Source organism: Mauremys mutica, chromosome 11 (genome assembly GCF_020497125.1).
Source record: "Mauremys mutica isolate MM-2020 ecotype Southern chromosome 11, ASM2049712v1, whole genome shotgun sequence".
Taxonomy (NCBI): Eukaryota; Metazoa; Chordata; order Testudines; family Geoemydidae; genus Mauremys; species Mauremys mutica.
Genome location: NC_059082.1, coordinates 43,512,130 through 43,584,218, shown reverse-complemented (window position 1 = coordinate 43,584,218; position 72,089 = coordinate 43,512,130). Strand labels below are relative to the sequence as shown.

General features: G+C 47.5%; 1 long non-coding RNA gene across 1 annotated transcript; it reads left to right on the top strand.

Annotated features, from left to right (window-relative positions):
- The first annotated feature begins 39,186 nt into the window (after window positions 1–39,186).
- LOC123344596 lies at window positions 39,187–65,582 on the top strand. Its single transcript, XR_006572599.1, has 3 exons — window positions 39,187–39,334; window positions 64,026–64,132; window positions 65,426–65,582. It is a non-coding gene; the product is annotated as an uncharacterized LOC123344596 (long non-coding RNA).
- Window positions 65,583–72,089: the final 6,507 nt, after the last annotated feature.

Below are 72,089 nucleotides of genomic sequence, written 5' to 3'. Positions count from 1 at the left end.
TAATCACATATAATTTGGGCACTGAATTATTTTTTCTTTATAACAGCTGGAGTTGTCCATCCCTTTTCTCCATCTAATTTGACAAGAACAGCCTCATCAGGTTCTAGTCCTGGCAGTTCTTTTATTGAGTGACATCTGTTGTAAAAGTGTTCATAAGCTCTTTTAGCCCTTTTATCCAATTTGGCTACTCTCTTCATGCCTGACCACTTTGGGGATAACTACTGTTCCACCTTTGGAAAAGAATTCGAGTCATCTTCGAGTTGGACTGTATCCAGTAGCTGCTATTGGTGTTGATCTGTAATTTAGAAGAGCAAGGAATGTGGATCTTCCTGCTATAGGATTTTCTTGACTGTCTGTACAGCTCTCTCAGCCTCTCTATTTGCTTGTGGGTAATGTGGGCAGCTAGTAACATGATCAAAGTCATATTTCATCTGGAGTTGTGGTCTGTTGTCTTTCACTAGTTGTTGTGGAATACCAAAAGTGAGCAAAAGTGCACTTCAGTTTCTCAATAACAATCCAAAGTGTTATACCTTTCAAGTACATTATTTCTATATACCTGGAAAAAATAGTCCACTACAACCAGGTGATGATGTCCTTTGAATTTGCATAAATCTGCAGCTAGTCTCTTCCAAAGTCTGTCTGGTAAAGGTGGTGTTATTAAAGATTCTTTCTGTTGTGTTGGTCTGTTAGTGCTGCAATGTTCACATGCAGATAAAAAAAATAAAGTATGTCCTTGCTGATGCCTGGCCATTACATTGACTGGTTGGCCCATTCGTGGCATTTAGTTAATCCTTGATGTCCTTTATGGATGAGGTTTAGGATTTCTCCTCTCATTTTGTTTGGAATTACAATGTAATAGCTTTTAACCATGAGTCTATTTGACCTAATTGTCCACATGCCGCAAAGTAGCTTTTTGTCACTTCCTTAGTCTTCTTTAGATACTTGGGCCTAATGTAACTTAGAACATCCTGAAGTTGTGTGTCTGTTAAGGATGCTTTTTGTAGCTGGAGTGGTTTCTTTTTGACACTGGTCTATATGCGTCCATGGCATCCATGTACGCTTTTACATCATATTCACATTCATGGGTAGTTGAGTGTGAGTCTGGGCTCCGTGACACAGTGCCCGCCACTACCAGATTTTTCCTGGGAGCATATTTAGCAATTGGGGTAAATTGCATTAACTTTAGCAATAAACTTTGATGATGGTTACAAGTGATTTATGGTCTGTTACCAGTGTAAACAAATCCTATCCACACAGATAACTAGTTGTGCCAGTTCCGGCCTGATACTGGTTAGATGGTTGCTGGTTCAGCAAAAGGGAAAAAGCCAGAGAAAACACCAGCAACAGCCTCACAGTTTTGGTCCTGTAACTAAACACAACAAATTTGTTTCCTTTCGAATCACACTTTAGGTTAATTTGCAGGCAAGGTGAACAATGTGTTTCCACATTATGTATGAATAGTCCATTTGCCGGGGAGTGGAGAGGCGTAAGGGAGTGAGAGTATGTGGTTGGTGGAGGTGGACAGGGGGAGGGGAATCAAACTTTGCTGTTACTTTTGAAAGAGAAGATTGAGGACTCCAGGAAACATTTTGGATCTGGAGTCTTGACAGTGTTAGCAGGGAGCTGCCGACAAGCCATGTTCAGACCTGGATAGAGAAGAGTAAACAAGGGAGAGATTATATATAATTATAGACAATCATGTTGCTGGGCATAAACAGGAATCAAAAGCACAGAGGCACTGAAGTTTGGCACATCCCCAAGCCCAGAACAGAAGCCAGCCAGCAAGAGGCAGCACGACTGGAAAGCTCTTCCCTTTGGGCCTGCTTTCAGTTAGCTCAGGGACTGTTTTTTCTTTTTTTTTTTGGCTTGAGGCATTCCCCCATAAAGAAAGAGTCTGTCTGAGGGAACATGGGAGCCAAACTGAAGTCAGCAGAATCCTTGTCTGTGACATTAATGGATCGCTCTGTGAGAAATGTCAGAAGCATTTGGAAAAGTTACAGCGTGCTTAGGTCAGCAAAAACACGTAGGAATTTCTGAACAAAAATCTCTTTACAAATGCTCCAAGTGTCTCTCTCGCATACCCTGGGAGCAGACAGTTCCTGCCAGAAGAAGGGGCACTGCAGCCTGGAAGCCAAGGGCATCCACATCTAATAGTGGCCTGTTAGCCCCATTCACAACACTGGACACCCAGGCGTTCAGGGTTAACCTCAAAGGGCCCTTTCTGGCCAGCAGTGTGTCTGTGATGAGACCCACAGCCCACCCACCTGCCCCAGTGTCTGAGCAGCAGGGAAAATAGGCCCTGGCAGTTGGCACAACTCTCTCTGCCTAGCTGTGAATCAGAGGCAAAGGAATGAGCAGGAGGCCTGTAAGATGAAACCCCCCACCCCAACCTGCACTCCTGCCTGGCCCTGCAATAGAGGGAATAAGCAGGAGTGCATGCAAGATGGGACCCTCCCTTCCCCATGTGCCTGCCTTTTTGTGACAGCAGCAGAAGGAATGAGCAGGAGGCTCTACATGGGTGGTAGTGGGGGGTGCTCCCCCTCCACCACCTGCCTGCCCTGCATTAGAGCAGCAGTGGGAATGAGCGGTAGGCCCAGTTGATTTTTTTTGTTGGCACAGTTGGACTCTCCCATTACAAAGGCAACTGTTTTGTTTTTCAGACCCCGGAAAAGGAGAAGAGAACACCCAGGAAGAACACAGACACCTGAGTTCCCACTTCAAAGGTCTGGTCCTTCAAGGAGTTCTCCAGCCAAATCAGGGGAGGCCAAGCTCTCTATTCCTGATAATTCAAAGGTGAAAAGAAGGGGAATTTATATAAGAAATAACAAAACCTACTTTTCAGAACTTCTTTAACAGCATAAAAAAAGTGAAGCAGCATACAAATCCATCCCACCCCACATAAACACGTGGCCTTTCAAAATCTTTTCCCTAAGGAAAAATAATTGACTGTATTAAAGGGGAAATGACACTTGACTAACTGAATAGTGTCATAGTTTGGCGCGTGGCATTATCTGGATTCTAATTTACCCAGATGATACTTTTTTGATGAATTCTCAATAAATAATTCTGTTGTCAAGTCATTGTCTTGTAAGACGTCTCAATTTTATGGGTCCTACCAAAATACAAATGGTGCTCATGCACACCTGCTCCCCTGCTGGCTGTTTAGTAGCTGTACTGGCATCACACTGATGCAAAAATAAGAAAGTAAACCAAAAGGGCTGTGTCAATTTCAGCATTGTTGGAAATAAATCAATAGGTGAGACAAAGGGGAATTGATGTTTGCTAAGTGGAAAGGGGGAAAAACAGGTTAGAAAAGACATGTTGGGGCCCACTCTCATCTGTTGTAAATTCACATGAAGTCAACAGAGCCATGAGATTTATATCAGCTGAGGATCCAGCCCTGTGTTTTCAGAGATCCATGGGGCTACTGCAGGTAACTGGAAATAGAAGGTAACAAAAAAGACCCCAACCAAACAAACTATCAAAGAGTATATCGACAGTGTCCTCTCAACACAGGCCCATCCATGACTTGGGATGGGAATGGTGTCACAATTTTAGTACTCTGGTGAGGGGAATATTGGAGAGCAGACTGACAGCTCTTGGATTGATTCCATCTGCTTTCCTTCCTCTTTCACATGGATGTGACCAAGAAGGGAGTGGGATGTAAAGCCCTTATCCTGATGGCTAGTCAGAAATGAAATGAGGTTAGTGGTCTCATACCTGGTGGACACCAATCACAAATCCCTCATACAGGCAGACTCCAAAAGCACAGCTCATCAGTGTTATTTTAAAAAAAGTGTATTAAAGGTTTAACAAGCTGGAAAAAACAGAAGCTTTGGGGAGGATGGATCTGATGGGCAGTCAGAAAATCCTACTCCACGCACCAAAGAGCCATCTAACAAGTAACATACAGAAAGTATATTTCCAGCAGATGTCTTGGAAGAGGCTGTTGGTGGAACAAAGTATTTTTTCCTGTCCTACCTGCAGCAAAAATTATGTGCAGTTTTCATTAGCTGAAGGATTATTTTTTGCTTTGCAAACCTCATTCGCATGTGCCTGAGGAGAAGTTTTTCATTGTGGAGATTTTGGGATGAGCCAATGAGATATGTTAGCAGGGGGTCTCTGTTCAGGAGAGGCCCAGAGCTGGAATATCTGTGACTGTAGCAAGTCAGCATTGAGGTGCATCCGCAGAGCTCTGTGGGAACCCAAGGCTAAAATAGCAGATACTGAAAGTTAGCATTGGGGAAAACAGCATAAGGGGCTTTCTGCCAATTTCCCATGTGTAAGGGGTATTCTTGGATGGCATGGTGGGGGTCTGAAAACCTGGCTGGAGCATCTCTGTCTTCTGACTATTCCCAGCTGCCTAGACAACCTCTTGGAGCCATAGGAGGCAGGATCAGTTTCCAGCTAGTCACAGAATTCAGGGAGAAATGGTGATTCACCTTTACTCCCGCCACCTTCCTGAGCTTTGCTGAAGACAACAGCTTAGAATGTGGGCCCAAGAGTCCAGCACCACTTCCTCAAAATCTCAGTGGGCTTAACTGATTGCAATAAGGGAGGCTTTGGGTTGGAGCCAGCAGGGAAAGGAAACTTAATCCTCCAGCCTAGAGCTAAGGTTACTGGTGGGACAGTGTATGGTGGGAAGGATCTGCACACATTAAATAAACTCCAGTATTAATTGCAATCTTAATATCTGGGTTGGTGCCTAAAAGCTAGAAGATAGATGCCTAGAAATGCCAAGAAGAAAACATGAGAGAGAGAAGGTGAGTGAAATCATATCTTTTACTGGACCATATCTTTCTTCTGTTGGGGGAAGAAGAGACAAGTTTTCAAGCTTCACAGAGCTCTTCTTCAGGTCTGGGACCAACATAGCTACAACAACACTGCAAATGACAGAAAACCTGACTTCCTGCTTTTCCTCATTTCTGTAATGTTGCTGTCATTCTTTACACATATTTTTAAAATAAATATTTCAACTTTATAAAAAAAATCAGTGCCATCGAGCTAAAATGAGGTGAGTAATCCTGTAATACCAAACCAACATGCATAGTTCAACTTTCATAAGCAACCCACAGTGAATACAAGAAAAAAAGATGCAGTTTTGTTAAGGAAACATTTCTGTTTCAAGTTTCTGAAGGATTATTATGAAATGTTGCAAATTAAAACCTGAGATGCCAGGCTCAGGTGTATGCATGTGTGTATATAAAGAACTGGTTGGAATTTATTTCCCATGTGGAATATTTCAATGAACATGAAAAAAGATTGTTGTAATCTTATGTGGAAATTGAACTTTTTGTCAAAAAACAAAAGCCAAAAAGTTCAGCCACAATATTTTTAGTTTGGGGGTGAGAGGAGTCTAGATGAAAAGTGAAAATTTTCTTCAGTAAGCAAACTCTTTCCATAAAGCCAACAAAGAAACAAAACCCATTTAGTTGAAAAACCAAATTCAGTTGAAAGCCAGCTTCAACAGAAAATTTTCAACCAGCCCATATTTATTTTTTCAAACTATTATTTTAATTTTTAAACTCCCCCCCCATATTAGCCCTAACTGCTCTCATTAGTTAATAGTGCGGGGGGGGGGGGGGAGGAGAGGAGGGGGAAGCAGCATCTACAATAAAAGCAACAAAAACCAGCAAAGAAAAGCATTCTGATCTCAGTATATCACATCGGCAGATAAACAAGGGAAATCACAAAACATGACACTTCAAGAGCTGCGAGGACAGTTGCTACATCTGCTGAAGAAGAATCACTCACAGGTTTATTAGCTTGGTTACCACAGATAAGATCTAACACTTAAGCTGATTCAAAGAAACATGCAGGTATTTTCATAACCTATCTAACAAGGGTTGGGTAGTTAAAAACCTACATTTAATTAAACAAAATCAGGTTTGAAAATATTCTAAACTGCATATATTGCAGTTTCTGCCTTTTTGGTTTATTTATTTATTTTTTAATTCCCCAGAGCAGGAAAAAAACAAGCCAACAGAATTTGCGAATTTGGATGCACACGCAACAGAAGAAAAGCAAAAAGAGAAGGGAGCAAGATCAATTAACCATCCGATTCCTGTGAGGAGAGTCAAAATGTGGCCCCTCAAGCTACCACTGCTGGTGTCAGTAAAGAGCTAATCAATAGAGGCTGGTGATGGCGCGGTGCGGAATGCAGCACTGTATGGAAGCAGCCCAGAGCAGGGTTACAGCGGACGGGGCTAAAGTCCCCAGATTATAATAAAGTAGCTTCAAGGTGACAGATTTAATTGTTGAAGGTGATAAAATTCCATATGGCATGTTGCAAAACAAGGGTCGGAATTCAGAGCTGCATGAGACAATGCAAGGGATGGTTTACCCTCCTCTCCTTTTCATATGGCCAGCACAGAAAACACTGACATTCTCGAGGTTTCTGACAGGCTGCTAAGGTCCCTTTCATCAGACCAGGGCTGGATGGCCTGGAACATGGCAGGCCAAAGTGCAACTTGTGGGTTGAACATTGGGCCTGATGCTTCCTTGCTTTGCATCTTGTATTGCCAGTTACAGCCAGCAGCAGGAGTAAAATGCTACCAGATCAGAATAGCAGGTTTTACCCCTGCATTGCACAGGTGTGAATGATGACACAAGGGGCAAAGCCATGGAAAATCAGAGCCATTTCCCCTAGAAACAGGTTGTGAGGATCTAATCTGGAGATATGCAAGCACCACTCAGGGACATGACAGGGTCTCAGGTGCAGTACCCTATCTCCATCCAAGTGGCCAGGTCTCCAGCCCAGGGGCCGAGCATTAAAGACGACAGGGTGTGCCACTCTGTTCCATTTTGTGCTATGTCGAATATGTCTACATTGCAAAGCAAAGGGATGATTGTAGCAAGGATAGCTTTAGTCTAGCTACCATGGATAACAATTGTAGTTTAGACATTAAGGTGCTGAAGCCCGTACAGCAGCCTCCTGAATACAAGCCCAATGGGGGCTCTGGGTACTTACTCTGGTTGCTAGCCTGCAATTCACCAACATGGCCCCTCATTTGGGCAGAGCTGGCCTAACTCCTGCCCTAGAACAAGCGACTGGACTGGTCCTGAAAATTTTTGCACTTTGACAAACCCTGATGCCCTTATGCAGGTGAAACTCCCCATGTCCCAGAGCCTGAGGTCCTCACTCTGTTTCGCTCAGGCACTTGAAAAGGGCTGAATAAGGGTGATTATTGTTATTATTTGGGGCTGATAAAAGATCCGATGGGCTGTGCCTGCTGCCTACCATGAGGCTGTTTGAAATGCAGGAACGAAGCAGTTAGCAGAAACAAGAAGGCAATGGGGGAAAAAATTAATAAGTCAAAGCCTGAGACTGAACTAGCAATTAGATCAGCCACGGAATATATTTAAGTCAAATATATTTGTCAAATCAATCCAGAAGGGAATTTCAGTCATAGCTCGTGCTCTCTCTCCTTCCCTTGCCCACAGCCCAGGGCATTACAGTCCCCTTAGTCAGCCTAGGTGAGAAATATAGCAACAGTGAGTCTCCTAAGATGCTTTATCACAGTTTTGCAAAGTCCTAGTTCATCTTTCCTCTCACAGATTTATTTACATATTGATTTATTTATTCGACTCTGTTCGTCAAGCAAGCCCCTTGAGATTAAACCATTTTATTTACAAAGACATTGGGGTCACAGATACAAACAATTAAGTCAGCCGAGGTACATCTTTGCATGCACTCTCACACTGATGTGCTGAGCAGACGAATCAGTCTTGTCAGTGATTCAGGGTTAAGGTGGGGGTCTGCTCAAGCCCCAGATAACTGAGTTGGTCAATAGCTGCTGCAAGTGGAAAGAAAGAACTGAGGGCTTGGTGTGCAGAGGGAGGAGAGAGAGAGAAACCAGTTTGGGGAGTGATGGAAAAACCATCAGGACAAACCTTTGTGGTGTAACTTAGCAGAAGGAGCAGGGCATGGTGGTGGAGTCTGTATCTCACTGGCCCTCCACTTCACCTGCCAAAGTCACACCTAACAAAAAGCAGCACATTTGCTCCTAGCAGGGAGATGGGCTCAAGAGAAGAGGGGAGGAGGGAACAACCATGGGAAGAGAATCTGGAAGAGACCGATCTACGTGATAGAGATTTCAACTCTGCTAGCTTCATGTTACAAGACAAGGCACTAGAGCTCTTTTTATAGATGACTTTTCCACTAGGCAGAACTTCAGTGGAAAACTCCCCTTGCTCCAATTAGCATCCTTACCACCCTGCATTGGTTGTTTCTCTCCCCGCACCCATTCCCTCCTCTCTCACTCATTCTTTTTAAAGGGAGAATTAACTGAGACACTGATGGCATTTGTGCATTGATCTCAATGAGCTTTACAGCTCCGTGGTGCTGCGTGAGTTCAGGGAAATGCTGTCCCTGGAAAAGTTCTGCTGCTTCCAATGGGCCTCCTCTGTGTGCACTGAACTCAGACATCTCACATGCACAGGTGTCCTTGGATATATATACATACTGATGTGTTTGCAGTGGATGGGAGTGCTCAAGTGAGGGGTGGGCGAGAGCTAGGCACAGCCTGGGCAGTTCTGTCACTGAGTTACAATCCCAACCTGCAGTGCTCCTGTCTATTCCAGTCCTAGATCTTTTACTTCAGTTTGGCCAGTGCACCTTAATCCTGACCTTCAGCACCTTTGTTAGTCCAATACCAGCACAACGGGATGAAAGGACCTCTCCTTTATGTCCCAGGTGAGAAACTGCACTTCCACCTGCACAGGCCCACTAGCACCATGCAAATACCCTGCAGAGGGAAGAGAATTAATGACCTACTAAACTACCAATAGTAATACCTAGTTCTTTTACATAGTGTTTTTCAGCAGTAGGCTGAAAGCACTTTTCAATCTTTAATGTTTCTCCTCACAGCACCCCTGTAAAGTAGGGCAGTGCTATGGTCCCCATTTTTACAGGGCAGAGAGAGGCTAAGTGACTTGCTCCAGGTCATACAGGAAGTCTGTGGCAGAACAGGGAATTGAACCCAAGTCTCCAACTAGTGACCTCAGCACCGAATCATCCCTTCCTCTTTCTACACTATTTCCTGCACCATCTGGGTGTTTATTGGAGGATTGGTACTGATCAAGCAGGACTGTGCTTAGCTCATGAGAGATTTGCTTGGCTCACAGCCCAGAATGAGCGTGTCTATTACCCGCGACAGAGTCCTTTTCACTTTATGGAATTGCTTCAAATAAATTCTTAAAGAAACCAAACAAAGAGCAGTGTGTTTCCTAAGCATACTTGCATAGCTGTTGGTGTAAGATTTAAGTATGGTATTAGGTACGTGTAAGAACATTGTTATTCACAAACCTTAGTGCAGTATCTCCATGCACCAAAAACATAAGTGTATTGTGTACAATGAGATCAGAATCTGGCCTACCAGAAATAGTTACACTGAAATCAACAAAGTTATTCTGAGGTTGCATTAATGTAGTTGCTCCAGATTTACATCGGGGTCAGACTGGGCTGTGGCTCAATATCTCCTATTCCTGATAAGAGTTTTATGTGGAATTCCATCCCATCCCATTCTTTCAGCATCTTAGTCCTTTCAAAAATATAGAAAGATTTCATTTGTGTTTTATTTGACAATCATGCACCAAACACCTTAATACTTACCTATATATAAAAATCCTACACCAACTCTTTGTGGGCCTATGGGTGCATAAGAATACCACACCAGTTACCTCTAATTAAACATGGAACATAGATGCCAAGGAGATCTAGACAGCTGTCTAACCATGTTAAAAAGTTGGCATATCACACTATTGATCCTCAACCTGATCTGAACAACTATATTGCCAAGCTAATCAATCACTAATGCTGGCTATAACATTAATTGCAACAATGTATCAGTTTCGCCCACATCCAGTCATTTCTAGTCTATAGGAACACAGCAACTCACATTACTTCTACAGTTGTTATAAACACCATGCAGTACCATACACAGCACTTTGCAGACATTGCAAAAAGACACGGTCCCTGGCCTGAAGCATTTACAATCTGGCACACGTTCAGAGGAGAGATGAACACATTTCACTGACAGTCTGAAAAGGAGTTTCCTGGATCAGTTTTATTCAGGAGACTGCATAAAGATGGGTTAGACACATGCTTTTAGGAGTTACATGTATAGAGCTGTGCTTACGACATACTGATCAACATGCACTGACATGTCTTGCCCATACCTCCATGACTCTCCATGCCCATTCTGCATAGAGTCACAAAGCAAAGCAAAAAAAATCCCCCCCAACAACCAACCAACCAACCAATGGATACGTAATGGTCAGCAACCACTCAGAGCCAAAGAGTCTGACAGAGGTCTGCTTAACACAAGACTCTGCACAACATAACCATCTGGTTCTTGCCAGAGCCTCTTAAAGGTACAGTTCCCCACAGAAATCCTGGCTCTGGAGAGGAGCAATGAAATACCGGTATAGAACTCTTTACCTCTAAGGGTATGTATACATTGCATTTGACTGCAACTAAGGTTGCATTAATCTAGCTAGAGCAGCTAAATATAGCCATGAAGATGCAGTGGTGCTGGCTTCACGATGGGCTGTAGAAACTCGGCTGGAGCCCTGGGTATGTACTTATACTTCTTGCTCACACTACCAGGGCTCATGCTGCCACAACTTCACTATATTTAGCCCAGTCACATCTACACATGCTACAATCTCACCTCCAGTTGTGGTGTAGGCATAACCTGAGTCTCTGGTCTGGACTCAGCCAGGGAGAGAGGGACTGAAAGTCATTACCATCTATGTTAAGGCTAATTCCGCACTCTGGGTCTTTGGGCGCAGAAGGTGGGGGCCTGCAAGGATTCTAAAAATTAATACTGGTCACTCCAGGCTTGTATTAAACTCCCAAGGTTACAGCTTTCTCTGATGGATTTTTGACCTTGGATTAGTAGATGCTGCCACCACCCAAGTGCAGAACCCCTTTGAGAGCCCAGGGAGGTGCACTTGGGAATTCCTTCCTGTGGGGTACCCTCAAACCCTTTCACCCCCACCTCCAGGGAAGAGCTAAGAAAAAAAAAAGGAAATCAGCTGTTGCCACCAGCTAATTAAACAACACGTGCACAAACATCTTAAGACACCAAAATCCAGTTCTGTTCTTTAAAAAGGTAAATGTTATTAATAAAAAAAAGAAAAAAAATACATTTGGGAACTCAGGCTATTGCAGCACCTGGGGTTAGCACAGAGGAATCCACAAGCCATAAAGAAATAAAAGGGATAAACCCAATCACGTCTTCCTAGACATTTCCTGATCTACTTACATATCTGGGGTTTTAAATTAGTAGTTTCTAAGTATGATACTGATGATTTTTCATACCTGGCCCAAGCTTCTCACAGCATAACTCTGCCCTGTTCGCCTCTCCCCAGGAGAACAACAGACAGACAGACAAAGAGAGAGTCTTTTCTCCATTTAAAAAAATTCTAGTCTTCCCATTGGCTCTTTTGGCCAAGTGTCCACTCACTTCCTTTTACCTCTGCATAGCAGTGAGACTTTTTAACCCTTTACAGGTAGAGCAATTAAAGAACAGCTACTAAGAGGGATTTTGTAGCTACTGGCTGGCTGGGTGTCCATAAAAGGGAGCTCCCCCACCCCTTCATTTATCACAATCTCACAGCTGTTGATGGCCTGAGTGAAGTGAGCTGGAGTTCACAGTCCAGTCCATAGTGCCTACTGGAGATGCTCACATGGCCCTGGGAACTATTAAGTAGGTACCTCGGTTGGTTGTCTTGGTAAGAGACTGATGGCTGACTGGGCATGAAAACTAAACTTCTCCTGAAGCTAGAGGCCCCACCCTGAAGGGTAATTCTAAGGCAGAGGACAGCATGGGGATGCTTGCTCTGCCACTATCCAAGCAGTACCTGTATTGCAATGAAGTAGAAGATGTCAGTCTCCGGAGCTATCAGTCCAGCATCTTTCACCAGCACGTGCAAGAAGCAATCTAGGGACAGAACAGTGTGCCGTGTAACCTGCAGAAATTAGATTATAAACATATAAAATTACTAACCCACTGTACATGTTCTTCCCATACTTATCCACCTGCATATACAATGCACTTGTATTATGTGAGTATTATAGGTTTAGACAAATGGTTATTGTACAGTTGGTTTTAATTTTCAACACCGGGCAGGAAGAAGGTAAACTGGAGTCTTTTGAGGGGTGTGTGTGCTGGGGGCAGATATAGGCCAGTCTATATCAAGGCTTTCTGAGAAAACAAAAGCAAGAATTAAAGGGCTATAAAAACACTGTCATCCAAACTACAGTAAATATTTCCTTTCTGCTTCTAGCACAGAAGCTGGGGAGATAAAGAAGTAGCTGAAGGAGAGATCAAGGTGAGTGTCAGTTATTTACTGCTGTTGATGAGTAAGAGGACCCCCCCCATTTTGTTTTCCTACAATACAGTACAAGCTCCAGCCTGTTTAACAGCCTGGTTAGCTGTTATTTTTCCCTGCCAGGGTGCATTTTACATGCGGCTCCAGTAAAATGTGGTACAATTATTAATTGTTCACCAACACATAAAACACACAGTATTCTTCTTCGCCACCATCACAGCACAGACCTGATCAAACAGGAGAGCAGAAAAGGTCACCCACCAAGACAGTGATTCAGAGAACAATTCTGAGAATGTAAATAAACTTCTGGAGGGTTTTTTTTTATTTCCCTCTCACTGTTTAAAAGAATTGGCTTGTTTGAACTTCCTAGGGAAGTCAGGAGAGTATAAGAAATTGTCAGGTTTGTATCTGGCTGCATTTCCTTTCTTATGACAAAAGACCCTCTCGTCTCCGTGTCTAAGGGGACAAATTCTTTATCTCGCATTGTGTTTGTGCAGGAGCATTAAATATATCCCTAACCTTGATCTACATCCACATTTCACATTGTAAGAGCAACAAGAGCAGTGAGATGCAGAATTAGACTAGGAAATCCACAAAGAGAGAGAGAGCGAGAGAGAGAGAGTGTGTGTGTGTGTGTGCGCACGCACACACACATTCCAAGAACTAGACTTTTTCTGTCTTTAACACATATGGTATTTAAAACTAACTCATATGTGCACAACTCCTCAGAGATGCTCAGGGGCCCTGGTTTGTGAGCTTCTGTCTCCGTGGGAAGCTCCCCCCTGCCTTTCTGCAAACTGTCCCCCTGCTGTATTCGATGTGACAGATAATCTGAAGGCCCATGAGAAGGGAATTAAATGCCCGTTATCATGCTGCCATGTTCCATCACTGTTTTAAATGGCCATGAACGCGAAGGGAGAAAACACAAGCGGAAAGTTAATTAAGCCACTGAAATGTCTGTGAAGGAACATTAAACGTGGATTGTGCCATCACTGCTCATGCTGGCGAGCACTTGCTCACATGCATCAGTGAGTAAGAGTGGCACAGCGCACCCCTTCACTGTGTATTTTATTTTTTCTTGTGGATTTAGGGCTGGTGAAGTGTGACTGATGCCCAGCCCTGGAGCCAGACGTAGAGTTCCATCTGGTGGGGAGTTTGGTAAACATGTGACCCTGAGAAGTGCTGCTAAGAAACTGCTCTATATTTCTGGGCCACAGAACCTGACATGGGTCAAGGTTACAAAGGTGAATGCCCCTGCTGCATGGCAGGGCTCTTCTAGCTACTTCTTCAGGGGAACCAACTGAAAGCAGAGGGTGAGCTCCCACCCTTCTCCCTGGCTTAGGGGAGCTCAGTTCCTCCAGTGCGTTCTCTCCTCATGGGCTGGTGAAGTGAGGGCCCTCCCCAGGCAGGGTACTCCAACATGGGAGCAGTGTGAGGAGCTGGGGCTGGGTGAGGGGTTCCTGGCTTCTCAGCCTCCCTGGAGCAGTAGCATCCAATGAGAGGAGAGGAAGTGGCACCCATCTGCCTCTTCCACAGAAAACTCTGTTGCCTACCAGCTCCCCTTCCAGCTAGGAGGTAAGGGGAGAAGAGAGACTGCTCTGTCTGCTCCAAGGGAGGTCAGAGGAATCAGCACCCACTATGCCCCCTCCACTCCAAAGGACAAAATTCCCTAAGGCAACAAAATGGCCCTGTCAGCTGCCTGCCCCCTGCTTGCAGGGCGTAAGTGTGGGGGGCGACTTTAGGAGATGTAAAGGGCACTATATGGTGCTAGATGGGAAGAACAGGAGGGGATGAAGGTGGGAAATTGAGAGAATGGCAGAGGAGCAGGACAGGGACTTTGGCCTGGTCTACACTACGAGTTTATGTCAAATTTAGCAGCCTTAAATCGAATTAACCCTGCACCTGTCCACACAACGAAGCCCTTTACTTCAACATAAAGGGCTCTTAAAATCAATTTCTGTACTTCTCCCCGACAAGGGGAGTAGTGCCGAAATTGACATTGACATTTTGAATTAGGGTTAGTGTGGCCGCAATTCAACGGTATTGGCCTCCGGGAGCTATCCCACAGTGCACCATTGTGACCACTCTGGACAGCAATCTGAACTCGGATGCACTGGTCAGGTAGACAGGAAAAGCCCCGCGAACTTTTGAATTTCATTTCCTGTTTGCCCAGCGTGGAGAGCTGATCAGCACAGGTGACCATGCAGAGCTCATCAGCACAGGTAACCATGCAGTCCGAAAATCAAAAAAGAGCTCCAGCATGGACCGTACAGGAGGTACTGGATCTGATTGCTATATGGGGAGTTCTGTGCTAGCAGAACTACGTTCCAAAAGATGAAATGCCAAAACATTTGAAAAAATGTCCAAGGGCATGATGGAGAGAGGGCACAATAGGGACTCACTACAGTGCCGTGTGAAAGTTAAGGAGTTCAGACAAGCCTACCAGAAAAGCAAAGAAGCAAATGGAAGGTCCGGGTCAGAGCTGCAGACATGCCGCTTCTACGCTGAGCTGCATGCAATTCTAGGGGGTGGGGCGCCACCACTACCCCATCCCTGACCGTGGATTCCGAGGAGGGGGTAATCTCAGCCATGCTTGAGGATTCTGCGGACGGGGAAGATGAGGAGGAGGAGGAGGAGAACGAGCTTGCGGAGAGCACACAGCACTCCATTCTCCCCAACAGCCAGGATCTTTTTCTCAGCCTGAATGAAGTATCCTTCCAACCCTCCCAAGGCAGTATCCCAGACCATGAAGCCATGGAAGGGACCTCTGCTGAGTGTACCTCTCTAAATATAAAACATGGTTTAAAAGCAAGAGTTTTTTAAATGATTAATTTGCCCTGAGGACTTGGGATGCATTCACGGCCAGTACAACTACTGGAAAAGTCTGTTAAAGTGTCTGGGGATGGAGCGGAAATCCTCCAGGGACATCTCCATGAAGCTCTCCTGGAGGTACTCTAAAAGCCTTTGCAGAAGGTTTCTGGGCAGTGCAGCCTTATTCCGTCCTCCATGGTAGGACACTTGACCACACCATGCTAGTAGCAAGTAATCTGCTATCATTGCATGACAAAGCCTGGCAGCGTATGGTCCTGGTGTTTGTTGGCATTAAAGCAACATCCGTTCTTTATTTCGCTGTGTTATCCCTTAAGGGGACAGAGGTGGCCGTTCCTACGGGGCTGTTTGCCTGTGGCTGAAAAGAAATCCTTCCCTGCAGTTAGCCAAGCCGGGGGGGGGGGGAGGGGAGGAGGGCATTCGGCGCTGAGCTTTTTGCGTTTGGCTAGCAGGGATCTTCCCTGATACCAGACACGTGGTGGGGGGAGGGGTAAAGTGATCATCCCAGAGAATTGGTAGGGAGGGGGTTAGTTTGGTTTCTGCTGCTGCATATTAACAGGAAAACCGCAGCACTCAACGGGCTTTGCTTGGTATGTGGGAAAGGAGGGCACTGCTTTTATGAAGGCTGCAGCAGCCGAAAGACAATGGCTTACCATGGCCTCATGTAAGCCAAATTCTGTTGCCCGGACCTGCATCTGTGATCTCTAACACCAAAGCCGCAGGCACTCAATATTAAGATGCAAAATGCGACCTCATGTGCTATGTAATGTGAATAGTGTTGTTCACCGTGAAAGAGTATAAACATTGTTCTGTAAAATGTATCTTTTAAAATAGTTCTCTCCCTTTTTCCCCTCTCTCCCACAGCTGCAAATTTTTCAAGCCTCCCTCCTCTGTCCCGAAGGCTATCTCAGATAAGGTGGCGGAAAAAAGGACACGAGACGAAATGTTCTCTGAAGTCATGGAATTGACCCGCAATGAAAGAGCTCATCTGAATGAGTGGAAGGACACAGTATCACAGTACAGGAAAGATGCCAGTGAACATGAGGACAGGAGGGACCAACGTGAGGAGAGGAGAGATGCTCGAGTTGAGAGGTGGCGATAGGAAGATCAGAGGAGGCAGGATGCAACGCTGGGGCTGCTGAGTGAGCAAACGGACATGCTCCGGCATCTGGTGGAGCTTCAGGAATGGCAGCAGGATCACAGAGTGCCGCTGCAGCTCCTGTATAACCACCCTCCCCACTCACCATGTTCCATAGCCTCCTCACCCAGACATGTAAGAATGTGGGGGAGGAAGGGGGGAAGGCTCCATGCACCCTCCCACTCCACCCCATTGGACAGCCCAAGGAAAAGGCTGTCATTATTTTGAACTTTTTTAGGGGCCTTTTCCTTCCTTCCTATCCTCCTCCCAAACCCCACCTGGGCTTCCTTGTCATTTCTCTCCCTCTTTTTATAATCAATTAATTATAAATGGTTTTTAAACTATAGTGACTTTATTTCCTTTGAAAGCAAGCTGTGATCAAAGGGGGAGGGTGGGTTGCTTACTGAGAATGAGTCAATCAAGGGGGCGGGTTTTCATCAAGGAGAAACAAACAGAACTCTCACACCATAGCCTGGCCAGTCATGAAACTGGTTTTCAAAGCTTCTCTGATGCGCAGCGCTTCCTGGTGTGCTCTTCTAATTGCCCTGGTGGCTGGCTGCGCGTAATCAGTGGCCAGACGATTTGCCTCAGCCTCCCACCCCTCCATACATGTCTCCCCCATACATGTCACAGAGATTGTGGAGCACACAGCAAGCAGCAATAACAATGGGTATATTGGTTTCGCTGAGGTCTGAGCAAGTCAGTGACGTGCCCAGCGTCCCTTTAAACGTCCAAATGCACATTCTACCACCATTCTGCACTTGCTCAGCCTGTAGTTGGACAGCTCCTGACTACTGTCCAGGCTGCCTGTGTATGGCTTCATAAGCCATGGCATTAAGGGGTAGGCTGGGTCCTCAAGGATAACTATAGGCATTTGGTATCAGAGGGGTAGCTGTGTTAGTCTGGATCTGTAAAAGCAGCAAAGAGTCCTGTGGCACCTTATAGACTAACAGACGTTTTGGAGCATGAGCTTTCGTGGATGCATGAGCTTTCGTGGATGCATGAGCACTTCGTCGGATGCATGTGAACATCCCCAATGGTTATTTTCTGGTCTGGGAAGTAAATCCCTTGCTGCAACCATTTAAACAGATTAGTGTTCCTGAAGACACAAGCATCATGAAACCTTCCCAGCCATCCCACGTTGATGTTGGTGAAACATTCCTTGTGATCCACCAGTGCTTGCAGCACCATTGAAAAGTACCCCTTTCGGTTTATGTACTGGCTGCCCTGGTGCTTCGGTGCCAAGATAGGGATATGGGTTCCATCTATCGCCCCACCACAGTTAGGGAATACCATTGCAGCAAAGCCATCCACTATGACCTGCACATTTCCCAGAGTCACTACCCTTGATAGCAGCAGCTCAGTGATTGCTTTGGCTACTTGCATTACAGCAGCCCCCTCAGTAGATTTGCCCACTCCAAATTTATTCCCGACTGACTGGTAGCTGTTTGGCGTTGCAAGCTTCCAGAGGGCTATCGCCACTCGCTTCTCAGCTATGAGGGCTGCTCTCATCTTGGTATTCTGGCGCTTCAGGGCAGGGGAAAGCAAATCACAAAGTTCCATGAAAGTGCCCTTATGCATGCGAAAGTTTTGCAGCCACTGGGAATCATCCCAGACCTGCAACACTCTGCAATCCCACCAGTCTGTGCTTGTTTCCTGAGCCCAGAATCGGCTTTCCATGGCTATAACCTGCCCCATTAACAGCATGATCTCCAAAGCACCGGGGCTCGCAGTTTGAGAGAATTCTGTGTCCATGTCCTCATCACTCGCGTTGCCGCCCTGCCGTAGCCACCTCCTCCTCACCTGGTTTTTCAGGTCCTGGTTCAGCATAGGCTGCACAATAATGCGCGAAGTGTTTACAAAGTTCATGACTGCTGTCTTGAGCTCAGCAGGGTCCATGCTTGCCGTGGAATGGCGTCTGCACAGTTCACCCAGGAAAAAAGGCGCAAAAGGGTTGTCTGCCGTTGCTTTCACGGAGGGAGGGGGAGGATGTACGTAGAACCACCAGCGACAATGTTTTTTGCCACATCAGGCACTGGGATCTCAACCCAGAATTCCAATGGGCGGGGGAGACTGCGGGAACTATGGGATAGCTACCCACAGTGCAACGCTCCAGAAGTCGACGCGAGCCTCAGTACATGGACGCACACCACTGAATTAATGTGCTTAGTGTGGCCGCGTGCACTCGACTTTATACAGTCTGTTTCCAAAAATCAATTTCTGTAAAATCAGAGTAATCCCGTAGTGTAGCCATACCCTTAGATGGAGAGGGGAAGTTAACACAAGAAGCCACTGCTGGGGCCCCAGCCAGGTGCAAAAGACAAAAGGGTTTTATGGGGCTGTTGGCCCATCCCAGCAGAGTCCCACTCACAACAGTATCACTCAGCAGCAGCAATAGGCAAGTTGCATATAGCAAATCCAAACACTTGACCTACGTTCGGCATCCCTTCGCCTTAGTGGCGGCAGCAGGCCGTTCCTGGCCCCAGCCAGGCCTCTCTCTCAGAGCTGGAGCTCTATATTCCCTCCCAGCCTGGGCTCTCCCCTTTTAGCTCCTCCTGCCCAGTCTGACACCTCTTGCAGGTGTAGCAGGCCAAGGCTCATGGAGCCCCAGCAGCTCAATAACCCTTTCCTGGCCAGCGTGGGGTTTGGATAACCCCTCACAGCCTCCTTAGCACAAGACCCACCAAGAAACACACCCTCTGATTTTGAGCCATCCTCTTATTTTGTTCTACTTTAACCAAAACTTCCATGTCACTGAGGGCTTGTCCACTCAGTGAAGTTACACTGCTAAAAGTTCAGGTGTGAATTAAAACTCCTGTAATTACACTGGTATAATGCCTCCTGGGGACACACTTACTCCAGGAGCAAAGGGCCCTTGTCGGTTCAGCTTTTGTCACTTAGAAGGGATTCAAGCTAACCTGAAAAAAGCCACTTTTATTCCAGAATAAAAGTTTCCGCAGGGGGAGCGATACCGGTACAGCTCTAGTGGTTTAACTATACTGGTATAACTGGTAATGATTTCCTTGTGAACAAGCTCAGCGGTTCATTTCATCCTTTTCCTTTTTGGGGGAGGAAATAGAAAAAGCCTCCAATAGCCCCCACTGCTCCTTGCAGTGGAAAAAAACTCCCACTGCACACATCTCTTTCCAATAGGTTTGCCAGGGACACCCCATCTGCTTGATACTATTGCCAACAAATGCGAGAACCTAATCATGTTCCCGATCTGCCCAAGAACTCCAGGTGACCCCAGTGCTATACAATGCATGTGGTCCACAGGCAGGGAAGGTTCTTTGCAGTGGGGCACAGAGGGCGATGGTAGCAATACTTCATCTACTTCAGATTGAAAAGGTGAGCAAAGAGGGCATCTGGCAACAGCAATGGAGTCAGCAAGAGACCCTCCCTTGGTGCCTTATGTGCTGCTGTGTCTACCTACGTCAGCACTTTCTGGGCAGCGTGTATTACCAGATATCGATCAGGCTCCTGAGGGGGAGATGAATAAAGTCCATAAAGTTCTTATTGGGAGTAATAAAAAACATTAAATGAAAAAGGGAGAGAGAGAGAGAGAGAGAGAGGCCTGGTCTACACTACGTGTTTAAACCGGTTTAAGGAGCGTAAAACCGATTTAACGCCACACCCATCCACACTAAGAGGCCCTTTATATCGATATAAAGGGCTCTTTAAACCGGTTTCTGTACTCCTCCCTAACGAGAGGAGTAGCGCTAGTATCGGTATTACCATATCGGATTAGGGTTAGTGTGGCCACAGATCGACGGTATTGGCCTCCGGGTGGTATCCCACAGTGCACTACTGACCGCTCTGGACAGCAATCTGAACTCGGATGCAGTGGCCAGGTAGACAGGAAAAGCCCCGCGAACTTTTGAATATTTCCTGTTTGCCCAGCGTGGAGCTCCGATCAGCACGTGTGGCGAGGCAGTTAAAAATCAAAATAAAGAAAGAGCTCCCGCATGGACCATGCGGATGTGATTGCTGTAAGGGCAGGCAAATCTGTTCTATCAGCGCTCCGTTACAGAAGACGAAATTCAAAATCATTTAAAAAAAATCTCCAGACAGACACCATAGCAGGGACTCAGCGCACTGCTGCGTGACAAGCGTAATGGAAAGCCAAAGAATCAAATGGACGCTCATGGACTGGAGGACTCAAGCTATCCCACAGTTCTTGCAGTCTCCGAAAAGCATTTGCATTCTTGGCTGAGCTCCAAATGCTTCTAGGGTCAAACACTATGTCCGCGGTGGGTCAGGGCATAGCTCGGCAATTTACGCACCCCCCACCCACCCCCAGAAGTGAAAGGGAAAACAATCCTCTCTTGACTCTTTTACATGTCACCCTATCTTTACTGAATGCTGCAGATAGACACGATGCTGCAGCACTCAACACCAACATCCTTGCTCTCTCCTCTGCCATGGGTGGCTGATGGTGCAATAAGACTGATATCCATTGTCATCATCAGTCTATTGGCACATGGGGCAGTGCAAAAGGACTGGTAACCATGCTGACTAGCATCTGTGAGGTCGATCAAGGGCGCCTGGCCCTAATTCTTCCTGGTAGATGGTGCAGTATGGCTGGTAACCGTCCTCATCATAGCAACAGGGGGCTGAGCTCCATCAGCCCCCACCTTTCCTGTGTAAAGAAAAGATTCAATTGCCCCTGGACTAGCAGCGGGATGCTGGGCTCCTCTCCTCCACACTGCTTAATGTCCTGTCTGGACTATCATAGCAGCTGGAGGCTGCCTTCCACTCATTTCTCACTAACAAGTCACTGTGTCTTATTCCTGCATTCTTTATTACTTCATCACACAAGTGGGGGGACAATGCTAAGGTAGCCCAGGAAGACTGGGGGAAGAACGGAATCAACAGGTGGGGTTGTTGCAGGAGCACCCCCTGTGAATAGCATACAGCTCATAATTTCTGCAGGATCTGACACAGAGCAGCTGTGCTCTCTGGTTCTATGATACAGTGGTTCTCTAGTACACTTGCCCATATTCTAGGCAGGACTGATTCTATTTTTAGATACCAAAAAGGAGGGATTGACTCAGGGAGTCATTCCCAATTTTGGCTTTTGCGCCCCTGGCTGATCTCAGCCAGGGGCACTTATAACAGCAACAAATGGTGCAGTGCAAAAGGACTGGTAACCATGATCATCTTATTACCAATTTATGGTATGGTAGATGGTACAGTATGGCTGGTAACCATCTCTGCTGTCATGCAAAAGCAAAAGCATGCTGCTGTGTAGCGCTGCTGAATTGCCTCTGTGAGCAGCATCTAGTACACATACGGTGACAGTCACAAAAGGCAAAACAGGCTCCATGATTGCCATGCTATGGCATCTGCCAGGGCAATCCAGGGAAAAAAGGCGCGAAATGCTTGTCTGCCGTTGCTTTCCCAGAGGAAGGAGTGACTGATGACATTTACCTAGAACCACCCGCGACAATGATTTTTGCCCCATCAGGCACTGGGATCTCAACCCAGAATTCCAAGGGGCTGGGGAGGCTGCGGGAACTATGGGATAGCTACAGAATAGCTACCCACAGTGCAACGCTCCAGAAATCGACGCTAGCCTCGGACCGTGGACGCACACCACCGATTTAATGTGTTTAGTGTGGCCGCGCGCACTCGATTTTATACAATCTGTTTTGCTAAAATGGTTTATGTAAATTCGGAATAATCCCGTAGTGTAGACGTACCCAGAGAGAGAGATTGGGTTAGGCAAAGCATTCGCTGGTTGCATTCAGTTGCCCGTCATTGAATAGCTTTGCTCTCAATTCTTCATTGATGCTTTATCCCAGAGGTAGGCAACCTATGGCACTTGTGCCGAAGGCGGCATGCAAGCTGATTTTCAATGGCACTCACACTGTCCGGGTCCTGGCCACCGGTCTGGGGGGCTCTGCATTTTAATTTAATTTTAAATGAAGCTTCTTAAACATTTTAAAAACCTTATTTGCTTTATATACAACAATAGTTTAGTTATATATTATAGACTTATAGACAGAGACCTTCTAAAAACGTTAAAATGTATGACTGGCACACGAAACCTTAAATCAGAGTGAATAAATGAAGACTCGGCACACCGCTTCTGAAAGGTTGCCGACCTCTGCTTTATCCTGTCCCATGATATGAGAATGAGGGGTGCACTAGAAGCAATGCCCAGGATGTTTAGACAGACATACTTCTCATGGAGCTAGTATTTAACCTGGGAGACCCCCCTGCATCTTAGTAAATGGTCTTTATTTTATGTATTTTTCATGAACACACTTCCACATCGAGTGCCAGGGCCTCCCCAGCCACAACCCCACCTCTAGAATTGTCTCATAAATTCAGTGTCCAAGGCCGAGGCAGAGAAAGGCCAGAAGAACTCAAATGCAGCCACAGAGGCTGAGAGGTCTCCTTTTAACAACCACCCTCGCCTGACTGGTAATAAGCCTTGTGCCCCATCTGACTGGAGATAACTTCCCTCAGAGCTCATCAGTCTGCTTCTTGGGCTGCAGGTAGGAGTTACTGCTAATGTGTCAAAGGCTGACCTGCTACCTCCTACCTGTCCTCAGGGAGGGTGGAGGATTGGTGCCTCAATTACACTGCCGGCTTTGATGGTGAACTTCATTTTCCTGCTCACTGCACCAGGCCAGCCTGGCAATATTTGTAAAATGGTCTTGGCCAGGGCCCCCTTAGCAGCTTTGAGGCATTATCTCTTTACAGGGAACATGGAACAAAGCCCTGTAAAGATTGTTCCCCCACCCCCTCAACCCTCCTATGACACCCACACTTGGCTCTTCAGGCTGCTCTGTAAAATGCAGTCATTCCTAGTCGCTCAGCAGCCCCCAAAGCCAGTGACTGTTTGAAGTCTAATTTTAGAGGCCCAGGTGAGCCATTTAATAGTCAATCTCTGCTTTCATGACCCCAGTATGTAGGTATTTGGGTGAGTCTGTGCCAGCACAGACTGCACAGGACTGGAGGAGGGAGGGAGGGTAAAAGTGGCTGTATGCCATCTTTGCACAACTCCTGAGTCTCCACTGCTCTGGAAACTGAAACATTGCCTGGCCTCACTTAGATAGCCCCGGGGCAGCACAACTGCTGAGACTGTTGTAGCACCTGACCCCTCATGCTCTTGGATTCCCCTTACAGCAGGGCTTGTGGGAGAGAGCGGTTGATAGTTGCAGAGCAGCTGATAGCTGTCTTGTGCATTGCCTGCACCAGAGGAATTCCTATCCAGCCATGTCAGGGAAATGTAAGGACCACAGCAATGGACAGGGTCTGTAATAGGGGTTCAAATCGCATTCTTTGTGTTGACATTTTTACTGTCTTTATTATCTTAAGGGAGCCATTTATAGGGTTGAAATAAGACATCTGCTCTGCTCATAGTACTTCTATTCAGGACCTAAGAATGAGAGCTGGTCTCCTCACTGTATTTTAGCTCTATAAAGGGCCCCCAAATTATGCAAAAAGCAAGGAAAAGTGTAAACAATTGCAAACCATCAATACAAATTTTAAAACCCACACACACCACTCTCTAACAGGTCTAGCTTACCACACAAAAAACTTGTGTCATTTAGCAAGTTTCCCATTCGGGGAGTGGGGAGCAGGGAATATGTGTGTGTATGTGTTAACTGGCACCAACTGCCTCCCTACAGCAATAGAAATGTTTGAAACATATAGCAACATCCTGTGACAGAATTCAGGAGTGCTACCAGGTCACCAGCAAACCAGGGGTAACTGCTTATTGGCTTCCACAGATACTGGGGGAAGATATTGAAGGAGGGATGGACAATGCAGGACAATCAGCTTCCACAGGGTAACATGGTTCTGTCCTGTTACAGTCTTATCTCTTCTGGTTAAATGGCTGTATGGGCAGTTAGATCTTGGAGAAACACTTGCTCACAACAGTAAGTTGTGATGCAGTCCTTTCTAGAAGTTGAGTGTATTACATGTTCATTCCTTCATCTCTCTGACTGAATCATTTTACAGATGTAGAGCTGCCACTTATGTGTATAGCCATTCAAAGCGTGTGCACACACACACACACACCATAGTGCCACAACATTACATTGCAAGGGAAACAGGAAACTCTAGGGTCAGGATTAGACTAGGGAATTTTTAAAAACTTTTCCCTGGTGCTACCACTATTTTAACTGCACTGCTGGTAGCAGCAGTCAGAGTCCTAGAGCACACAAAGCTGGGGACACTTCTGAAATTTTTAATACTCTGTAATTTAGACTTTAATACAAGGGGGAATTTGTGCCTAAAATCTCCCCATGTAGACAAAGCCCTGGGAGACAGCAGGAGAGGATGCCTATGTTGGTAAACTACAAGCGTCTACTTCTGCTGTCTCACAGGGCTTTGTCTACACTGAGAGATTTTATGCAAAAATCCAGGTCACTACAGGGTGTAAGTAATGGTCTGGAGTGGAGCTCGTCTTTGTTTTTGTGTTGGGTAAAACCAGCTAGATGTGTCTGATTTAGCCATCACTCTCTGAATGCCTGGAGGAATTTCAACAGCAGTATAGAGGACACAAGCAGATGGAGAGACCTTTTCTTTGGTGCCAGATCTGGAGTGGGAGGGTAAGCATTCATTCATTGTATGATGCTGCCACCACTTAAGCCTCGTTATGGTAAGTTCTGTGGCTTTCTCTCCTCAAATGAAATATGGAAAGATTCCCTCCTGCAGGGCGGATAATCCCGATATCAGCTCCTCCTGTCCCCTTGCAAATCCGCACCAGTCCAGCTCGAGAGAGAGCCCATGACAGAACAATTTCTGCTCCAGTTACAGCCATGCAGCCCCACTGGAGCCAATGGAGTATAACAGCACAGAAAGTGGCCCAGCATGTTCACTTTCTCCAAGTAAAGACCTTCTGTTTGGATAGATTAGCTCGTTGCCTGTGTTTTCCCCGGTACCACAATGCCAGCTCTGCCCCAGGGAACAGCAGGAGATCCCTCTTCATCCAACCCCACCCCCAGAATCCTAACAGTGGCAGCTTGTGTTCTCCACACTCCCTTCTGATCTCTCATACCCTGTCTTCCAGCTTTCTGGGTTCCTCCTTCAGGGCTGCCTCCTGAAATAACTTTATAAAAGAGAATAGTACTTTCCTATTTCAAATCCAGGCTTGGCATTCAAGCCAAAATAAGCAGAGATCAGTCACAGTGTGGGAGGCAGACAGAGCCCCGCTGTAGCTTTGTGACATGTCTTACAGCCTGTGTTTCCATTTCTCTTTCTGGCTTGTAGGCTGAACTGCCAGCAAGGAAAATTCATCCTCTCACCCTCTGACTATACCGGAGTGGGCAGCGTGACACAGAAATAAAGTCAGTAAGTGGTGATGACCTTGTGAAAAAGTGTGTGTGTTGCAAAGAAGAGATAATTACACAATAAAATGAATCTCACCCACCATGCCCCTGCACAGCCAGGGCTGGAATGCAACATCACAGTGACCAGATGATTTGCACCTCTTACCCCTCCTGCTCTCTTCTAGTGCAACCTCCTCTGAGTCTCATACCTCTGGCAGTCACCTGGCTCCAGGTAGAATTTCAGAGATCTCCCACTCTCAGACTGGGCCCCAGGCTGCAGTCCCCTGGTGCTAATTGTGATTACCCCAGTAGGTCTGAGTCTGCAGAACTGAGCCTGACTCCAGGCAATGACAAGGGGATTCGGTGACCAATCAGCCTCCTTTAAAGCAAAGTATCATTTATTTAGAACAAAGGCATTTAAGAGAAAACAGCTCTTCAAAACCACAAACCTGCCTACATGCATATCTAGTTCATCAGGAGTTTAACCATTTTTCACACAGGGATCTGGCAGGACTAGCTCCCTAGAGACAATTCCACAGAGATTCTCTCTCTGTGAACTTGTCTCCCTGTCAGAGCTCATAGAAAAGCCTCTGGACAGCCCCGCGCAGCTCACCCCTTTGCAGGGATCAAGCCCCTGTTAACTGTTTATAGCCCTTTGAACTGGTAACTCCCAACATTGGCTAAACAAGGTTTGCAATTGGTTGGAGGCAGGACACAGGCTCCTTGAAGCTAACAGTCTGCCCCATTGTCTTTCAAGTGTATGCTTGGGTGTTCTTATCTGGGAAGCCTTCATACACACAGCCCATTGAATTCAAGCAGTATAGGCGTATAATAAACATTCCACTACCCTCACTAAAAGTTAGATCAATACATAACTTCTCTGACCCAGTCAGCTGCTGTATCCACAAAATCATTATATCTCAGCATACATAACACTCTTACATACCAGTTCCCTGTCACACCTTGGTCCTTCAGCTCTAAAAGCACAGGCTTCTATCACCGGATCTAAAGGAGATCTCCCTTAACTGGTTGTAGTAATAGGCCCCTTATACTCTGTGTAGGCCAGTCTCCAGCAGGCAGTGTCAGTACATTAAAACTTTTCAAAACTCATAAGTGATGGAACAAAGCAGAGACTTGGGTGGGTTATGATAAGCATGGATACAAATCTTACCCAGAAGCCTATACTGTGCCTAGGAGCCCTCAAGTTTATGAGGCCTTACAGAGGTAAAGTTAGACTCCATGAGAAAGGGTAGAGCCCCCCAATTTAGGGAAGCAGGGGGTAGAGACAGAGCCAACATTGTTCAAGTTCAGGAGGGGAAGGAGAGGGTGGATAGGAGTTACAAAGGATATTTTGGGTGAATGACTTTCTGTATGTCTACACTGCAATTAGACACTCATGGCAGACCCGTGCTAGCTGATTTGGGCTCACAGGGCTATTTAATTGAGGTGTAGACAGCACTTGGTTAGGCAATGGCTCTGGCAAGTCCTCAGCACTGCAGGGATCCTCTTCAGGCTCCAGCCCCAGCAAAAGGCTGTCTGTCTCCTCCAGCGGCTCCAGCCTAACTGAGCTGCTGGGCCCATGTTTTCTACTTCCTGTTCCACCCCTCGGCTTCTGGTGAGGTCGGTGTGAGTGTTCCTGGTGTCAGTCTTGGAGGGAGGCTATGCCCCCTCACTACAGACAGAGGAGACAATTCAGAGTTGAGTCCTAGAGTTCTCTGTGATAGGTTTGGTCACAGAGACCCCCTTGGGCGGTCACCTGACATGCTGGAATTACTTCTGAGCCTGTTTTCTCTGATGGCTTGGGACTCCAGAACCCTGCCTTGTTGAGCCAGACACTCCATCCTGATGCAACACAGACCCAGGTCTGAACCATGCCCCCAAAGCTGCAGGCTTTAACTGAAAACTGTTCAGCAAGTTACCTATCTCTAGCACCCAGACACCCAGCTCCCAATGGGATCGAAACCCCAAATAAATCCGTTGTATAAAGCTTATACAGGGTAAACTCTTAAATTGTCCACCCTCTATAACACTGATAGAGAGATATACACAGCTGTTTGCTCCCTCAAGTATTAATCACATACTTTGGGTTTACAAAAAAACAAAAGTGATTTTATTAAGTATAAAAAGTAGGATTTAAGGGGTTTCAAGTAATAACAGACAGAACAAAGTAAGTTACCAAGCAAAATAAAACAAAACACACAAGTCTAAGCCCAATACATTTAAGACACTGAATACAGGTAAATCTCACCCTCAGAGATGTTCCAATAAGCTTCTTTCACAGACTAGACTCCTTCTTAGTCTGGGCTCAATCCTTTCTCCTGGTACAATTCTTGTTAGTTCCAGATCAGGTGGTAACTAGGGGATTTCTCATGACTGCAGCCCCCTTTGTTCTGTTCCACCCCCTTCTGTAGCTTTGGTCCAAGGCGGGAATCCTTTGTCTCTCTAGTTTCCCACCCCTCCTTCTAAATGGAAAAGCACCTGGTTTAAGATGGATTCCAGTACCAGGTGACATGGTCACTGTAAGACCTCATTCTTCATTACCCACAGATTGGCCCCCACATCCACAAGGAGGCTTGCAGGTAAATAAACCACCTACAGCCAATTGTCCTAGTCAATGAGTGCCATCAAGATTCTAAACCACTTTTTTGTTCCCCAGGTAGGTACTTAAAAGCTGTAATCAAGTCAGCTTGTAACAGTCTCTTTGTGAAACTGAATAGAGTGAGCTCTTTGAGTCTATCACTTTACAGCATACCAATGGTAAGTGAATCGCTAAGAAGAAACGGTCTCTCACTCTTCTTAGTGCTAAGATAAATAAGGAATAGTAATTGTTTTTTCCCAGTTAAGAGTTATTGTAGCATTTACTTTCTGATACAATTTTTACTTCGTGTGTTTTGTGTACGTGTGACATTATTGACATGAACTGTGACCGTATAGATCATTGTTGCAACCACTGTTATACATGTGCAGCAGATATTGTACAAAGGTTGTCAAGTGAGGTATCTATGACAAGGTTATGATTTGCTGGTTATGATAATGCTGTCTGTATGTGTGTGTCATTTTTGTATTTGACGTTATAAATATTGGCTATGCATTTGTATCTCAGTGTGTTTGATTCTAAGTAGCCTCAGTGAAGCATTTGGTCAGCTTCTTACGAAAGGACTATTCTCAGTAAGTGCCCAATCAAGAAACACTTAACTGACAATGGACTTTGGGAGACGCCAATCCACATATGAGTTTTCCTGGGAACATTCAAACTAACATGTAAACAATGGTGTTGGTCTGCAAAAACTGAGTTATGCGTGGACATGTGACTTGCCCATGTGACTACAAACTCCATGTTGTTGCTGTGACTTTACAAAAGAACAAAGGGGTTTCTGCCCACAAGAGAGAATATAAAATGCCCTGGAAATCCCTGTTTTGTCTTCAATCCTGCTTCATACCTCTGGAGGAACTTTGCTACAAACTGAAGCACTGAACAAAGGACTGAATGACCCATCCAAGCTGTGGATGTACTCCAGAGACTTGATTTGAACCTGCAGTTTATTCCATCACTGCTACAAGCCTGAACCAAGAACTTTGGTTGAATGGAATCAATTACATACAGTAATGGCAATTTTAGCTCTCATCTATATTTCTTTCTTTTATGAATAAACCTGTAGATTTTAGATTCTAAAGGGTTGGCAACAGCGTGATTTGTGGGTAAGATCTGACTTGTATATTGACCTGGGTCTGGGGTTTGGTCCTTTGTGATCAGGAGAACCTTTTTTCTTTTACCGGGGTATTGGTTTTCATAACCATTCGTCCCCATAACAAGTGGCACTGATGGTGATACTGGCAGGGCTGGCTCCAGGCACCAGCCCAGCAAGCAGTTGCTTGGGGCGGTCAATGGTGAGGGGGGCACGTCCGGGTCTTTGGTGGCAATTCGGCGGCGGGTCCCTCACTCCCTCTTGGAGCAAAGGACCAGCCACCGAATTGCCGCCAAAGACTGAAGCGGCAGCGGTAGAGCTGCAGATCGCGATCGCGGCTTTATTTTTTTTTTTTGCTGCTTGGGACGACAAAAACCCTGGAGCCGACCCTGGATACTGGGAACCTGGAGTGTTTAAGGGAATTGCTTGTATGACTTATGGCTAGCCAGTGAGGTAAGATTGAAGTTCTCTCTGTTTCACTGGTTTGGTGTTCCTTAGAGGTGGAAAACTACCAGCCTGGGGCTGTGACCGCCCTGCTCTAAGCAATTTGTCCTGAATTGATACTCTCAGTTGTGTGACACCAAAGGCAACATCGTTACAACATGGTCTGCCCCAATTGATAGTTTGTGTGTAATCTGTAAACTACTTAGCACATGCAAAAAATCATCTGCAATTCCCCTCCCACCGCCTCACCCTGTGTCTGCTACTTAATGAACATCTATTACAGATTAAAGATGTCTCAATTTGACTGCCTTAAAAACAGGCTACTGTAACATCTTATGGGGATCAGACAGACAAACATAAACCCTGAGATAATAACCAAGCAAATAAAGGATAACATTGTAACTGCACATCTATTTTACCACTGTAGTGGTAGTGATGGGCTGAGATTACTGAAATAAAGGATTGTCCTGTGGCTGTTTGACCACCTGTGTTCCAGGATTAGTATATATGTATACATAAAACAAAGTACACATGGAATAAGCCCAGACTCCACATCACTGATTTCTCTTCCACTGGGAAACAGACTTGTGACATCTGCAACCACTGGTAGAGGGGCAACAATATTAATTTAAAACAAAGACTGAACCAGCTGTATAAACCAAATATAGAATGGGTGGAGTCATGACATTTCTACCTATGAGGCATGATTTATTGGCAGGTATTGACTCGAAATCATAGAATATCAGGATTGGAAGGGACCTCAGGAGGTCATCTAGTCCAACCCGCTGCTCAAAGCAGGACCAATCTCCAACTAAATCAACCCAGCCAGGGCTTTGTCAAGCCTGACCTTAAAACCCTCTAAGGATGGAGATTCCACCACCTCCCTAGGTAACCCATTCCAGTGCTTCACCACCCTCCTAGTGAAAAAGTTTTTCCTAATATCCAACCTAAACCTCCCTCACTGCAACTTGAGGCCATTACTCCTTGTTCTGTCATCTGGTACCACTGAGAACAGTCTAGATCCATCCTCTTTGGAACCCCCTTTCAGGTAGTTGAAAGCAGCTATCAAATCCCCCCTCATTCTTCTCTTCTGCAGACTAAACAATCCCAGTTCCCTCAGCCTCTCCTCGTAAGTCATGTGCTCCAGCCCCTAATCATTTTTGTTTCCCAAGGAGAGGCTGAAGCTAAGTGAGTAGGACATATGTGAAGATTTTTCCAGAAAGAGAGCAAAGCTACTGGCCTATAACTACTGGGCTCAGCGTGTGGGCCTTTCCCCTTATAGGGCGGGATAATGATCCCTTCCTTCCACTCTGCTGGTACCTTTCCAGGAGTCCATGCCCCAAACAAAAAGTTGAGTCTCATCCACTCCCAAACCCCCTGAACTCAAGTGTAGGGGCGCTTTTAACTCGAGTTAGCTAGTCCAACGCAGGGTGCAGGCTAAAGCTTAAGTTAACACATATTAGCTGCTAACATGACCTCTCTGTGGTGTGGAACAGGCCAGCTCCATGCAAGTGCCACAAGTCCTACAATCCTTTCCCACAATTCCCTCCATGTGCCCCCCATGTGTTAAGTTCTCTCACAATCCCATGGGAAAGAATTCACAGAATGGCTCAGCTTTCTAAGTGCAAAGAACCATGGGATGTGTCCCCAAAAGTCTTAGTGCCACTCACAAATGAGTGCAGTGCCAGAGTGGACACAGCCACCCAAGTGTTATTTTGCATTGTGGCCACTCTCATGTGAGCTGGGCTAACTCAAGAGGAGCAATTTGAGGGCAGATTCACTTGAATTCACTCTGTAGTGAAGACATTCCCTCAGCAGCTAACTCCAGGAACCTTTGGGATAGAAGAAGCACCAGTAGGAGTCTCGTCTCTATCACTGTGGGAAATGGGTGGTGGGAAAGGTGTTCTAGGGATAGATTCTCTGCCAGCTTAGCTCCCCTCTAAAGGGACAGTGGGAGAGGAATCAAAAGGTAAGAATTCTTCAAGGGTTTATTCTTCACCCTGACCTACACCGAGAGGGAGTCAAAGCACTTGGGTGTTGCTGGCTTGGTAGCTGTTGGAGCAAGGGATGACATTAGATCTGCTCTCCAATCACCTGGCCTTTCCTAGTGAGAGAGCAGGCAAAGCCCACAAAGAGCAAAGCAATTCTCCCATCAAGCACTGGCTTTATACTGACACAGTAGCAGCAACTGCTCTCATGACCCATGTAAAGACCAACATGGCAAATGCCTGGTGGCCCACTCCTGGCCTCCTTGCAAGATCCAGGCCTGCTGTGTGAGTAGCCAAGCTTGCCACTCTTCTCTTATTATCAAGTAAATCACTTACAGCAAGTCTCAATGGTTCATCCCTGGCATAATTCCATCAAAATCAGCATGGGCCATTCAATACCATGTTGCACTTTTGAGTCTGTTTACATTTTTTGTCAAGTTTATCCTGTCAAACTGCTACATCCTCCCCACTCCCCCTAGCTTTCTACTAGCTGCAAATTTAAATGATCTTGTGTTGTATTTATTAAAGATGTAGACAAAATTACATTAAAAAGTCCCAGAGAGCCTTCAGTCAATTCCTCAAGACACTCACCTTTAACTCCAAGCCACTACTCTTTGCCTTCTTGCCAGTTCCTTTTCCATCTTAGTACTTGTTTACTTTAACCTAAATGTAGAGAGTTCATACAATAATCCATCATGCAAAACTGTGTTAAAACCTGGAAATCCAGATAGATTTACGCGACCTAGACCAATAGTTATTTCATTAGCAAAAGTAATCAAATTAGTCTGACATGATTTACCTGCTATCCTTGCTGATTCACATCTATTACAGTAAATGTTCGGTCCAAAATCCATCTGCAAACTAACAGTAAAAGAAGGTCATCCCCAAAGATTTCCTAACAAAGATGTTAGACTTGCATATTTCAGCCTTTGTTACTGCTATTTGGATAGCCCTATGAAGGAGCATACACAGCCTTGCATGGCATCAGAAAGGGTACAGGTTAGGATACAGCCACAGAGGCACAAGAATTACCACTGCAGGGGCAAAATACTTCTCTCTCAAGAGAGAGTTGTTCCAGGCAAGGAAAAGGCACTGGCACTGAGAGCCGGAGCAGCAGAAATCAACCTGACATGTGCTACTCAAAACGGGGATTTGAGCTGATCTGATTTTCCTTCAGACCCTGCTATAGCAGCCTGCAGAAGGCAGAGGAGATTCTGTGCTGCCAGGCTCACTAGGAGGTTACCACCTAGCAACACTAAAATCAGCAATTTCTATGCCTGATAACTGAATTGCAACAAGCGAGGGTCCTAACACAGGCAATAGTACAGGGTCAACCCACTGAGTGCCTGGCAGGCCCCTACTGAAATCTCTGGGAGAGATGATAGCTTGTCCTAAGTGTGTAACATTTTGCCTGTTACTACACTGGTGGGTGTCTAGCCATGGTTGCAACTCAACTAAATACACTCCTCAGCCATAGCAGAAACAAACAGCAAGGTCAACAGACCTTGCATGGGTAACTTCCCTTTCTCATCTTTAATGACTGATCTAACCACCAAGGGATCCAGTGTGGTCTGATGTGTAGGATGATGGACTGGGAGTCAGGACATCTTGGTTTTAATCCTGGCTTTGCCACTGACCTGTTGGGTGAGTCGCTTCACCTCTCTATCCCTCAGATTCCTCCCCAACATTTGTTTTTCTCGTACATTTGGACTGAGCACTCTTCAGAGAAGGGTCTGACGCTTGCTATGAGTTTGTATAATGCTTCACACTACAGTGTTTGTTCTTGATTTGACCTTGTAGTGTCATACACACGTACCAAGCACCCTCTCAAGGCCAGAGGCCTCACTCCTGCACCAGCCTCTGCTTCCTCCTCTTCAGGGCCCTTTAAGAATTCACAGTTCAAAAGTGGTTCAAACAATCCCCACAAGGGGTCCCATTTATCTAGTCCTCTGGTACATACTAGCACTCTTGGCCTCACGGTCATTTCAGTGTCTCTCTCCTAATTTATCCAAAACACTGACAAATTCGCAGTCTTCCTCCAAGCAGGCCTTTACAGCCTCTCCCCGGCTTGGACACCACTCTCTCCTGCTTTCCCAGGCTGGCTCAGGTCCCTGCAGGGGTCTTTTTGTTCCCTGCTGTGTCTACAGACAGAGCTGCAGTCTCCTGGGCTTCCCGCTGTGTACTGCAACTTCCTGTTCTTTTCTCCTGAGAACACCTGATTCAACCCAGGTAGGACTCATTCTTGTAATAAGGGCTGGCTTAAACCCCAGGCTCTCCATAGAATCATAGAAGATTAGGGTTGGAAGAGACCTCAGGAGGTCATCTAGTCCAACCCCCTGCTCAAAGCAGGACCAATCCCCAACTAAATCATCCCAGCCCCAGCTTTGTCAAGCCAGGCCTCAGAAACCTCTAAGGATGGAGATTCCACCACCTCCCTAGGTAACCCATTCCAGTGCTTCACCACCCTCCTAGTGAAATAGTGTTTCCTAATATCCAACCTAGACCTCCCTCACTGCAAATTGAGACCATTGCTCCTTGTCGGTCATCTGCACCACTGAGAACAGCCGAGCTCCATCCTCTTTGGAACCCCCCTTCAGGTAGTTGAAGGCTGCTATCAAATCCCCCCTCACTCTTCTCTTCTACAGACTAAACAATCCCAGTAGCCGCTCCTCATAAGTCATGTGCTCCAGCCCCCTAATCATTTTAGTTGCCCTCCGCTGGACTCTTTCCAATTTGTCCACATCCTTTCTGTAGTGGGGGCCTCAAAACTGAACACAATACTCCAGATGTGGCCTCACCAGTACCAAATAAATGGGAATAATCACTTCCTTCGATCTGCTGGAACTCTCCTACTAATGCAGCCCAATATGTGTTAGCTTTCTTGGCAACAAGGGTACACTGCTGACTCATATCCAGCTTCTCACCCTCTGTAATCCCTAGGTCCTCTTCTGCAGAACTGCCTCCTAGCCATTTTGTCCCTAGTCTGTAACAGTGAATGGGATTCTTCCGTCTTAAGTGTAGGACTCTGCACTTGTCCTTGTTGAACCTCATCAGGTTTCTTTTGGCCCAATCCTCCAATTTGTCTAGGTCCCTCTGTATCCTATCCCTACCCTCCAGTCATCTTATCTCCAGGCAAGTGGGTCCTGAAGGAGTCCAGCCAGGGCAGGGGCAGACCCTGACCTGGCTAATCGCACCACTCCTGAGAAGCCAGAGTGATTCCCTGCCCTGGCACTGAACCGGCCCCAGCCGTGCTGCCAGATCAGCCTGGCAGACAGTGTCACCTTCCAGCAGGGCCAGTGAGTGTGGCCAGGGAGTGAGGGAGTGGGTCTCTGGAGGTGTGCGTGTGTGTGTGTGGGGGGGGGGGAAGCTGGCCAGTGGGGGGTCTCTTGGGGGCAGTAGGGGAGGTCTGTGTGTTGGGATGCTGAGCAGTGGGGGATCTGAGTGGGGTGCTGTGTAGTTGTGGTGGTGGGCTGTGGGGAAGTGCATTGGGCAGTAGTGGTGCATCTGTGTGTGGGGGGGTGCTGGGCAGGGGTGGTGGTGTGCAGGCCTCTGTGCATTTGTGGTGGAGGGTTTGTGGGGGGGGTGCTGGGCATAGGGAGTCGGGGCTGTGTGGCACGGCATGGGCCCACCCCCGAAGGGGAAGGGGCACACTGGCAGCACAGGGCTGGGCGTGCCAGTGTGCGTCTGACAACTGTCGGTTTATATATAGTGTCCTTGCACTGGGTTGGGTGGAGCGGGGCCGGGCCCACCATGCTATGCCCCATTGCCCCTGGCTAGCCCCTCACTCTGTGGAATGACCTCCCCACACCATGCTCCTTTGCCCCCAAGGGGGCCCACAAATATGTTTGCTGCGGGCTCACAAAAGGTTAATCCTGCCCTGGCGCATCCACTGGGCCTCCACCCAGACGATGGTGAATGGCGAGATGTCGTCTGGGTGGTGGTCGCGCCAGACGGTCTACCAGGGACTGATGGTTGACAATTTCTCGAAGGACGTCCACGGCAGCTGGGCACTGCTTGGTTCCTGAGCAGTCCTGCTCATCAAGGGTGGTGTTAAAGTCCCTGCCCAGGACCAGGCACTCCAGAGGATCCAAGGAGCCGAAGAAGGCAGACACCTGTTGAAAAAAGTGCAGCTGCTCCGGGCCCGATGTTGGGGCATAGACGTTGATGAGGTTGACCACTAGCCTCTCCATGCAGACCCAGAGGTGCAGCAGGTGGCCCGGCACAACCTCAGCAACCTCCAGCACCTCAGGCCATAGGTTGGGGGAAAACTGGGTAGCCACTCCAGCCATACTAGCTGTAAGATGGCTAAAATATACCCTGTCCCCCCACTCCAGCTGCCAGCTAGCTTTGGTGGCTGGATCCATATGGGTCTCCTATAGGAAGGAAACACAGTATCCCCCTCCTGAAGGGGGGCGAGCACATGGCACCTGCAGAGTGGGTGTTTAATGTGGCAAATCTCTGGGTGTTTAATGTGGCAAAGGTGATTGGTGCCATAGTGAGGGCTGCGGGGGACCCTTGCTGGCAGGGACACTTGTGGCCCCCATTGGGCCTCACAGCAATCTGTTGTACTGGCACCGCACAGCCCGTCTCAGACCCCATCTCTGAAGGGGGTGGCAGAGGGAAAATAGCAGCCCCTAAGAGGTCAGGACAGAGGAACACAAAGGCCGCCCCCTGAGGGTTGTCCAACGGGAAGGGGAACAAGATGACTCCAGGGGCAGTGTCAGCATGGGAGGTGTGTGTGGGGCAGGGGCAGCTCTAGCCATTTTGCCGCCCCAAGCACGATGGCATGCTGCAGGGGGCGCTCTGCCGGGCGCATGCCTGCGGGAGGTCCACCGGAGCTGCGGGACCAGCGGACCCTCCGCAGACATGCCGCCGAAGGCTCCCTGCCTGCCGCCCTCCCGGCGACTGGCAGAGCACCCCCCGCGGCATGCTGCCCCAAGCATGCACTTGGTGTGCTGGGGCCTGGAGCCGCCCCTGGTATGGGGGTAAGACGGGAATGGCATCGGGAACAGGGATGGGACGGGGTGGGAACAGGGATGGGACGGGGTAGGATCAGGGAGGGGAGCAGACCCGGGATCAGGGGCCCCCGCAGCCGAGCTACTGGGGTGCGGCACCTCTCGGCCAGGCTCAGGGGTGAGGGGAAAAGGAGCAGGAGGGGAGCCCTCAGTGATGCCAGACTCAGGCACCATAGTGGGCGGTGCACCTGCAGCCACGGCATCAGGGCATGGAAGTTCAACAGCAGGGCCCCTACCTGGAAAGGAAATTGGAAGCACCCCCTGTTGGAGTGGGGCAACCATACGGCTCAGGGCCCGTCTGCATGGCACTGGGTTTGGTGGCCAGTAGTGGGGTGCTGGCCTCAGCTGGATGAGTCTGCGAGCTCCTCAAGAGTGAGAGTGGGAGCAGTGGCTGGGGGAAGGGAAGGGAGGATGGCATGAAGCTGTCCAGATCAAGGCCCACTGATGGAGGGTCAACTGGAGCCAGACCCAGGGCCTCAATCTCCTCAAAAATGGAGAAATCTCCACCCACTACCCCAGGGACCTCCCCACCGGCATCTGAGGCAACACTTGCCTCAGTGCTGACAGGGTGTACAGATGGCAAGGGGGTGGGGAGGAGGGTCCATAAGAGGCCCCCCATGAGGAGGGATCCCAGAAGAGGGGCACTACTGCCCCTCATTGCTGCCACAACTTCCCCAGTGGTTGGAGCTTATCTGGGGGCAAGGCAGAAGGCTCAGCCCCAGTGGCCCCTTTCCTGGTCTTACAGGAGTCCTCTGTCCCCTCTGCATCAGTGGGGAGGAGCTTGCCCCGCTTCCCCTAGACAAGGACCCAGACCTCTAAGGTGTTATCAGAAGGCTGGCTAGCAGGGGCAGGGCCAGGGGTGATGGTATGGAGTGTCAGGAGGGAGTGGGGGGGCAGCCTGGGGAAGAGAAAGCTCCCCCTGGGACGGGCCCTCTCCTATGCCTGGTGCTGACGCCACTGCCCTCTGCTCCATGGACCCCGCCAGACTGCATGCAGTGGAGGTGTGGCCCGCCCACTCGTCTGGGCATTTGTGGGGGGGCATCTCCAGGGTCTGAGCGGGAGCAGTGGTAGGCTGGGAAGAAGGAGGGGCAACTATGGATGTCAGTGCCCCAATGAGGGTGATGACAGGTAGTTTGGCAGTGGCGGTCAAGGTGGTAGCCACAGAGGGGGACGGGGGAAACAGGTGGAGGAGGGGCAGTGGGTTCCACCCAAAGGGACCCACCCATCTTTTAGCCTGCCATAGTCAGGGGAAGGCCAACCACTCCTCCCCACTAGGCTGCAGGCAGAGGAGGAGGACACCAAGGGTGGGGGGTGTAACAGGGGCACCTACCAAGGCAGGAAAGGAGTAGTGCAGGCACTGACACAAGATGGGATTTCTGGCTCCTCTGGCTGCACTAGGGGAGCGGGGAAGGACTGTAATATCGGTGGGGGGTTGCAGTGAATAGCAGGGCTCAACATAATAGGAGAAAGGGTACAAGCGCATGTGGAGAGGATGTGGGCACACAGGAGGAGGGGTGGCAAGACAGGGGCACTGTAAAGGGAGAGGGGAGAGACATATGGGCTGGAAGCAGAGTGGGGGCAGGGCAAGCAAACAAAAAAAGGACTAGCTTCAGGGGTCGGGGTGGGGCAGGCAAACAAACAGAACTCCCAAGCGTGAAAGGCAGGGCAAGCAACAAACTGAAGCTACTAAGGTCCAGGGAAAAAGGAGGTGGGCGGGGGAAGGTAGCAAGGGGCAGGCGGCAGCAGAAAGGCTGGTGGGCAAGGCAGAGGGTGAGAAAGTCCACCAGCCAAAGGCTGCAGGAAGCAGTCAGGAGGTGGCACGTGCACTTGTAACTCAGTTTGAACATGGTGCTGCTTCAGGCCCAGGTGGTGGAAAAGGGACAAGGCAGGCAGCCGAGTCCCTGAGTAAGCAGCAGAGGTAGGTGGTAAGTGGGGGTGGTGGAGGGAGCAACAGAGATGGGGGTAGGGTGGACAGATGAGGCAGGCACCACACCCTACCCTATCTTCCCACAGCAACAGTTGATACCCCCATCACAAGAACAAAGTTGAAAAGTTACTCAGTCCTTCAGGAGGCCCCCTCCACAGTGTCCTGCTGGGTTCCTGCATGCTCCCCCAGCAACAGAAGTTTTCTTCCTCCTCAAGGCAGGAGGGACCCCTCAGGTGGTGGCAGCAGGGGCAGGGTTCCTCCCTCCGGGTGCCCACCAGCCAGTGTGGGAGGGGGGTGTCTAGCCCAGATGAGAAGCTGAGGCAGCAAGAGCTCTAGGCCCAGCAGCAGCTCCATACCCACAAGAGAGTGTTGGGGAAGATAGATATTAGCCCTAGAATGTTAAAGGCCCTTTTTCCTACAAACTGAGAAGGGGTTAGCTCAGGTTAATTAGAGACACCTGAATCCAATTAAGGGCTGCCTGAGACCTTTTAAAACCCTTCCTCTAGTGAGACAATGGGTGGAGAGGAAGACACATACACTAGTTGTTACCAGGCTAGTGGCAGCAAGGAATTAGCTTCTCCAGGAGGAGAGGCTGTGCCCCTTCTCATAGGGGAAGCAGACAAGCCCAAGCCCGAGCCCTGGCTAGGGGAAGGACTGACACCCTGACCCAGTGAGGAGGTAGGGAATAGTATCACCCTTTGTTTGTGTCTATGGGACCATTTCCCTTTTTTGAATGGGGAAGGACCACCCTTTAGGCTTACCCTCAGGCCTACCCTGAAGACACAGTCAAGGGAGCTCTGAAGAGGGGAAGGCAAACTCTGCCTGAGTGGGACTGATTACCCCAGGCCCACCATTGGCAGAGGGGAGAAATGCTAAGGCTGGCAAGAGAGAAGAGGTGCCTTGCCACATGCTCTATACTTCAACTTCCTGCTCTTTTTACACTGGGCTCACCTGATTCACCCAGGCATGGCTCATTGTGTAATCAGGGCTGGCTTAGGCCAGGTCTACAGTACAGACCTATACTGGTATAACTACATGGCTCAGGGGTGTAAAAAATCCACACCCCTGAGCAATGCAGTTACTGACCTATTCCCCTGTGTAGACAGTGCTATGACAATGGGAGAGTTTCTCCTGGCAATGTAGCTACTGCCTCTCAGGGAGGAGGTTTAACTATGCCCAGGGCTGGATTAACTTTTTGTGGGTCCTAGCCAGTGGTGGATTAGCCACTGGGCCAATGGGGCCTGTGTCTGGGGGGCCCATGTAAAAATGAGCACCCCCATGCCCTGATCCACTCCACCCACCTCACACTCCTGCTGGGTGTGGGGGGACTGCAAGTGGAAGGGGTGGGGAAGGGCCCCCACTTGCTCTGGCCCAGGGCCCCACAGCCCTCTAATCTGCCTAATGGGCCCACCCTAAGGCCCTGCCCTGCACTCCACCATGCTTGGTCTCTTCCCCCCAAGGCCTCGCCAGCTGCTCATGTAGGTGGAGGGGCAGAAAGGAGCAAGCTGCAGGTGGTGGGTGTGGGGAGTGTGTGGAGGGGGGGGCAGAGAGGAGCAAGTGAGTGGCAGGTCAGGTGAGGGGATGGAGAGGAATGAGCAGGGCCTTTGGGAGGGGGAAAGAGGCCGAGTGGGGGTGATGCCTCAGGATGGGGCACAGGGCCACGGTCTGGGTGCTGGGGCCCCTTCTGAATGTTGGCACAGTGCCATTGGCACCATTATAAATCCGGTACTGACTATGCTGACAGGAGAAGCTCTCCTGTCACTGTAGAATATCAGGGTTGGAAGGGACCTCAGGAGGTCATCTAGTCCAACCCCCTGCTCAAAGCAGGACCAATTCCCAACTAAATCCCTAAATGTCCCCCTCAAGGATTGAATTTACAATCCTGGGTTTAGCAGGCCAATGCTCAAACCACTGAGCGATCCCTTCCCCTCCAGTAGTAAGACAAGCCCTTAGCCCCAGGCTCTCCAGCCCATGGAGCAAGCCACCCTGATATAGACCTTAATCCATCATACTAAAGGGTACATTTTTATGTACTAGTATAGCTACTCCTCTCTGAGCAATGTAGGATGCAACAAATACTTGTCATACTCGGTCTTTTTTCAATGAACTATATTCAGAGATATGCAGAGGTGTTTCCTGAATTAGGGCAATATCCATCTTTGGAAGAGTTTTACTGGTGGCTAATGACCTTAATATTTCACATACAGAATTTTAAAGAATGCAAAAGAGATAAAGTGGGAGGTTGCCGGTTGCTTAATGTCTGTATCCAAGGAACTGTTGTCCAAATAGGCTCTTCTGTGTATAATGATGCTTCCTAGGGCACACTCCATAGGTGTACCACTGGAAAGCTATCTGCTGCCAAATGAATACTTAAATGACATTTCTAATTTTAACAATGTTCTTAAATGCACTTAAACTCCATAAAACACCCTGCAAAGTAAGCAGACTGGTTATTCAACAGTCACAGCTGGAAGACAGAACAAAGGTCCAGTCATTAAAGCTATCACAGAACCAGTATTATTACAACTGTACAGAAATACTCCTGTAATGATTCCTCACTGATTGGCATCAATAACATAATGTAGCAACAGATAATGCTCTCTATCTTCTCTGTTTATCCTCTTTATTGTATTTCTTGGAGAAGGAGCTTTTCAAGCACTATGAAATTTGCTTGTTGTGTTTAACATTAAATAAAATTAACTGGCAAAATCAGAGTGGTGTCATTGAAATATTGTAAATGGGGTTTGTTAGTCATTAATCATGTCTTTGAGTCCTTCACTGAAAGTAGGATCTTAAGCTTATTCCTAACTAGCAGTCTATGGTCCTGTAAAAGGAAACTTGAAATATATGTTTAAATCCGATTGACTTCAAAGGGGTTTAAGCACATACTTAAGTGCTTTAATGAATTGGGGTTTAGTTAGGTCTAAGAACCATAGAAAGTAAAAGGATATTGAGGATGTTCGGCATTTATCTGCATGCAAAGAATATTCATGATGTTTCACAGCAGACCGTTTAATTAGTACCTAATCTGTAGACTATAAGGAAAGCGTAGCCTGCTCTCAATCAGCGCCATCAAAGTAATAAAAGTATCACAGAAGCTGTTCCCTATTAGTTACATGTGATCACCACTGAAGCTAACCTCATATCATATAATTAATATAACAAATAGTATTCCCCTTCTGATTGCATACCTGTATTTGTTTAGTATAAAAAGGGCCTTAAGACTCTTTCTGAAATTAGGTTTTTCTGCACTTGAGTTTTTGAACAAGCCTTCATGTTTAAAAACCCTGAGGAAGCTCTGAAATTTGCAGTCCCTAGGGATAAAGTAACATATCAGATAAACTGCTCAGAGATCAGGGTTCTTGCTAGATTAAATACAATTTTCTACAGCTATGAATGGAAAGAAAAATCCTGGGAAAATGACATTTTCCACATTTGAGTAAGATCTTACTTTCCCAAGGCAGCCTGCACGTCTTTACACTTATGTCAGCACATAGTGATGTGGCTGTCCCTTGCAGACATGCTTGGTGCCTGATAAACTCTATCTATTTGCAACTTTGTCCCTTTAACTCTAATTCCAGTAGTTTTGGGATTCAATCAGGGAGGGGGTGGGGAAAACCCTCATTAGATCAGGATTTTCCAGGTGCCAGGCATCCAGTTTTTGACCGGAACACCCAGTTGAAAAGGGACCCTGGTTGGCACTCCTGAGCAGGCCGTTAAAAGTCCAGTAGGTGGCACAGTGGGGGGTCTGGGGCTAAGGCAGGCTCCCTACCTGCCCTAGATCTGCGCATCTCCCAGAAGTGGGCACTGGGTCCCTGCAGCCCCTAAACGCATGGGCGGCCTGGGAGGCTCTTTGTGCTGCCCCTGCCCTGAGGGCTGGCTCCATGGCTCCCATTGGCCAGGAAGCTGCTGGGGAGGCACCTGCAGGTGCAAGGACAGCATGCACCGCGTGGAGCCTCCCTGGCCGCCCATGCTTCCAGCGGCTGCAGGGACCTGGCAGCCGCTTCCTGGGAGCTGTAGTAAGTGCCGCTGGGACCCCACACCCCAAATACTCTCTCCCACACTCCAACCCCCTGTCCCAGCCCAGAGTCTCTTCCCGCACCCAAATTCCCTCCAAGAGTCTGCACCCCTCAAACCTCTACCCCAGCCCCCTCCTGCACCCCAAACTCCTCATCCCTGGCCCCACCCAAGAGCCCACTCCCCTAGTCGGAGCCCTCATCCACCCCAACCCCCTTTCACAGCCTGGAGCCCCCTCTGGCACTATGAACTCCTCATTTCTGGCCCCAGACTGGAGCCCTCTCTTGCACCCCAAACCTCTCATCCCTAGCCCCACTCCAGAGCCTGCACCCCTAGCTGGAGCCCTCACCCACCTCCCTCACCCCAACCCCTGCCCCAGCCTGGTGAAAGTGAGGGTAGGAGACAGCGAGTAATGGACGGAGCGGGGATGGAGCAAGTAGGGGCGGGGCAGAGGCGGGGCCTCGGGGCATGGCAGGGGGCTTCGGTTTTGTGCCATTAGAAAGCTGGCAGAACCAGGGGTCATACACTGAGTTGGTGGCTTCCTCTGTTCTCAGGATTGTTAATTTTATCCTCTGCATTAGGGCTCCTAGGTGCTACAGTAATACAAACAAATAATAAAATATTATTAATAAAAAACAAGTGACTATTTCCCAAGGAACTAAACAGTTACATTAGTTAGGATTGAAAAAACCACCACCACAACCAAACATTTGGAAGAGATACAGTGCCGAGAAACATGAGGCTTAAGGCAACCTCAGAACAAAGGGGCTAGGAAGAAACTTCCCCCGTGGGTAGGTGATACCATAATTGTTGACTTAGAGTATCTTGCACCTTCATCTGAAGCATCTGGTATGGGACATGTTGGAGACAGGAGGATGGGAAGTGGGACCACTGTTTATATCTGCAATGGCAAGTCAAGAATGTTGTTGGAGGTGATTCAGAGGAGGTCGTCATCCTTTGTTCCAAGGCTGAAATCTCCCCCTTTTCATTCCTTGGCAGCACTGAGACACATTTTGATTTCTGAAAACTTACCAGATGCAACTGTAGTCAGGTGTAGGGTAATTGTTGGTGTGATGCTGGCAGCCAGGTGCCTGGGCTTCGTTCTATTAACTTGACTGTCCTTTCCGCTCTGCTCCTACTCTATTGGCCCGCTGAGCTTCGCTTTTCCTCTCTAATGCTTCCACTGAAGCTGAGGAAGCTGTTTCTGTGATTTAAGCAGCTGAGAGGCCAAAAGCAAGGATTTTAAAAGGCCTGATCGAGACACTGCTGAGCTGAGCTGCTGTGTGGCAGCACATGATTTGGCCTGCCAGGGATTTAAAGAAACAGTAAACACATTTTCATAGCAGCTAAGCAATGAGTGTGTCACTACCAGCTCTCCACCATGTAGTAGTTCTTTGCTCTTCTCCCCTACTGTCTCCCTCTCCTGTTCTGAAGGATACACTTCATTTACTAACTGACTGTTATCAATTAGCATTAGCTATAACAATAATGAGACATGCAGTGTTGTTGTAGCCATGTTGTTGCCAGGATATGAGAGAGACAAAGTGGGTGAAGTAATACCTTTTATTGGACCAACCTCTGTTGGTGAGAGACAAGTTTTCAAGCTTAAACTTCTTCAAGACTGGGAAATGTACTCAGCGTGTTACAGCTAAATACCAGGTAGAACAGATTGTTTAGCATAACTAATTATCACATATTTCAAGGGACCATTCAAGGTCATTGTACGTAAAAGAGCAGCATGATTGCTCAGCTCCAGTTTGAAACTGGAGAAAAGCCTGTTGAGAGTCTTTGAGTTAAGTTTAGAGGCAAGAGCAACAAGGGTGATGTTGTGTTGGGCATGTGCTATAGACCACCGGATCAGAAGGTTAAGGTAGATGAGGCTTTCTTTGGACAACTAACTGAAATTTCCAGATCACAGGCCCTGGTACTGGAGGTCCTGGTCCTGGAGGACTTCAGTCACCCTGACATCTGCTGGGAGAGCAATACAGCAGGGCACAGACAATCCAGGAAGTTTTTGGAAAGTGTTGGGGACAACTTCCTGGTACAAGTGCTGGAGGAACCAACTGGGGGCCGTGCTCCTCTTGATCTGCTTCTTATAAACAGGGAAGAATTGGTAGGGGAAGTAGAAGTGGGTGGCAACCTAGGCAGCAGTGACCATGAGATGGTTGAGTTCAGGATCCTCACAAAAGGAAGAAAGGAGAGTAGCAAAATAAGGACCCTGGACTTCAGAAAAGCAGACTTTGACTCCCTTAAGGAACTGATGGGAAGGATCCCCTGAGAAGCTAATATGAGGGGGCAAGGACTGCAGGAGAGCTGTCTGTATTTTAAAGAAGGAACAAACCATATGGAAGTGCAGAAAGAATAGCAAATATGTCAGGCAACCAGCTTGGCTTAACAGTAAATCTTCGGTGAGCTTAAACTCAAAAAGGAAGCTTACAAGAAGTGGAAATGTGGACAGATGACTAGGGAGGAATATAAAAATATTGCTAGAGCATGCAGGGGTGTAATCAGGAAGGCCAAGGCACAATTAGAGTTGCAGCTAGCAAGGGATGTGAAGGGTAACAAGAAGGTTTTCTACAGGTATGTTAGCAACAAGAAGGTCAGAGAAAGTGTATGACCCTTACTGAATGGGGGAGGCAACATAGTGAGAGATGATGTGGAAAAAGCTGAAGTACTCAATGCTTTTTTTGCCTTGGTCTTCACAGACAAGGTCAGCTCCCAGACTGCTGTACTGGGCAACACAGTATGGTGAGGAGGTAAGCAGCCCTCAATGGTGAAAGAGCAGGTTAAGGACTATTTAGAAAAGCTGGACGAGCACAAGTCCATGGGGCCGGATGCACTGCATCTGAGGGTGCTATAGGAGTTGGCAGATGTGATTGCAGAGCCATTGGCTGTTATCTTTGAAAACTCATGGTGATCAGGGGAGGTCTCAGATGACTGGAAAAAGGCAAATATAGTGCCCATATTTTAAAAAGGGAAGAAAGAGAACCCGGGGAACTACAGACCAGTCAGCCTCCCTTCAGTCCCCGACAAAATCATGGAGCAGGTCCTCAAGGTATCCATTTTGAAGCACTTGGAGGAGAGGAAGGTGATCAGGAACAGTCAACATGGATTCACCAAGGGCAAATCATGCCTGACCAACCTGATTGCCTACTATGATGAGATAACTGGCTCTGTGGATTTGGGGAAAGCGGTGGATATGATATATCTTGACTTTAGCAAAGCTTTTGATATGGTCTCCCACAGTATTCTTGTCAGCAAGTTAAAAAAGTATGGATTGGATGAATGGACTATAAGGTGGAAAGAAAGCTGGCTAGATTGTCAGGCTCAATGGGTAGTGATCAATGGCTTGATGTCTAGTTGGCAGCTGGTATCAAGTGGAGTGCTCCAGGGGTTGATCCTGGGGCCGGTTTTGTTCAACATCTTTATTAATGATCTGGATGATGGGATTAATTGCGCCCTCTGCAAGTTCACAGATGACACTAATCTGGGGGGAGAGGTAGATATGCTGGAGGGTAGGGATAAGTCCAGAGTGACCTAGACAAATTGGAGAATTGGGCCAAAAGAAATCTGATGAGGTTCAACAAGGACAATGCAGAGTCCTGCACTTAGGAAGGAAGAATCCCATGCACTGCTACAGGCAGCAGTTCTGCAGAAAAGGACTGGGGATTACAGTGGGCAAGGAGCTGGATATGAGTCAGCAGTGTGCCCTCATTGCCAAGAAAGCCAAAGGCATATTGGGCTGTATTAGTAGGAGCATTGCCAGCAGATAGAGGGAAGTGATTATTCCCCTCTATTTGACACTGGTGAGGCCACACCTGGAGTATTGCGTCCAGTTTTGGTCCCCCAACTATAGAAGGGATGTGGACAAATTGGAGAGAATCCAGCGGAGGGCAACGGAAATGATTAGGGGTCTGTGGCACATGACTTATGAGGAGAGCCTGAGGGAACTGGGCTTATTTAGTCTAGAGAAGAGAAGAGTGAAGGGGGATTTGATAGCAGCCTTCAACTACCTGAAGGGGAGTTCCAAAGAGGATGGAGCTTGGCTGTTCTCAGTGGTGGCAGATGATAGAAGAATATTCTCAGAAGCAGTGGTCTCAATTTGCAGTGGGGGAGGTCTAGATTGGATATTAGGAAACACTATTTCACTAGGAGGGTGGTGAAGCACTGGAATGGGTTACCTAGGGAGGTGGTGGAATCTCCATCCTTAGAGGTTTTTAAGGCCCGTCTTGACAAAGCCTTGGCTAGGATTATTTCATTGGTGTTGGTCCTGCTTTGAGCCGGGAATTGGACTAGCTGACCTCCCGAGGTCTCTTCCAACCCTAATCTTCTATGATTCTAAAGTGAAGAGGCCCATTAACACTCCGTGGGGGGGAAGGGGGGAAAGGAGGAATGGAGGAGGGAAAACAGATACAGAAACTGCAGACATATCTCCACTGTTATGAGTAATACCGGCTGCCACAACACACCTTTCAAGATCCATGGGTCCACCGCAAAGTATGTACCTCATCCAGTGCATTAAATAACCCAATGACAATGACATGGGTGAAACTAGACAATCACTACACTCTCAAATGAACTCTGACAGAAAAATGGTAAGAAACAAAAACACCGTATCACTTGTGGGTGAACACTTTTCACAAAATGATCACTCCACATCTGACCTCTCTGTCCTCTTCCTCAAAGGACACTTGCACTCCATCTTCAAAAGATGAGCCTCGGAGCTTAAATTCATAATTTTGTGAGACACTCAAAATCATGGACTGAACAGAGACACTAGATTTATGGCTTATTACAGCTATCTATAACCTTCTAACAAGCCCTGCCCCCACCGCTGCCTTTCCCCCCCGCCTTCCTTTCTCTCTGTGATTGGAGGGGTATTAATAGGCCACTTCGCCTTGAATGGTCCCTTGAAATATGTGTTAACTTATTAGCTGTGCCCCATTAGCTTTGCCACTCTGAGTATGTTTCCTAACTGCAAACATATCAAAGTTGTATACCAGTCTGTAGCAGGGTGGTCATCCCACTCCTGCCCTGAAGGGCTTAAAACAGCCCTGGGAGAGGGCTGTGGCAGGGGAAAAGCTGGGAAAGCAGCCACAGCTGCAGCCAGTGCAATCAGGGCCCACATGGCCCTTATAAGAGGGCGGTAGGCCAGAAGGAATTTAAAAACACTCTCTCTAGCTTCCTAGAAAGAGAAGGACCTGGCTGCCTGGGAAGCTGAGAACGGTATCTAGGGTGGAGCAGTGTTGGGGAAGGGCTGAGGGAGCTGGGGAGCTCCAGCCTAGCAAAGCCCCAGGCTGCAGGCCGAAGTAAGGGCTCACAAAATGGTACTAGGGCTGCAGGGGGTAGCCCAGATATAGGCAGAGGCAGCTGGCCCAACTCCCCTGGCTGATGATGAGTGGCCATTACAGACTGCAGTCTGCCCCAGGGAGTGGGGGCTAGATGATGACTGGCAGTAATCACTGAGGTAAGGTGGGGATAGGGGGTTGGGGTTTCCCTGAGGCAGGACCCTGGCACAGAAGGGCACCGGGGTCCGGTAGGGACACGGGGGCCAGCGGCAGGCGAGACACCGGCCTGCAGAGGGCACTCCGGGCTGGAAGAGCTAATTCCCTGGACGACCTGCAGGAGGCACTGTGCCAGTGAGTTGTTGCCCCGCCACACAGTTAAAGGCAGGTGAAAGTTTTTAATCAGTTTTTAAACTCTAACTTTTTTTTGGTGCTTTCTTTGCCTTTACTACCCTGTTGGAAGTTTCAAGATACTTGTTCCCTTCCATGGTTTATCCTTTTAGCAGACATGGAGGTCTGAAATATGTGAATGAAGGAAATGAATGGAGCTGAAATTAACATGCCTGCTTTTGTTTAACAGCAGCTTCAACTTACGTGGCATCTAAAGCTTGTGCGAACTTCTTCATCTGTAAAGCAGGAGCATCTATTCATAGTAGTATAACTCTTTCAGCAATAGTGTTGGGTAAGTGTTGCCCCAGCACGAGGAGTACACTTTTTTGAGAGCCCTAAAGACAAAAATAAGTGAGAACTGTTGCCTTGGCAACAGAATGGCCATTAAAGGAAACAGCTATTTAAAATCCACAAGATAATTTTTAAGGACCATATATGAATTGTGGGGTCAAAACTTGTTATACTTTGCCTGTCTACAATACCTTTTGTTTGAGGATCTCAAAGCATTTTACAAACATGAATTATCATCATTATTTCTTTGTATTGTGGTAGCATCTAAGAGCCTTGCTAATGGCCAGGACCACATCGTGCTAGGTGCTATACAAACACAGAACAAAAAGATGGTCTCTGCCTCAAAGCATTTACAGTCTAACTAAAGTAAGTAGCTCTCACAAGACCTCAATGACATAGGCAAATATTATATCCATTTTACAGACTGGTGAGGTGTGGAGTGGTCAGGCCAATGTTAAGAGTTGGAAAAAGAACTAGGGAGTCCTGGCTCTCAATCCTCTGCTCTAAACTGTCGTTTGCACTCCCTTTAACCATTTTTTAATGAAATTATAAGGGTCAGTTGAGTGGTAGAATAAAATCAGGACTGTCCCATCTAAATCAGAGTGTCTGGTCAGTTTATGAAGTCATTAAAGGGCAGCTTAAGAGAAATGTGCCTTTTTAAAACTGTCAACTGCTTTGTTCTCTGGACTAGCCTTTGTGCTCATGTGCAAAGGGAGGGAGAGGTTGAAAATCGTGTGCTACATTGACGAGCTAAATAGAAACTGATGAAATAAAAATCCCTTGCTGTTCCAGTACAATAAAAGACAAGACAAACTAAATTATATAAATAACATAATCAAAGGAGCCAGCAGATGGGATAAGGGCAGAATCTGCACTCAGTGGGCAATTTTTACAAGCCGAAGGAAGGTTTGGAACCTGAGGACTGAAAAGCAATAAAAGCTGATGAAGCCCTCACAAAATCCGGACAGTTTCACACTCCTTCATCCACAGGTATAAATTCCATCAATACCTTTGTTTCAGGAGCTGGAAGGAAGAAAGAGAATTCAAGTGGGGGATGGGGAGGGTGACCCTGAGCTCAGTCAGACAGCAGGGAGGTGCCCTGAGGAAGAATAAGTGGAGACAGAAGTCACAGAGCTCAGCTAGGAGGGCAACAGTCTGCAGGCAACACTGCCGGCCTTAAGATATGGACTGGAGGTCTTGTAGCTTTATACTGCTTTGATGGAGAGGTTTTTAATTTTTTGTACCAGGAGGGCTTCTTCCTCATAGTCGTATACAATAGGCAAACCCTACCCTGATCTGTAGCTAGTTATTCCCCAGCTGCCTGTCCCTGCTTCCCAGCTGCTGCCACCACCAATCGCCTTCCAGCTTGGAGGGCAAAAGATCCTGATACCAGCAGGGAGATGGAATTTATAGGGTCCCAACTCCCCAGTCCCACCACCGCCATCTTCCTTGTTCCTCCCAGCTCCCGGGCTGCAGCAGCTGAGCATCCCCCACCAGAGTCTGTGCACAGGCAGAGAGGCACTTTCTCCCCCAAAAGCTGAGGTGAGAGAGGGAGAGTGGAGAGGAAGAAGGGTGGTGAGAAAGGACAGAAGTGAGAAAAGGGAGGAGGGAAAGGCCACCTGCCCCTCAGCCCACTCTTTGGCGCTCAGGAGCAGAGCCACAACTACCCCTGCTCCACCCTCTCCTACAGCTTGGTACAAAGGACCCATAATGTGGAGCAGCTTTGCCACTCCTTTGGTTTTTGGTTCTCCAATGCATTCGGTTCAAAGGTGGCTGCTCAATACCCTGCCCCCACAGCCCCAGTGCTAATGGGACAGATGGATGTCTGAGGTCAGCCCACACCTCAATAGAAAGGCACTACAATCTACCTCCACCCCAGGGAGCTGGGCCTGCAGCTGCCCCTCAGATGAGCACCACTCTCAGCTGTAACCCAGGTCTCAAGTCATGTTTGTCAATGCAAGAGCCATGGTCCACAAGGCCTTCCCGCATCATGAGATGATGGGCTTCCTCCCTCTGGTCTGTGTTATCAGCACCTAGTGAGAGGACAGATTGCAAGCTACCCCATCCCAGTCACCTATCCCATCCACCAAACCCCCAGAACGATGGAGGCAGAGGAACCATCTGACCTCAGTCCAGCCTCAAGTGCAGAAGAGTGGAAGGAAGAGAATTCTCATTTACAAAGCAGCTGACAAGTCAACCTAGAAATCCTACTAACTTCCAGACAGTGGAGGCTTCCCAGGAGAGCAGATAGAGATGCTCATTGACATAGTGATGTGGTCCCCAGATCTCACTGCACTAAGAGACTTCAACGTCCCTGCAGAGAACACCTCTCATCCAAGGGCCCAAAGAAACCTCCAGTCATGAATCAGGGCCTGCAACAGAGCTGGTCTCCAGGCAGCCAGTCTCCAAGCTGCCTGGTTGGCCACAGTGCCTGATTGCTTGGAAGAGTCAGCAGACTGTTCAGTATCAGAGGGGTAGCCGTGTTAGTCTGGATCTGTAAAAGCAGCAAAGAATCCTGTGGCACCTTATAGACTAACAGACGTTTTGCAGCATGAGCTTTCGTGGGTGAATACCCACTTCTTCGGATGCATCCGAAGAAGTGGGTATTCACCCACGAAAGCTCATGCTGCAGACTGTTCAGTGACTGCTCAAAGCATTCACCCATAGCTCCCAGCCTTTCCTCACTCCAGGTAACCCAGTTCTGACCCTCGACACCAATTCCTGGCTCCTGACACTGGCTGTGACCCTTGGTTCTGGCCTCTGACTCTAGGCTCCAGTTCCTAGTTACCAACTCCTGTATAGGCATGACCACCTTTGTGCTGGTCAATGACACCTTCCATCCACCATGTGCCTACCACAACTGATCACCAGACCAACAATGTTGGTTACCTCTAGACTGGACCCCTTGTTTGGAGGAGAATATGGGGCTCCTCAGAAGCATTCTCCTATTCTGGTCAGACCTCAGTCATTTTGTCCCTGTCTCCTCCTAGCAGACACCCAAACCCCAGACATCAGCCTCATCACTGTTTGCCCTCAAAGGCTCATAGATCCAGCCACACCCAGTTGAAGAGCATCCTCAATGAACACCTGACTAGATGATTTTATAAACTTCAGGACCAGACTTCAAAGAGAAACTGCTGAGCTTCAGTTCATCTGCAAATTTGACACCATCAGCTCAGGATTAAACAAAGACTGTGAATGCTTTTGATACAGTCTCCCACAGTATTCTTGCCAGCAAGTTAAAGAAGTCTGGGCTGGATGAATGGACGGTAAGGTGGATAGAAAACTGGCTAGATGGTCGGGCTCAACGGGTAGTGATCAATGGTTCCATGTCTAGATGGCAGCCGGTATCAAGTGGAGTGCCCCAAGGGTCGGTGCTGGGGCCGGTTTTGTTCAATATCTTCATTAACGATCTGGAGGATGGTGTGGACTGCACCCTTAGCAAGTTTGCAGATGACACTAAACTGGGAGGAGTGGTTGATACGCTGGAGGGTAGGGATAGGATACAGAGGGACCTAGACAAATTAGAGGATTGGGCCAAAAGAAATATGATGAGGTTCAACAAGGACAAGTGCAGAGTCCTGCACTTAGGACGGAAGAATCCCATGCACTGCTACAGACTAGGGACCGAATGGCTGGGTAGCAGTTCTGCAGAAAAGGACCTAGGGGTTACGGTGGACGAAAAGCTGAATATGAGTCAACAGTGTGCCCTTGTTGCCAAGAAGGCTAATGGCATTTTGGGTTGTATAAGTAGGGGCATTTCCAGCAGATCAAGGGATGTGATCATCCCCCTCTACTCAGCACTGGTGAGGCCTCATTTGGAGTACTGTGTCCAGTTTTGGGCCCCACACTACAAGAAGGATGTGGATAAATTGGAGAGAGTCCAGCGGAGGGCAACAAAAATGATTAGGGGGCTGGAGCACATGACTTATGAGGAGAGGCTGAGGGAACTGGGATTGTTTAGTCTGCAGAAGAGAAGAATGAGGGGGGATTTGATAGCTGCTTTCAACTACCTGAAAGGGGGTTCCAAAGAGGATGGATCTAGACTGTTCTCAGTGGTAGAAGATGACAGAACAAGGAGTAATGGTCTCAAGTTGCAGAGGGGGAGGTTTAGGTTAGATATTAGGAAAAACTTTTTCACTAGTAGGGTGGTGAAGAACTGGAATGGGTTACCTAGGGAGGTAGTGGAATCTCCTTCCTTAGAGGTTTTTAAGGTCAGGCTTGACAAAGCCCTGGCTGGGATGATTTAGTTGGGTTTGGTCCTGCTTTGAGCAGGGGGTTGGACTAGATGACCTCCTGAGGTCCCTTCCAGCCCTGAGATTCTATGATTCTATGAATGGCTAGCCAACTACAAAAGCAGTTTCTCCTCCCTTGGTGTTCACACCTCAACTGCTAGAAGAGGGCCTCATCCTCCCTGATTGAACTAACCTCGTTATCTCTAGCCTGATTCTTGCTTGCATATATATACACTTGCCTCTGGAAATTTCCACTACATGCATCCGACGAAGTGGGTATTCACCCATGAAAGCTCATGCTCCAATACGTCTGCTAGTCTATAAGGTGCCACAGGACTCTTTGCTGCTTTTACAGATCCAGACTAACACGGCTACCCCTCTGATACTTTATAAACTCTGTACACCCCCATGATGTCGTACAATTCATGACAGAGCTATAGTAACTAAAGCTTGCCTCATTTTATTTCATTCTCTGGGGTGAACTCAGATTCCAGAGGGACAGAACAGTAAAAAGCACCCCTCACATTTATCTTAAACTCGGTATAGGGCGTGTCCTTCTCTTTTCCTTCCCTTGGGTGATAAAATGAGTGAATAAATGTATAATCCCAACCTGAATGAGTGTTCTTTTCTCTCACTCGCTCTTTAAATCCCCCTTTCAGAATTTTGTTCTCTGGCTAAATGAGACCTACATAAAGAGAGAGGAGCTAATTAAAATAAATTGCACAATTCATAAAAAAACCCATAAGCAAACAAATCCCTCCTTCCCTGAAAGAACACTTAAGCTTTTGTTTAGCTGAGGGCTTCCTTAATGTAGCCAGACAGGCAATCCTTCCAGCCACCCGCTACCTAAACACTGAACAAAGAAACTGAGGGAAAAAAACAATCCCACCTCCACCTGCTATTAACAGAACTTCAGATCTCTGCACTAGAGTGCCTAAGGGACATGGCTGTAGTAAGAGAAGGGGAAACAGTTCTTCCCATGCATACAGATTTGTTCTTTGTTGGCATTTGGCCCTCTCTTTTGCAGTTATGGCTGTATTTTCCATTGGGTGTCTCTCAAGCTACTCATGCTCCAAGGGTTCGAATCCTGGTGTGGGGTGACCATAGAGCGAGGATAATCGCTAACCTCATGTCAGACCTTTCAGGATTTTCATTTACTCGCCCCTTGGGCCTGGGGTGCTTGGAATAAGAGGAGGTGTGTTCTTGATTTACCCTCTTGGCAACGGAGTGTTCTTTGTTAATTCCTGGTCTCCTTAGAGGGACAAATAGTGAGTGAAATGTTTCAGCTGAAAATTTTCTGCTGAAAAATGCAGATTCAGCTCAACCAAAACATTTTGCAAATTGGGCTGGATTTCACTGAATTATTTCAGCTGGGAAAAAAGCCTAAAACAAATAATTGTAACGTTTTGTTCACTGTTTTCAAAATGAAATTTAGATCTTTCCATTTGAAATTACTTTTTGTTTACAATTTTTTAAAGGAAAATTAATGTAAATATCTACACTTTTGAAAATGCCCTAAAATGAAACAAAAGTTTTTGTTTGACCCAAAAGGATTTTTTGTTTGTTTGTTCACCAAAAATTTGGAAAAATTTTCTTTTGGGGCACCCCAAAACAAACCCCCACCAAATTTTTCGGAACAAATCAGCAAACTAAAAAATCAGATATTTGTACTGCTCTGCACAAGAGTGAATCTGCAGAGGTGATGCTCTCAATGAATTGCAGTTACCATGGTAAGGAACCACTCTATATTAACTGGTTATGTTGATTCCTTCCCCCATAGCCCGCTCACCCCAGCTAACAGGGTAACTTTCCCTTACTTTCCAATTAGAGCACAATAGCACATCTTCTCTATGAGGCAGCAGAGCACTACAGCACTTTGTGGGGAAAAGGAGGAGAGTTAGTAAGTTAATAAATGTTCACTCTTGACTTGAAGCAATCTGGGGGCTTCAAAGCACAGCTCAAGGAGCAGAGATCCAGGCAGCGATAGGCTATTGATATTTCAGCAAGGGGCTCCCACCAACTTCTCCCCGGAACATATGTGTGCCCTGCTGAAAAGAGGGTGAGGGACTTTGGGATCTGTTAATTTGTTTTCCTATTTAAACAACAGTTCTCTCCCATTACCACAACCAAGCTGTAAGGTAGCACTACAGGGTAAACAATCAAAACAAATACAGTTCCAGAATTTTACTGGAGATGTTTGTACTTTGTTCATGGAAAATGCACTGGGCCTGTGTCAAGGCTAATTCCCCACTCTGGCACTTCGAGTGCAGAAGGTGGGGCCCACAAGGATTCTAAAAATTAATACTGGGCACTCCAGGCTTGTATTAAACTCCCAACGTTACAGCTTCTCTCTGACCTTGGATGGGTAGATGCTGCCACCACCCAAGTGCAGAACCCCTTTGAGAAACCAGGAAGGCACACTTGGGAATTCCTTCCTGTGGGGTACCCTCAAGCCCTTTCACCCCTCTCCCCTATGGGGAAGAGCTGAGAAAGGAAGAAAAAAAAGGAAATCAGCTGTTGCCACCAGTTAATTAAACGTGTGCACAAACCTCTGAAGACACACAAATCCAATTCTGTTCTTAAAAAGGTAAATTTTATTAATAAAAAAATACATCTGGGAACTTGGGCATTTGTTAGATTTAAAAAAAACAACTACAAGGATTAAGCATCAAGAATAGCTTTCTTGAGGTCCAGATTAAAGGCTACAAGCAAAACAAAAGCACCTGGGTTAGCACAGAGGAATCCAAAAGCCATAAAGAAATAAGAGATAAACCTAATCAGGTCTTCCTGGACATTTCCTGATCTAGTTACATATATGGGGCTTCAAATGAGTAGTTTCTAGGTATGATACTCATGGATTTTCATACCTGGCCCAAGCTGCTTACAATATAACTTTGTCCTGTCCGTCTCTCCCGGAGAACAACCACAGACAGACAAAAGGGAAGTTTTTTCTTAATTTTAAAAAGTTCTAGCCTTCCCATTGGCTCTTTTGGTCAGGTGCCCTCTCACTTCCTTTTACCTATGCATAGCAGTGAGACTTTTAACTTTACAGGTAAAGCAAGTAGAGAACAGCTACTAGGAGGGATTTTATAGCTAACTGGCTGGCTGGGTGTCCCCCTTCATTTATCACACGCCCCCCAAATCACTGCCAGTGCTGGCCAGCCTGGTCCAGATTGGGTCCACACCAGCTTGGATTTCTTCCTGGAGGTTTAGGAAACAGAGTTAATAAGATACATGAACTTCTAATTTTACTAATAATTACATGAAGAACTAAACAGTATTTTCCACATTTTAAGGACTACAACGACTTAGAATATAGGGACATTTTTACCCGGCTGATTCTGGAAAACCTTCCCGGGAGAGTGCATCAGCCACTTTGTTAGAGGCTCCTGAAATGTGTTGTATCACAAAATCAAAGTCTTGTACAGCTAAACTTCACTGAAGAAGTTTTTTGTCAGTCTCTTTGTCTGTGTAAAGCCACTTCGGTGCAGTATGGTCAGTCGGCAGGTGGAAATGCCATCCCCAAATGTATGGGCATAACTTCTCCAGAGCATACACAATGGTGTAACATTCTTTTTCTGAGACTGACCAGTGGCTTTCCCTCTTAGAAAGTTTTTTGCTGAGGAACACGCAGGGCCAGCGCTTCTATTAGGCGACCCTAGGCGGTCGCCTGAGGCGCCAGGATTCGGGGGGCGGCATTTTGTGCGCTCCCCATGGGGTGCACGGGAGCTTCCAGTTCCACTCCCGTCGTGCCATCGAAGAAGGACCGTCTGCTGACATGCCACGGAAAACGGCGGCAGGCAATTGAGCAGCTCAATGACTGCCGCTGTCGCCTGTGGCATTTCGGCGGAGGGTCCTTCTTCGGTGGTGTGATGGGAGTGGAACCGGAAGCTCCTGCACGCCCCACGGGAAGTGCACAAAATGCCGCCCCCCGAATTTTGCCTAGGGCGCCAGAAACTCTGGGGCCGCTCCTGGGAACATGACAGGATGCAATTGTTGATCTGGTCCTTCCTGCATTAAAACTACTCCTACCCCATGCTCGGACACATCTGTGGTTACAACGAAAGGTTGGTTGAAGGCTGGGGCCCTTAGTACAGGGTCAGACGTAAGGGCCGCCTTAAGCTGTTTAAAGGCTTTCTGACACTTCTCAGATCAATGAACTGCATTTGGCTGTTTTTTCCTGGTTAGGTTGGTCGGTGGGGAGGCAATTTGGCTGTAGTGTGGTACAAATTGTTGGTAATATTCAGCCAAGCCGAAGAAGGATTGGACCTGCTTTTTTGACTTAGGAACAGGCCAATTTTGGATAGCATTTACTTTAGCCTGAAGGGGGTTGATAGTTCCTTGACCCACCTGGTGTCCAAGGTATGTTACCCTGTTTAGGCCTATTTAACATTTCTTGGCCTTAATGGTTAATCCTGCCTCCCTTATGAGCTGGAAGACAGCTTGGAGGTGTTCCAGATGTTCTGCCCATGAATCTGAGAATATGGCCATATCGTCAAGGTAGGTGACTGCAAATTCCTCAACTCCAGCCAGAAGGTTATCTACCTCTCTGGAAGGTGGTGAGTGCATTTCACAGTCCGAAAGGGAGCACATTAAATTTATACAGCCCTACATAGGGGATGAAGATTGACCTTTCCTTGGCTGGGTCATCTAGCGGCAGTTGCCAGTACCTAGACTTAGTTAAGTCTAAGGTGGAGATGAATTGGGCATGTCCCAGTTTCTCCAATAGCTCAACTGTGCGTGGCATTGGATAGTTCTCTGGGCGAGTTACAGCATTTAGCTTACTGTAGTCCATGCAGAAGTGGATTTCCCCATCTGGTTTGGGAACCAGGCCCATGTGCTCTCAGAGGGGCAGATTACACCCATCTGTAAAATGTCCTTGATCTCCCTTTCTATCGTGGTTTTGGCTTGAGGAGCCATCCAGTAGGGTTGGGCTCTAATTGGGTGAGCATCACCTGTGTCAATGGAGTGGTATCACTGTTCTGTGCATCCTGGGGTGGCTGAAAATATTGGCGCGAAGCTGGTGCACAGCTCCTGGATTTGCTGTCGCTGCTTACACCCAAGGATTATGGAAAGGCTCACCTCTTCTATGCCACCATTGCTTTTCATAATAGACTCCTTCAGGCCACTCAACGTCGTCTCTCTCTTGGGCTGTAAACTGGAGAACCTTGATTTCTTGGGAATAAAAGGGCTTTAGAGAATTAACATGGTATACTTTAGGTTTTAGGGAATGCTATGAGGTAATTAACTGCTCCCAGGTGCTCTCAGACCATAAATGGCCCCTCCCATGACACTTCCATTTTATTGGCCTGAAGCACTTTCAGGACCATGACTTGGTCACCTACTCTGAAGGAATGCTCTCTGGCATGTTTATCATACCAGGCCTTTGGCTCTTGTTGAGCATCCTGTAGGTTTTCTTGAGCAAGGGCTAGAGAGTCTTTGAGGATGTTTTGCAGATTGGTTACAAAGTCCAAAATGTTAGTTCCTGGAGAAGATGTAACCCCCTCCTATTGCTGCTTCACCAACTGTAATGGCCCCTTAACTAGTTCAAACAAGTTCAAAGGGTGAAAACCCCAAACTGGGATGTAGGCAAAGAGCAACTGCTGCAACACTAGGTCCTAATCATTGGAGTGCTCATTCATGAATTTATGTATCATGGGCCCCAAAATCCCATTAAACTTCTCCACTAGGCCATTTGTTTGATGGTGGTAAGGGGTGGCAACCAAGTGGTTCAGCCCATGAGCTTCCCAAAGACATTTCATGGTCCCTGCCAGGAAGTTAGTTCTTGAATCTGTAAGAATGTCAGAGGGCCAGCCTACCATGGCAAAAATGTCTGCTTATACCTGCTCACACTTTTTTAGTGCTGTTGTTGCTTGGAACTACTCCTTCTGGCCATCGGGTGGCAAAATCCATGAAGGTCAGTATGTACAGCTTTTCTCTGGGTGTCTTCTTAGCAGTGGTGAGCTGCAGCCGGTTTGCACCGGTTCACGAGAACCGGTTGTTAAATTTAGAAGCCTGTTTAGAACCGGTTGTTCCTGGAGGGACAACTAGTTCCAAAAGGGCTTTTAAATTTAACAAAAGCTCTAGCAGCTCTCTACCCTTCCCCCGGCCCCAGCTCACCTTATTCCACCTCTGCCTCCTCTTCTGAAGCTCCTCCTGCTTCTCCTCCCCCTCCCCAGCTTCCCGCGAATCAGCTGTTCGCGCGGGAAGCCTGGGAGGGCTGAGAAGGCTTCCACCAGGTGAGCTGGGGCCAGGGGGTGGGGGCGCCAGTGGGAGGAGGGCTCCAGGCGCCGCGCTGCCCGGCCAGATTGCGGCCCGGACCCTGGGGCCGGGCGGCGCGGCTCCTGCCCCCCGGGTCCAGCTGCGACCTCGCCGGGCAGTGTGGCGTGGCTCCTGCCCGGCCCCCGGGTCCGGCGGGGCGGGGCGGCATGGCTCCTGCCCGGCCCCCGGGTCTGGCCGGGCGGGGCGGCATGGCTCCTGCCCGGCCCCCGGGTCCGGCCGGGCGGCGCGGCTCCTGCCTGGCCCCCGGGTCTGGCCGGGCGGTGTGGCTCCTGCCCGGCCCCCGTGTCCGGGCCGCAATCTGGCATTTAATATTAATTGCTATAATATGCAAGCTCTATGTGTTCTGTAGGGCTAACCCAAGCCAAAAAGCTTGGGGATCCCTTGCTTATGCTTAGAAATTTTGCCCTTTTCAAATTTCAAGAAGCATAGTGATAATTTGTTTTACAGGGATTTTTATCCCGCTTCTCAGAGCTCAAGCTGTGATGAGACAAGGGCTTGTGCACGTACCCTCTTTATGGGTGTTGGGGAAAGAAAAGGCCTTTGTTCACAGATGTTCCTCAATAGTTTGTCTGGTGCCTCCAGGCTTCTTCTGTTGGGGAGGAGATGAACTAGTATTTCACACTCGGTAATGCTTCTTCCCTGACTGCTAGTCTTAGCAAACATTTTTATAGTTACAGAGCAAACACTTAAATGTTCTCTTATAACATTCTCTCTTCTTCAGTGCTTAGATGAACAGTTGGCCGTAGCAATCATTCACCATTTGGTCTGTTCCTGTGAGGCTGCAAGGGATTGATAGCCCGAGAGTCCAACATTGGAACAGATTTGAGGAACCCATGTAATAGGGAGGTGGGGGACTGTCTTAGGAAGGTAAATTACCCCAACCCTTCCTTCAGTTCGGTGGTGGAATTATAACAGCTGGCTCCCACAGACACCTCCATTGCAGGGCAAGGTGGTACAAGGATTGTGATGGGGAAAGCACTGCACAAACTAGAGACAGTGACCACTGGCCACCCTCTCAAGTGTGGGTACATGGGGATGAGAGAGGAGGGTGCAGGGAGTTTCTTCTGCTTCATCTCCAAATACAAAGTCAGGATTCCAAGCTACTGCTCTCTTGAGCTTTGATGGGGCCCTGCTAGCAGCCCCATGGTGGCATGGTTAGCCAGCTTCAAGGTATGGCCTAACCCTTGAACCCCCTGCGTGCATTCTGTCTGAGCCATCCTGCTTGCCATGCACCTCAGGAAATATTACAGACCCCCTGCATGGATGCTACTGCTTCAATCCCCCCTTCCTCCCACAGCATTTTGCCCTTAAAAAGCTTTTTATCAGTAAGTGATAATGCCTGGCCTTTGTATGGGTGTTTAGATTCATTTAGTAATTCCTAATTAATGAACTGGAAGGCAGAATGTGTGCAGAGTGCTCTTCTGATCTCCTTTCATTGCGCTCTTGCATCCCAGACTGTGAGGCATTTAGATCCAAATATACTTCAGAGGGGTGTAAGTTCTGATGAGCACCAGTGTGTTATGCACTAACTAGCCCATGTGGACCCTGCTGGCATGCACCAAAAGTTCCCAAATGCACATTAATGTAGTATTGTTGCTTGTGCTGCAAGGGTCTCAGAAGTCAAATGCATGTGCCTTGCATTTCAAGAGATGTTGTCCTGTTGTAGGCTCACTAAGGTATTTGGAAGGAGAGAATGCTGACAGCTCATTTAATCATAATACTTTACATTATTTTGCAATTCTTTACATAATTATTTAATCATAATATTTTGCATCTTCCCTCCAAAATTTCAAAGCACTGTGCTGACATTAAGGGCCAGATTGTGACCCCAGCTGGATATGGTACCTGGCTACCTCACTCCACCAGACTCCATCCCACTCAAAGCCTCATGGAGACTGTGCTTCAGGCCATGTCATGCCATTGGGAGAGGTTCAGGAAAGGTGACACCTGATCCATGTGCATTTAACAGAGTGGCTGCTCAGGACAAGTCTGCCATGACAAGAGACATGGGCCTATATGGACAGCCCCAGGATGTGTTAAGCACACTCCTCAGACATATACCTAGGTGTTTCAACTCTGCCTGGTTGAGATTAAGCATGGTGCATAACCCAGAAATGCCTCTTCTCAGAGAATGGACATTATCAATGGCAAAATGTATATAATATCAATCTCCTGGAAAAATAAGGTCAGCACTTCACAGTTAGGGTTGCAAACTTTCTAATCGCACAAAACTGAACACCCTATCCCCCCTTCCCTGAGGCCCCACCCCTGCCACACCCCTTCCCCAAGGCCCTGCCCCCTCCCTCCATCGCTCGTCCCACCCTCACTCACTTTCACCAGGTTGGGGCAGGGAGTTAGGGAGCAGAAGCAGGTTTGGAGTGCGGGCTCCCAGCGGCGCTTATGGTGGCTCCCGAGAAGTAGCCACCAGGTCTATGCAGCCCCTAGATGCATGGGCAGCCAGGAAGGCTCTGCGCGCTGCCATCGCACCCACAGGTGCCACCTCCACAGCTCCCATTGGTCATGGTTCCCGGTCAATGGGAGCTGCGGAGCTGGCTCTCAGGGCAGGGGCAGCATGTGGAGCCTCCCTGGCCACCCACACAGTTAGGGGCTGCAGCGACCTGGCAGCCAATTCTGGGAGCCTCGCGGAGCACCTTAGTCCCAGGCCCCTGCTGTGCCACCAACCAGACTTTTAACAGCCTGGTCAGTGGTGTCAGATGGAGCCAGCAAGGTCCCTTTTTCACCGGGTGTTCTGGTCAAAAACTGGGTGCCTGGCAACCCTATTCACAGCGGGAAGATAGGGATTAAACAAACACATTCAAACATATTAAGAGGGAAAGTTTAGTTATTAAAACCATCAGTAAGACATGTGTCATGCCACTGGTGCCGATCAGCAAGTCATGTGTTTGCCTTGAAGAAATCCTGGCCCAAGGCAGAAAGTCACTCATTCTCTTTGTTCCCTTTTACATGGTGCTCAGAGCATGCTCAGTTTAGACCTTCCCACAGCAGCCACAGGAAAAGCCTTTCATGGATGGGGGACTGGCGGGTGTGTGTGTGTGAGAGAGACAGGGACATGCCATCACACTCAGTGGCAGCCCAATGGAGGAGTCCTCTAGCTAAGGACAGGGGAGGTTTGCGCAGCTGGGAGGGGGAAAGAATTGGGTGTTTTTATGTAAATACAGTTTGCTCCTGCTCTGCTTAGATATTCAGCACATAGAACAGTGTCAAAGTAATCAATTATGGCTGGTGTTGGGTATAAATAGCTTTCGTACTGAATGCAGGGGTAGTGAAATGCTGTTACCAAAATGTTGTAATTATTATGGGAATACAGGGAAGCAGGACTGTGCTTAGCCTGTCCCAAATGAGGGAGGTCACCTTCAGCTGAAAGGATGTCATTAAGCCAGGGGCTTGAATGCCAGAGCCCTTTAAGAAAGTATAGAATCCTAAATCAGGAGGCTATACACCTTCATTAAGGGTCTTGGCTAGACTGATTTAATCTGTTTCTCCCTACTGTTCAAACAATAGAGCTAAATAGACTTCCTTAGCAGCTTCTTTGTTATGTTAAATGCTTGATCAGAGCTGAAGTCAGTTGTGGGGGGACTGTATTTCTACTCTCTCTGCTAAGAGCTGAAAATCACTGAAAGCTGATATCACTTGAGGTGGGATGGTGTTTCTGCCCAGTCTGCAAAGAGCTGAAAATTACTAAGTGATTGATGTGCAGAAGTCATGGTAGAGAGGCAGGTGGCAGTAGAAGGCAACTGACAGTTGGTGAATGAGTGTCTGGTGTGACGGAGAGGTGCAATGAGCGGCGAGCAGGGCGGCTGGTGGACAGGCACGGTGAGCAGGTGGCCAGTGGAAGCGGCTGGCAGAGAGGGGCAGCAAGCAAGTGCCCAAGCAGTGGAGCGAGTAAGGTACCTCTTTACCCCACCCAGAGGGTAGGTGAACTCTGTAGATGAACCTCTGAACTCCGGGGCTGCACTGACCAAGGACAGCAACTGAGGGAGGACTGCAGAGAAGGGTCAGGCATGTGAAAGGGACTTTTGGGTTGCTGGACTTAAGAATCTGAGGGGAAAAGGACACTGTCAAACCTACTTGGGAGTGAGTCTTTTACTCATGGTTTATGTTTATGAATGCTGTTTGCGGTGTTTTCTCAGATTAACACCCAGTTACTTCCTTCCTTTTATTAAAAGTTTCTTTTGTACACTCAGACTCTGTGCTTGTGAGTGGGGAAGTATTGCCTCTCAGAGGTGCCCAGGGTGTGGTGTGTAAATTTCCCAGATTACTGGGTGGGGGTTGGAGCTGGTTCTGTGTTGCATCAATGGAAAGGAACTACTCGATATTGAACCCCAACCTGGCAGAAAGGTTACACCTATTTAGCCTCTGATACTACTCATTGTCACTGGCATTCACTATGTTAGATGCCCAATCGCTACTCACCTTTTTGGTGAAAAGTGAAACAAAAAAGTCATTTAGCACTTCTGCCATGTCCACATTTTCTGTTATTGTTCCCTCCTCCCCCCATTGAGTAAAGGACTTACCCTGTCCTTGGTCTTCCTTTTGCTTCTAATGTATGTATAGAATGTTTTCTCATTACCCTTTATGTCTCTAGCTAGTTTGATCTCATTTTATGCATTGACCTTTCTAATTTTGTTCCTACATACTTGTTATTTATTTATATTCGTCCTTTGTAATTTCACCTATTTTCCACTTTTTGCAGGACTCTTTTTTGAGTTTCGGGTCATTGAAGATCTCCTGGTTAAGCCAGGGTGATCTCTTGCCATACTTCCTATGCAGTGGGATCGTATGGTCTTGTGTCCTTACTAATGTCTCTTTAAAAAATTGCCAACTCTCTTGAACTGTTTTTCCCCTTAGATTTGCATCCAGGGCTGGATTTACACTTTATGCACCCCTAGGCACTGCATCTTCAGTGCCTCACCCGGCCTACAGTTGACCTTCATGTTGTACACAGTTTTAGAGAGGTAAGGTGCCCCTAGAACGCCCGTGCCCCTAGGCACATGCCTACTGTGCCTAATTGGAAATCTGGCCCTGCTTGCTTCCCATGGGATCTTACCTACCAACTCCCTGAGTTTGCTAAAGTCTGCCTTCTTGAAATCCATTGTCTTTATTGTGCTGTTTTCCTTCCTACCATTCCTTAGAATCAGGAACTCTATCATTTCATGATCACTTTCACCTAAGCTGCCTTCCACTTCAAATTCTCAACTAGTTCCTCCCTATTAGTCAAAATGAAATCTAGAACAGCCTCTCTCTCTTAGTAGCTTTCTCCGCCTTCTGAAATAAAAAATTGTCTCCAATACATCCCAAGAACTTGTTGGATAATCTGTGCCCTGTTGTATTATTTTCCCAACAGATGTCTGAGTAGTTGAAGTCCCACATCACCACCAACTCCTGTGCTTTGGATGATTTTGTAAGCTGTTTTAAAAAAGCCTCATCCACCTCTTCTTCTTTCTGGTTAGATGGTCTGTAGTAGACCCCTACCATGACATCACCCTCACGGACTTGAATTTTTCTGGGTGGGTGCTCCACCTGTACTCTGCCTCGAGGCCCTGCCCTCAAAGCCCCACCCTTATTCTTCCTCTTCCCACCCCTTCCCCTGAGGCCAGCCCCTGCCCCCTTCCCTGAGCGCCCCCTGCCCGCAGCTGAACAGCTGATGCCTGGTGGGTGCTGAGCACCCACTATTTTTTTTCCATGGATGCTCCAGCCCCCAGAACACCCCCAGAGTCAGCACCTGTGATCATCCTTGTTTTTTACCCCTTTTATTCATACCCAGAGACTTTCAATAAGTCTGTCTCCCATTTCCATCTCAATCTTGGTCCAAGTGTATGCATTTTTTATATATAAAGCAATGCCTTTTCCCTTTTTTCCTGCCTGTCCTTCCTGAGTAAGCTGTGTCCTTCTATACTAATATTCCAGTCATGTCTATTATCCCACCAGGTCTCTGTGATGCCAACTATGTCATAGTTGTGTTTATTAACTACCATTTCAAGTTGTTCCTGCTTATTCCCCATACTTCTCGCATTAGTATACAGATATTTAAGATATTGATTTGATTTCCCCACTTTGTTCTCTTTTGCCTCTCCCTTATCTTTGTTATAATGGCACATACTCCCTCCAGAATCAACCCTTCTCCCAGGTCTCCATGTTTTGGACTGACCTATGGGCTTTTGTCATCTGCCCCATCAAACCTAATTTGAAGCTCTCCTTGCTAGGTTAGCCAGTCTGTATCTAAATATGCTCTTCCCCTTCCTCGATAGGTGGACCCCATCTCTGCATAGTAGTCCTTCTGGAACAGCGTCCCATGGTCAAGAAAGCTGAAACCCTCCTGGAGACACCATCCTCTAGCAGCTGCCAGAGTCCTGGACGCTTGGACCTAGGACCTCTGAAAATAACATTTCTGCTGAACAACTCCCTTAGGGCTAATGTGGTTTGTACGTCTTCAGAAGAATAAATATGTTCTTTCCTCTCAGGGCTGGTTTGAGGTTTGTTTCTCATCTGGACCTTTATCATCCACTTAGGCCAGAATTTAGGGATTCCTTCCCCCACACACTGTCATTTAGGGTGCCAAAAGTCAATGGCCCAAGGCATGATTGTCCCCCATTGCTGCTCTTACACTAGTGTGCTCCTCATTCCCACAATATATCCTTTATTTACTCTTCTGCCATCCCCCCCACCATGGCCTTCTTCCACCCCCCTTGGGTGGCTGAGGTGGGCAGATCCTTCCTTGCTTCATGCGACCTGGGGGTGCAGAGAATAAGCTGACCAGGCCATTGAAGAGCTTTGTTTGCAGCTAGGTGCAGCTAGCAGAACCCCCAGTGATGTGCTCAGACCCTGCTCTCCCAGGGTTTGAGTTGTGCCAGAAGACTCCAGGCGGCCATTTTGGCACTTTTGGGGGCATTCTGGTACTTCCAGACCAATGAGGAATAGTTCTGGAAGTGTGTTCCAGCACTTCTGTTTTTAAGGATTCACCCTGCATACAGTCCAACGATAAATTAGGGGCTCACCCATATACCAGAAGTCTCCTGCTCACTATATAACTTTGTGGGATCAAAGGCAGGGATTTTTGGGACAGTCTAACTGTAGTTAGGCACTCAGAGCCCAGTGAATTTCAGCCTGTGCCTAATTCCCTATAGCTCCTTTGGAAATTCCAGCCCATCAAGTTTCCCTGAAAACCAATAATTTGATGCGTTTAGATCAGTGATACTCAGACTGAGGCTCACAAGCCTCAAGTGGCTCTTTCATGTGTTTCCTGCAGCTCTTTGCAGCACATGATATTCAAACACTGTGTGATTGGTTAAGAATCAAATCTAAGTTATTAATCAATCAATCAGGATGCTTTTACTATGTCATTTTTCTGTGAGAATAATATAAATGTAGTAAATGAAACCATGAATTCACGCTACTGTAGCTCTTTTGGGTAATGTTGTTGCTAATTTGGCTCCTGACCCACTGAGGTCAGACTATCATTGGTTTAAGTCATAGGTACCTTTCTGACCATTTCACCTGACCTCCTACATAGCACAGGTCAGAGAATTTCACTCAACGATTCCTGCGACCGGACTTGCCATGGAACTTGAGTATCTTTTAGAACGATTGACATATTCTTGTTTGAAGGTCTCCCAAGTGACAGAGAATCCACCCCAGCCCTTGGTAATCTGTTCCAGTGGTTAAGTGCTGACTTAGTTACAGATACTGTGCTCCTCATGGTGGCACCTTTGCACTTTACTAGTTCTGTCTCCAGCTTTTGTCAGGATGATTTTTGCTCAGCAGATTGATGTTCACCCCTGTTCTGCAGTTGGAGGAGGTAAGGGACCCAACTGTCCCCAGACAAATGTGCATTACACAGAACATTAGCTTCCAACCCTCTGCAAGGAAATAGATTGAGTTCTCTGTGCAAACTAATAATGACACTGTTCCTTGGAGGCTCCTCTAGCGGGACACTGCAATGGCTGCCTTGATGACCGAGCATCCATGATGCAGCTGCTGCTCAGGAGAAGGAGCCGCTGCATAAACTCCATTAATTAGAAGTAAAAATTAAGCAGTTAGACTTGGCACATGTAAAACAATAAAGATCCCTAAACGCTCAGCGCCTTATTGAACCTAAGGCAAGGCTAGGCTGTTAATTCGCTATTCACTTCCCAACTTGGAAGGGAAAGCATGTTATACCCGAGGGCCAGAACTGATGAACAGAGCCATAAATCAAACACTTTACAAGACCAGCAATTAGGAAACAAGCAGACAGAAGGGAGAACTCAGTGGTAAAGCAGAGACACCCCTGGGTATGGCAAGTACACAAGGCAAGGCAGCCCTTTCCGCCCTCCATCTCTATTTCTCCCAGCCATTCACCACCCCTACCTGCTTTTGCTCCATTCCCTATCTCTGCTTCTCTCTCCTTTCCTTTTGCCCTCTCTCCTTCTTCCATCATTCCTCTGCCCTTCTGTCCCCCTTTCCCTTCCAGAGGGCCCACTCTTCCAAGCAGTGCAGAAACAGACCTGCTAAGTGAATGGATGTACCAGCTGGTGCCCGGACCCAACCGCAAACACTGGGCACCCAGAGGTGCCCCACTGAGGAGTTCACAAAGGACTGTGCACAAAAAGCTGTTGGGGGGGGAAGTGAAGGGGGGCTCAGTTGATGAAGGAGGCACATGGCTGTTTGCTACATAGCTACAGCAGCAAAACTGGCACACGTATAGCATGTGATGGAGTTTTACATTCATAGCTTCCAAGGCCCGAAGGGACCACTGTGACTATCTAGTCTGACCTCCTGTGTGACACAGGCCACTTCTCCAAAATAATGCTTAGAGGAGCTCTCTTAGAAAAACATCCAGTCTTGATAGTCAGTGATGGAGAACTCCCTACAGCTCTTGGTCATGTTCTAATGATTAGTACAGTTGTTCCAGTGGTTCAATTGCCAACCCCCCAATGAGAGTCAAGACAACACTGCCTAAGGAGACCTGTATTCTCTGCTTGGGCCAGTCCAAGTGAGTGCATGTACCGCAAGGAATTGTGGCAATGACTCCATAGGGCAGATGGCATCTCAGTCTCTCCTTTACCCCAGCAAGTGTGGCTGTGCTAACAGGCCCTATGCTAATATCTCAGTGATATTGCCCAGGGTGCAGCACACTCCTTCCTCAGAGTGGGACAAGTCCCTGCCGATGCCCAAGGGGATTCGGTCCAGTGAGATCAAACACTTTTCTTGCTTCCCCTGCTGCATTCCTGGGACCCATCTTACCTCCTCCCGGACCCTCACTGTACATTCCTGCCTTTTGTCCTCCTTATTGAGTGTGATCCTACATGTCTGCCACTCAGAATACTCACTGCTCATTGCTTGTTCATGGACCCTATGCTACTGCATTCCCCACAGCCACAGTGCCACATGCCGATCTGTATGCTTTACTTTATATACAGCCTGTGTGTGTGTGTTGGGGGGGATGTATGCACCTGTATATGTGTGAATGTGAAGCTAGGGCGTCACAGCCTTCCCAAAAGTGGGGGACCCACATCCCCTGAGGCCCCGCCTTCTCTCCCCAGTGCCTTGCCTTGCCCCTCCTCTTCCCCCAGAGGCCCCACCCCTGGTCAAGCCAGAAGCTGGAGTGGGGCTGGGGACCCTGCCTCCCCCCCACTCAGGTTGGGGGCCAAAAGCAGCTCCCTGCCCGTGTCCCCGCCCAGGGCAGGTGGAGGGACCCAGGCAGTGGGACAGAGTCTCAGCCTGGCCATGATAAGAGCCACACAGACAGCTGTGGGGAGCTGCAGTGGAAGGGCCTGAGGAGAGCAGCCTCGGCCCGTGTCCCCACCCCCTGGCTCCCCACAGCTGCCTGTGCGGCTCTTATCATGGCCAGGCTGCGGCTCTGAGGCCCTACCCCTGGCCAGAGCCAGGACAGGGAGAGCCACGCAGGCAGCTGTGGTGAGCCAGTGTAGAGTTGTGGACCCTTCACCTGCCCTGGGCCGGGTGGGGACACAGGCTGGGGGCTGCTTTCAGCCCCCTCGCACTGCGGGCAGGTGGAGGGTCCATGCAGCTTCCACAACTGGCCGGGTTCCACCAGCTGCTGGGCTGGCTTGAGGGTGGAACCTTGGGGGGAAGAGGTGGGAAAGGGGACAGGGTCCACTGTGGTGAAAAGAGGATGGGCCAGGCCTTTCCACTTTCTAAAAGTGGGTGGGGTATGACCCCCCTGAGCGCCCTTGTTCTGGCACCTCTGATGTGTTGGCATTTAACCATGCCTTGTGTCTTGCTGTGTGTAATCTGCACCCAGCATTGGTAATTAGCCATGCTTTCTTGCTCTGGCCATGTCCCCTTTTGACATGCCAGATAGCACAAGTAAGCACAGCACCCCTGGAATGGAGAGGGAACATAGGGCACACATGCATTTGTGGGATATTTTGTACATCTGTGCCCTAGTCTCAGTGCATTTGGCCCCCTTGTTCTTAATTTGCATGCTGCATAAGGAGTGAGACACGCTAAGGTGTTATTTTAAAGACACACCTATTTTGTCAGCATGGGAGGCAGCAAAACTTTGCACTTGGAACTCTAAACACACAAAGTGCAACAACACCCAGGTTCTGGTTCATCCAGATACTCCATGATTTAATGGATCAAATTAAGCTCTCGCATAAGAATAAGACACTCCACAGATGTCAATAGCTGAACATAGCCCAAAGCTTTGGAATGATTCTTAGATTTTTAGACTTATTCCTCTTTAAAATCAATGATCTTTGCCATCTAGCATCATTAGAGTATTCCAGCAGGTGCTTTCATCAAGGAGGGAGAAAGTCTGAAGTAGCAGAGTTGAACAAATTGTTAAATTAAACAGTAATAATTCCCCAGGACCAGATTGGATTCACCCAAGAGTTCTGAGGGAACTCAAATATGAAATTGCAGAGCTACTAACTATAGCTTAAATCAGTCTCTGTACCAGATGACTGGCAGATATGTAATGTAACATCAATTTTTAGAAAGGGCTCCTGAGGTGATCCTGGCAATTACAGGCCAGCAAGCCTAACTTCAGGCAAATTGATTGAAACTATAGTAAAGAACAGAATTATCAGACACATAGATGAACATAGATGAACACGGCTTTTGAAAAGAGAAATCATGCCTCACCAATCTATTAGAATTCGTTGAAGGTGTCAACAAGCATGGAGACAAGGGGAATCCAGTGATTATAGTGTACTTGGACTTTCAGAAAGCGTTTGACAAGGTTCCACACCAAAGGCTCTTAAGGAAAGTAAGCAGTCATGGGATAAGAGAGGAGGTCCTGTCATGGATTGGTAACTGGTTAAAAAGATAGGAAACAAAGAATAGAAATGAACAGTCAGTTTTCACAGTGGAGAGAGGTAAATAGCAGAGTCCCCCAAGGATCTGTACGGGGACCAGTCCTATTCAACATACTCACAGATGATCTGGAAAAGGGCATAAACAGTGAGGTGACAAAGTTTGCAGACAATATAAAGTCACTCAAGATAGTTAAGTCCAAACCTGACTACAAAGAGTTACAAAGGAATCTCACAAAACTGGGTGACTGGGCAATAAAATGGTAGATGAAATTCCATGTTGATAAATGCAAAGAAATGCACATTGGAAAACAATCTCAACTATACAGACAAAATGATGGGGTCTAAATTAGCTGTTAACACTGAAGAAAAAAAATCTTGGAGAAAGAGTGGATAGTTCTCTGAAAACATCTATTGAGTGTGCTGCAACAGTCAAAAAAGCAAACAATGTTAGGAGCCATTAAGAAAGGGATCGAAAATAAGACAGAAAATATCATAATGACACTATATGAATCCATGGTACACCCACACCTTGAATTTTGCATGTAGTTCTGGTCACCCCATCTCAAAAAGATATATTAGAACTGGAAAAAGTTCAGAGAAGGGCAACAAAAATTATTAGGGGTATAGAACAGCTTCCATATGAGGACAGATTAAAAAACCTAGGACTGTTCATCTTAGAAAAGAGTCAACCTCATGCCAGATTGTCAAAAAGCAGGGCAGACACCCCAAACTGGTTGTATGTGCTGTATTTATATTTCACTAACCCAGTAACAAATGCAAACTCCTAAAGCACTATAACAGACTGGAATGCCCAAGTGGTAAGACTATCTTGCTACCCAAGCAAGCTGGACTATGTGATAGATGGTCACACACACACAATATTTAGGGTATTCCCAGTCCCAAAGGTCCAGTCACTTACCCCAAGTCAATTGTACTTAGATCTCAATGCAAAGACACCTGTAGCCAATTCTGTAACAAACTAACTAAAAATGTATTAACTAAAAAGAGAGTTATTTACAAGGTTAAAACAGGAAACATACACACACACACACACGAGCTACAGTCTTAGATTTAAAAAGGTAATATAAGCTTCTCTAATGGACAGCTCTATATGTCCTTTAGGGCTGATCCATGCCAAGCAGCATGGGGCTCTCTGGCTTATGTTTAGGAATCTTTACCCCTCTTAGTCCAGACAGTACAACAATCCCTGTTTCTGCTTGTCAAGGATTATCATTCCCTTTAGCCCAGAATCCAAGCTGATGGGATGAGTTCATGTGCAGATTTCCCCTTCCTGTAGAGAGTTAGGAATGCAGTCAACAAGGTCTCTGCCTTTTGATACCACACAATGCCTCATCTGCCTTGAATGGGCCATCTTGTGTGCAGGCCAAGAACTTCATCTTAATTAATGCTTCTTTTCCTGTTTGCATTGTTAACTTCTGCACCTAACTCACCAAACACTCAATGTAACTTTATAGGATGGGATGCAGATATTATAAAGTAGGATGATGAGCATGCAGCATCCCACAAGTATTCCATAAAGTCTTATGACACTAATATCTATTTTAACTGTACTAACCCTCATGTGAGCCAGACTGGTTTCCAGCGATGCATTTTTCAGTGTTCAGTGAGGCCCTGGACCTTTGGCATGAGC